This window comes from Bidens hawaiensis, unplaced genomic scaffold, assembly GCF_021521415.1.
Source record: "Bidens hawaiensis isolate Kalapana, Puna unplaced genomic scaffold, B.hawaiensis_p1.1 tig00001920_1, whole genome shotgun sequence".
Lineage (NCBI taxonomy): Eukaryota > Viridiplantae > Streptophyta > Magnoliopsida > Asterales > Asteraceae > Bidens > Bidens hawaiensis.
The window spans coordinates 619,781-691,869 of NW_027491107.1; the positions used below are offsets into that span (position 1 = coordinate 619,781).

Genomic DNA, 72,089 nt, shown 5'->3' on the forward strand with positions numbered 1-72,089 from the left:
AAAGATGAAAAGAAGAACGTTGAAACGCTCACAATGAATGCATGAAGAAATATCAAAACAATCAAACAAAGACAAGAGTAGGTTAAAGGAATGTTAACTCTTGTAAATAGCTATTAGTCTAGTTAACTCTTATAACCCGCTTACAAACTCGTTATAAACGAGAGATTTTGTAACAATGAATGAGTATTTAAGTCCCAAATATATATATATATATATATAAAGAAAATATTAGCATATAGATCGTGTCTGTACACAAGAATGCTATTATCTATTCATGTTTAGAAAATTTTTAAGGACAACATTTATCATGAATAGAAAAATGAATATAAAGGAAAGAATTGATTAAATTAGACATAACAATATCAATACTTAAAGAAGATAGAAACTAAGAAAGAATCGAAAGGATGATAGAGGGAAAGAAACGATCAAAATCATAAAGGATAGGATGTCATGAAGATTTATGCAAAAGAGATTCGATAGATTGAATCTGAGAAATATCTAGTTAATATTTAGAATACTGAAGGTAATGTAAATAATTAAACACAATTGGCCACTGTGTTTAGCGATTTACAATTACTTACGAAATTCTAAAATATAAACTTACTATATCATCCAAAGATATAGAACGAACAAAAGAGATATACTACACTAGGAAGCATTAGTAAAGAGTCAAACAAGATAACTATAAAGGAGGCTATCTATTCCTTATCAACTCACGGAAATGTATTTACATAGAAGATTGCATAATTATATAAAAGAGTGAACGTAAAACAAGATGGTATAGCATAGAACATCTACTTAAGATAGTAAATTCAAATAGATGCTAAAGATGAAACCATTAAGTCTGAAGATTTTATTACCCAAAAACGGAAGAATGAGAAGACCTGGAGAATTAGAATATTAGAATTTTAGAAGTTTAAAACTCTAAATAGACATAGACAAACCAAAACCAATAAAACCTCAAGAGTGAGTAATCAACAAAAATCAAATCTCCGTAGAGAAGTGTTATGGTACAACCGATTTGTTAAAGTCAAGAGAGATAACGAAATCCTTAGACTCGAAAACCAAAATTGGATACATATAATGGAAAGCTACACGAGACGATAATGAACAAGCTCATGAGTACAAGATGCACTCAAAATGTGATAAAACATACCACAAACCTTAAATCGAATTATTAGTAGAAGAACATGAACAAGATATCACTTCGTACATAATGAAAGATCAAATTCATTTACAAGTCAAAACCGAGCACAAGAAACCTTTGGATTACTTTAAACAACCCAAACTCCTCATGTAGAAATGAGTAAAGATAACCATGAACTGTATTACAAAACTTCCACAGAATTCATGCCAATACGATACAAGATGGGTTATTATTGATAGACTAACAAAGTTTGCCCAAATTTCTCCCAACGAACGATTCGTACTCGATGGATAGATTAGCATGAAATTATGTGAACAACATCTTGTCCCTACACGGTGTGCCACTATTCATAAACTTCAATCAAGACTGTCTAATTACATTCCATTTATGAGATACCTCCCAACAAATGTTAGAAAATCGATTGAACTCTAGCATTGCCTATCATCCCCAAAAATATGGGCAAAGTAAAAAAGAATAATCCAAACGTACGAGGTTATGCTGCGCGCAAGTATAAAAGATTTAAGTGGAAGTTTGGATGATTATCTTCCCTTAATGGAATTCTCGAATAATTAATAGCATTCAAGCCCAACCATATAAGACATAAAAACCAAACATCCGTGTGTTGGTCTAAAAATATGGGATAACCAAAGGTCTGGACCCGAAGTAGTCCACGAAACGACGAATAAAGTATTACAAATCTATGAACGACTCAAGGTGGCGTAAAATCACCAAAAGAAAGCTACACTGATGACCGATGTAAACCGTTAAAACTTAATGTAGGCAATAGAGTTTTTATTGAAAGATTCGCCTTAGAAAGACGTCATTCGCTTCAGTAAGAAAAGAAAACTTAGCTCACTTTTATAGGACAATTTGAAATAACTCGAGCGAATCGGTATTGTCGCATACCATATGTAACAACCCAAAGAAATGAAAATGATACATGATGTATTCCACGTCTCTAATCTGCGTAAATGTCTAGCCAATAAATCCTTATCGATACCTTTTAAAAGATGTAGAAATAAATGAAAATTAATATTTATAAAACGACCAATTCAAATCAAAGATTCGAAAACAAAGAAAGTAAAACGACGAACATTGAAATAAGTTAAAGTAAAAAGAAACTCACAAAAAGGCCCCGAGTATAATAAGTAACTTGAATCCAAAATGAAGAAAAAGTGCCCCCATTTGTTCTAAGAAACGAATCTCGCGGACGAGATTCATTCCAATGTGGGGAGGATGTAACATCACGAAAATAATGGGTCAAAAATATCAAAGTTCAAAAATTAAAGGACCAAAGATGACAATTTTTAAACTTAAAAATAAAAAAAATATGTCACAAGGCCTGATCGCGATACGCGACGGCCATAGACCAAACGTCATCGCATATCGCGATAACGAGGTTTGACAGGGTGACACGTGTCCTGCCACGTGTCACCACGTGGCATAAAGACATGATAAGGTGACACGTGTCGACACGTGTCACATGGCATCATTATGTGTTGCCACGTGTCACCACGTGGCAGCCCTAGTGGCGACTCACCATGCCTACATCGCGATACGCGATGGCATGATCAAAGTACCATCGCGTATCGCGATGGGTCCCCTGTCTTGCCTATAAATATCGGGTATGAGCATCTCACTTCTCACACACCATTTCTCACACATCCTTCTCTCTCTTGAAAATACTCCCTCTCTCTAAAAATCACCTCGATAAACGTGACACCGACCTCCTCGTTTTACGTGCCAAAACCCGACATTATATCTCGTAATCCGTGTCATTAAACTGACGATACCCCGAAGTACTTACAACAATATCTCGAAGTTCATGCCGACCCAAGACGACCCAACGTTCCACCTCGAAGTACCTGCCGATCTGAGATGACCCGACGACCTGACTCGAAGTATGTGCCGACCCGAGATGACCCGACGACCCTCCTCGAAGTACGTGCCGTTGAAGACCGGCGTGCCTCGACTTACATGCCAAGGAGGTGTTGATCAAGATTCTCGATATACGTGCAAGCGTCGAAGTGCTGCCCGAGAGTCTAGAAAATAATAAGCCAAACAAGGTAGGCATAATGTCCGAATAACATAATAAAGGCTTAGACTCTAGTTAAGGGTATAATCAATACCTCGAAAATAAACAAAAGAAAATAAAACAAAGAAAGTATAAAGATAAAGATAAAAGTATAAATTCTTTATTATAAATAAAGTATGATTATTATTTAAATAAATTTTAAATAATAATAAAAAGAGAAAGCATAAAGAAATAAATGAAAGAATCTTTATTAATAAATAAAGATAAAAATAGTATATATTGTTTATATTATTAATATAAACTAAATGATATACGTTTTGGAAAACGTAGGACTAAAGGTCCAAACATAATAATAAAAGATACATGATTTGAACTATAGATTCAAATATGCTATTAAAGATAAGGAAAAGATGAAAATGGAAAGATAGTTCTAGTTGATAATATTATTTAAGGTTATTATTCTTAAATAATAAGTAAAAGAAAAGTATACGCATCTTAATAAAGAGAAACGTAGGGTTTAAGAAAAAAGAAAACAAGTTAAAGTTTATCTTGTAAAAAAAGGAAAAGTAAATAAGTTAAAAGAAAGAGTTTTAACTTGAAAAAGAAAAGAAAGAGATGATATTTTAAACTAAAGGTTTAAAATAAAAAAAAGGTGTTTTGAACTAAAGGTTCATAAAATCGAGGTAAAGATTTTACAAAAGAGACTAGAGGTCTTAAGCCTGATTGTATATCCGACTAACAAAAAGTTATACTTGTACTAAAGGTGCGAGATAACAAAGAAGAGGGAAAGACCCTCGGACAGTGTATTGAAGCTCATCCAAAAGAAAGAGGGAAAGACCATCGGACAGTGTATTGAAGCTGATCCAAAAGAAAAAGGGAAAGACCCTCGGACAGTGTATTGAAGCTGATCCAAATTGAAAAAGGTGAATACGCCCCAAACTTTACAAACTTGTTTTAAAACGAGTCAAATGTGTTACATGAAAAGGTTTACATGAGACTAAGTGTCTCTAAAACATTATAAATGAAAGTATAAGCGCTAGCCCTCAGGCTATTGTATACGTTTGTCTGGATTCTTACATATGTGGTAAAATGCGGTGGGCACATCGCACCACACTTGGTTATAGTGACGCTCACCTGCAGGGAGTAATGACCATGTGTATACGAATAGGTACTTAACTAAGTCGAACGATTCGGTGTTTGCTGGCGTATTTAGTGTAAAGACTTGATTTTATAATTGTGTTGTTTTTAGCTTGATTATTCTTAAGCCAAGATGGGCTTGTCATGATTATGTCTCGAGGGGCAATCAAGTAAAAGAAAATATTTTAGCGTCAGCGTATTCACCAGCATATCGCTGACGTATTTTCTAACATTTCAGGAAATTATAGAATCAAGAATTGGAGCCATTCTTGAAGTGGATGTTAACAAGGTAGAGATGGCTCATAGTTTTAAATGAGTAAAATAGTGAAAACAATATTTAAACAAGTTTTATAAAATCAAAACAAGATTTATAAATCAATCACTTGAATATTCATTAGCCGAGAAGTTTTCTAATAAATCAAAATGTTTCATTAAGGTATACAAGTAAACAAATGTTTAAATATATATATATATATATATATATATATATATATATATATATATATATATATATATATATTATTTTATTATAAATAAAAGTTTATAAATAAATTAATATTTCAAAATATACTTTTTAAAGACTTCCGCTGAACTCTGATACATTTACAAAACATGTACCAACTGTTGGTCACACGCCTAGGCTCTAAGTCGGGGTGTGACAACTATAACACCACCACCACCACTTCCGGCGTTTATCGCCGCCTTCACCACCACCGCTACCCTCATTACCTTCACCACCACCACCTTCACTGCCGATCAAAAGCCCAAACTCAAATGAGGTAGTTGTTGATCAAAATCTCAAACTCAAATGTGGTTGTCGTTGCCTCTGTGTTTTTCCGGTGAGTTCCACCGTTAACAATAGAGCAACGATTCGAAGTAATCCTTTACTCGCCGGAAAAGCGAGTTGCAGATTTTCGATGAACACCATATTCATCATTTCACCGCCCACCTCCCCAAAACCACTACCCCCGCCCTCTGCCACCACCAGTGTCTCACCCAGCCATCTTCCGGGATCGTCTGCGTGCCGGAAAAATGAGTTGCAGATTTCCGGCAAGCACCATCTTCATCATGTCTCCACTGGTGCATAATCTCCATGATCTCCATCACCTTTTTACACCTCCGAACCATCTTCATTATTTGAAAGACGAGATAGCCAGAAAACTCAAATTCGACGGAAAAAAACGAGGTCGCCGGAAATGGAGGCTGTTGTGGTTTTGTGTTGAAGAAAGAGATGGTGTGAGACCCACAACCTATTTTTTATTAATTAAAATTCCACATCATCAAGAAAACTAACGGAGTTAGGGTTCATTAAATTCGAGAGTGTCAAAAACAAATAAGATCAAAGTTGGAAGTGATGAGAGACAAATTATTAGTTGGGAGTGTTATCATCCAATTAATAAAAGATGAAAGTATTAAAACCCAATATATTAAAAAATTAAAAAAAAAATATAATTAGATATAGGACTTATTGCCATAAATTCTTCAAAATACTCGTTAGTGTACAAAGTTGGATTTTTAATAGTCCATGCCTGCCACCCTCAGTAGCGCACACTTCTCAAACTTTGCAAAATCCATCTGTTGATTTTTCTTCATCCACATTTTAAGAATGTGCGTTGTCCTCTTCATCATTAACTGCTTTTAATATTATTCATCTCTTCTGGCTTTTCTATGTTGTTATTACAAGTATACTTTCCTATCTTCATCTTTAACTATGCATCTCTCATTTACATGAACATATGATGACACCGTAGCCATTCCAACTTCGCCCTGTTCCATCCTAATCAAGGGAATAGTTTATGTATTTTCATCAATCCCACCGAAACCCGGAACCCAAAACAAACCCGGCACCGAAAAAAGCCCAAAACTTTAAAAAAACAAGTGGGTAATAATTTTCTTGAGAAGTATAACTTTTTATTTACTTTTTTTCAATTGTTCGGTTTTCAAATTTTTTTTTTTTTTTGCTTTAACCGAAAATGAAACTGAATTCAACTGCTTAAACTGATTTATTCACTTTTGAAATAATGTGAGTTTTGATCCGCGGCCACAGTTTGGGAGCATAATGAGTGTTGTTGGTATGTTTTTGATCTTTAGGTTATTAAAAAAGTCTTGTAAAGCAGTTTGTGATGGTTTTTGTGTGGTTGGTATTAGGGGTGGTTCGGATAGATGTTTATTCGGTTTTGAGTTATATTTTGGCCCTAACTGAAAACTGAACTGATCTGGATTAGTAATGTGTCTAACCGAACTGAAGCTAATCGGTTAAACGGATTTATTAGTTGTTAATAAAAAGCTTGAAATGCAGTTTTTGATGGTTTTTATGTGGTTGATATTAGGGCTGGTTCGGATATTGGTTTATTTGGTTTTGAGTTATATTTTGACCCTAACTGAAAACTGAAGCGATCCGGATTAGTAATGTATCTAACCGAACTGAATTTAACCGGTTAAACTGATTTATTAGATGTTATTAAAAGAGTCTTGAAATGCAGTTTTTGAATATGTGGTTTTAGCAGCGAGTTCATCGGTTCGGATGTTGGTTTATTTGGTTTTGAATTATTTTTTTACTAACTGAATTCACAATTTGTGGAACTGTAAACTGAATTCACAATTTGGTTCGATATTTAGGTTACTAATTTTCACTAGACATGATTGAAAAAGTCTTGAAATGCTGTTTGTGATGGTTTTTGTGTTTGATATTGTGTGGATGATAGGTGTTCATCGGTTCGGATTGTGGTTTATTCGGTTTTGATTTTTTCTTTTTGCCCTGACTGAAAACCGAACTGAATTTAACCACTTAATAAACCGATTTATTCAGTTTTGAAATTATGTGAATTGTGATCCCTGGCCTCAATTTACTGGCAAAAAGAGTGCAGCTGCCTAATTTTCTTGGTATATTGTTATGCTTACGTTATTGTTTTTTAGTGCCGGGGGGGGGGGGGGGGTATTGGCTTCAATATTGGTTTATTCGGTTTTAAATTTCTTTTACCCTAGTCGATGCGAATTTAACCACTTAAACTGATTTATTCTGCTAATTTTTTTTGTGCCTTATTTGAAAAACGAACCGATTCGAATTAGAAATATGTCCAACTGAATCGAATTCAATTAATTGAACCTATTTGTTCAGTTTGTTTGGTTCGGCTATGCAAATAAGCAAGATTTGTGGGACTAATAACTAAAGCGAAAACTGAATTCACAATTCGGATGCGGTTAAGAACTGTAACACCCATAAAAAATTAAATAATAGTAAAAAAAATAGAAGAGTAATGCCGGACATAAATAATAAGTGGTGTAATAAACGATATGTTCGTTTTCCCGATATAAACAAAACATTTAAGTTATATTCGAAATACTATAACTCGAGTGTTTTGCGTGATCGCTTGAACGGTGAGATATTTAAAGGAGTGTTTAAAATTTATCAAACATCATTTAAATATTTAAAGATCATTTGCATATATGAAAAAATGATCAACTATTTACTACTATTATTACTATTATTACTGCTACGTAATTGTTGAAAGAATATACATCATCATATGATATGCATAATTACGAACACACATTTAGACACATATGAATTAAAGAATGTATACATATAATACAATTTTATTAGAAACATTGTTACTTGAGATATCAAATCATTATCATTATACATTATGATTATACATTATAAAGGTATAGGTGGTAATATTATATAGTTAACAGCACGATAAAATTTTGAATGTCACATCTAATGTGTTCACGAATTACATGGTTAATAAAGATAATCATCATGCTATTATATTATTATTATTGTTGTTATTATTATTATTATTAATTAAACAATAGTTATCTACATACATAATTACATATATGTATATACGTGGAAGAAGTAAAATGGATTGTCAGACTATAAATATCTCTTTGATGACTTAGTGATTGTAATGTTGCCATCTATCTCCTTATTACAAAAGGTGTGCCAATCAGTGTCATTTTCTTGACTATTATAGATATTCAATGTTATATATATATATAAAGGGTCCCTCAACTAAAACTTATTCAAACATCCATAATGATATATGAAGCCTAAGATAAATGGTATCTCACATAATCTAACCAAGAAGGTCTAATCAAGAGGATTTTGCAGTAGCAACTATAATACATGATTGTGTTATTCGATCAATACGCGAAGGACAAATTTAGAGGTGGTTAACGAACCATTCGCGTGACTCGAACGATTGCTTCGCACTACACGAAGGCACCCAATTTCAGCCAATAAATAGGCGACCATGGGAATATTCCCATTCATTTCTCACACTCCCTCTCACACCTCAAATTACAGACGCTTAACCTCGAAGTGTGTGCCACCACTCCGACGTTCGTATCTCGAAATATACGCAAGGTGTAGAAGTGTTGTTCGTTCTTTCCCTCAATTTCGACAACAAGTAGAAGTGTTGCCCGTGAGTTTAGAAAATATAAGCCGAACAAGGTAAGGCATAGTGCCCAAATAAAATAGTAATAAAATAATAAAGGTTTAAACCCTAGTCAAGGTATAGTCAATACCTCGAAAATAAACAAAATAAAAATAAAGCAAAGAAAGTTAAAGATATATTAAGTAAATGAAAATATATATATATATATATATATTGTTTGTATTATTTATATAAATGATATATATATATATAAGTATACGTTTTGGAAACGTATATTTTAGAAAGGAAAACATATCGAGCTAAAGAATAAATATCGAGCTAAAGAATAAGTTCAAACATATTTATAGTTGATAATATTATTTAAGTTTATTATTCTTAAATAATAAGTAAAAGAAAAATATATGTTTCTTAATAAAGAAGAAACGTAGAGTTTAAGAGAAAGAAAACAAGTTAAACTAGAGGTTTATCTTGTGAAAGAAATAAGTTAAAAAAGACAGAGTTTTAACTTGAAAAATGAAGGAAAGAAATAATATTTTAAACTATTATTAATGACGACGGATTCGAAAGATCAAAACGGGTCGGGTTTTTGATACAATACAAATACAAGTTAAACCGAAAATGACAAATGTTACAACAAGGTGTGGAAATTATTTAGTTTTCCCTTTATACATGTTCGTGTATCTCTTCTTGTCTTTATATCTTTTGCTACTCCCATTACTAACAATTGCTTGTGTGTAAGATGTTATATCTTATGTGCATGTTGTTGAGTGTTGTTCGTATATGTGTTTTATCAACCTCATATGTGTTATTTGTGTCCTTGAAGGCAAGGGTGTCACAAGGAGTAGTCTATCTATATCCTTTAGGATTTAGGATACGAAAATGTGTGATTGACTGATTTCTTTTAAATCCTACTCAGACCCTACTATGTGAGTGAGATTTTATTATGCATGATTGATTGTATTATTTCCATTATATATAAAGTGAGAGTTTATCCATAAACCCTTTATAACGGTGAATGATAGACACCCATTGAGTGGGTTAGGCTCCAAGAACAAAGATAGAAGAAGAGAAACCGAGTTGGAACAATTTTCTGATTTTTATTACTCAAACAAAGGTTACAATTTATAGGAAAATAATGCTAGGAATTAGGAAAGTTAATAATAATAAAACTAGATAGTAACTTGACTTGCAAGCCAAGCATCTTCTTAATTTAATCAAGAAGTCTTCTAGGAACGGTCTTGGCCCGGTTTGACTTTCAGTTTGTGACAGTGATGGGCTGGGCTGAATCGGCCGATACGAGCTAAGTTGGATTTGTCGGTGACCGGCCCGTCTCAACACTCCCCTCCCCACAAATGACCTCGTACTCAAGGTTCGACTCAAAGGTAGGATATTGCAAATAGAATTCATCCATATCTTCCCATGTAGCTTCACTTATATCCTTGTCACACCATTTAATAAGTACTTCTGTGTGACATTCACTAGACTTTCGCTTGTTAAGGATAGCTTCTGGAAAATACACATCTTCGGAAATTGCATTTGTCATGTCGGGCGGCAAATCATCCGAACCAACTGTATCATAACTTTCTTTTAAAAGAGAGACATGAAATATAGGATGAATCTTGGACGTTGGTGGTAATGCTAACCGGTAAGCAAATTTGCATATCTTTTCCAACACTTTATAAGGACCAAGAAAACGTTTGGATAGTTTATGATGGAGTCGTTTATCTATTGAAGTGTGTCGATGCTTTTGTAAACGAAGATAAACCCAATCACCCATGTTGAAATCTTTCGATAAACAATGTTTGTTTGCTTGACTAGCCATGATTTCTCTAGCTTGTTCCAACGAATACTTGAGTTTGGCCAACAACTTCTTGTGTTCGATTAAAGAAGAGTCGATGGATGCGGTTTTTGTTGAACTGTCATTATAATCGTGTATAGTTGTAGCGTCTCGACCATAAACCGCACAAAAAGGAGTCATTTGTATGGAGGAATGGAAACTCGTATTATACCAAAATTCAGCTAGATACAAAAACCGAGACCATGTTTTAGGATCCTCGTGAACAAACGCCCGTAAGTAAGCCTCCAAACAACGGTTTACGACTTCTGTTTGGCCATCAGTTTGGGGGTGATATGAACTCGAGTGTATAAGCTTGGTACCTAGTTGTTTAAACCATTGTTTCCAAAAACGGCTTTAAAAAATGGGGTCGCGATCCGAAAGTATGGTCTTTGGTAACCCATGCATCTTATAAAATTCCTTAAGGAACAAGGAAGCAAGTGAAGCCGCATTGAAGTGTGGTGGTAGAGGTATAAACCGAGCAAACTTGCTTAACCGATCGACGATAACCCAAATAGCCAACTTCCCAAGCGATACCGGAAGTTGAGTGATAAAATCCATGGAAACATCTTCCCAAATATTTGAAGGTATTGGAAGAGGTTGTAGTAACCCATGTGGTCGGTGAGTAGGAGTCTTAGTTGTTTGGCATGTGTGACAAAGGCGAATGAAATTCAGCCTTTAAATTTGGCCATGAAAATTGTGTAGTCATGTGTTTGTAGGCAGCATTTATTCCCGAGTGACTACCCAATGTGGATGAATGAAATTCTTCCAAGAGTGTTCGTTTGAGTGTAAGTAAGTTTGGAATGAGTAATTTCCCTTGAAGATAAATGACCCCGTTACGGACAGAGTGGTTTGGTAAGGAACTCGGATTTGCAATAATCTTTTGAACCAATGCTTTACCCTCCGAATTGGCTAGATAATAGTTGCGTAGCTCGTTTAACCATGTTGCCACCGGTACAGAAAGAGCAAATAAGAGTGGGTCGTGAACACGACTCAACGCATCAGCTACTTTATTGTCTTTCCCATGCTTTTTGAAAGTGGGGATACCGGTAGGGTTTGACGTTAACCGGGTTTGCATCCAAACAAGTTGGGATGTGGTAATCATGTTCACGGATTGGTGGTAAGGAGGTTGGTGTATCAAATAGGCTACCGTATGTTTGTAACAATTGGAGGATATATGGGTTATCATGCACCAGTTCGTTGGTGGCTCTATGTGTTTGAGGTGTGTTTGTAAAAACTAAAGTGTGAATAGAAGCTACTGAGTTATGCCGAATTATACAATGAAGGGATCTAGTAGTGACTACATCATTTAAGCGTTCTCCCGATATAATGCAATCCGTTCCGTCGACTTTGAACGAAATTTTTTGGATTGCGAAATCAGCAATGATCGGTCCGAGAGAGCTTAACCACTCAATTTCTAACACAACATCCGCTCCTTCTACAGGAAGTACATAGAACGGTACCGAAAAGGTTTTGGTACTGAGAGCCAGTGGTACCTAGGCACAATAAGAAGTACACTGGATGTTTTGCCCGTTGCCGACCATTACCGAGAATGGCTCAATGGGATAAGTTAATAAGTTAAGTAGGGTTACAATACGTGGTTGGATGATATTGTGAGTACTTCCAAAATCCACCAGAACTGTCACTTTGTGACCGTGTATTATTCCTGTGATCCGTAAGGTTCGAGGAGAAAGTAACCCATAGAAAGCGGCATTGGAAAGTGATAAGAATTCTGGTGCGCTTGGGCTTGGTTGTATAGTTGTTGTAGTAGGTTCATCGGGTGGTTGTGGTTCGATTATGTCATCGTTGTCAACGATTAACAAATATTGTGGTGGATTGCACTTGTGGCCCGGGAAGTACTTTTTGGGACAACGGAAACAAAGCCCTTCCGAGCGCCGTTTTTGCAAGGCTTCTGGTGTTAGGCGGGTAAACGAAAGGTTAGTTGATGTGGTTGTTTTAGTCGGTGGTGGTGTAGGAAGGATTGGTTTAGTAGGTTGTGATGATGTCGACTGTGGTGTTTGGGTAGAGGGGTTGTTGGTGGCGGTAGATGTGGTGGTAACCGGATACGATGTCCGGTAAGATGAGGAATATCGTGATATTTGAGAAGCCGCGAGTTTATCCTCGATCAATTTAGCTAGCCCGTAAGCTTGGTGTAGAGTTTGTGGTTTGTGTATGGCGATTTCGGTTTGTATATCGGGTCGAAGACCAGATATAAAACAATTAAGGAGGGCGACTACGGGTAACCCAATAACACAATTGCAAAGTCGTTCGAATTCGGTTTGGTAGGCTTGTACGGTGGAGGTTTGTCGGAGTTTAAATAAGGTGGCTTGGTGGTTTTCATATTCGGATGGACCGAAACGTAATTCCAAGGCGCGAGTGAACTCCGGCGAAGTACCGAGTAGATTATTGTTGGATAAGTGTTTGTACCAACTTAATGCATCTCCAGTGAAGTGACAGGCTACAAAGTTGATATGTTGTTTGTTGGGGATTGTATAGTAGTTGAAATACTTTTGAGCCTGGAAGATCGGGTTAGACCCGTAAAAGATCGGTAAGTGAATAACTGGGGGTCGGGCTTGGTGTTCGTGATGTTGCTGCCCAGGTGGCCGGTTTTCAGCTCCAGGTATGAGACGGGCCAACAATTGATTAGTAAGATCCATCTGTTGCTGCATCGTTGCTGCGTTTTGGACGAGGAGCTGGTCAATTCTTTCGACAAGGGAGTGCACGGGATCATCGGAAGACGAATCCCTTTTAGGAGGCATGGTAACGAATAATGAAAGCACCAAATTGATAGAGACTCGTTAAGTGGGTTAGGCTCCAAAAACAAGATAGAAGAAGAGAAACCGAGTTGGAACAATTTTCTGATTTTTATTACTCAAACGAAGGTTACAAATTATAGGGAAAAAAATGCTATGAATTAGGAAAGTAAATAATAATAAAACTGGATAGTAACTTGACTTGCAAGCCAAGCATCTTCTTAATTTAATCAAGAAGTCTTCTAGGAACGGTCTTGGCCCGGTTTGACTTTCGGTTTGTGACAGCGATGGGCTGGGCTGAATCGGCTGATACGGGCTGAGTTGGATTTGTCGGTGACCGGCACGTATCAGTGAACTTGTTGCTTGCGTGCCTCGGATGTGAACACAACTCGTTTAATGTAAGGGACTATGGGGTACTATATAAAAATCCTTGTAAATCATGGGATGCATCTTTTAGTTAATTTTAAACTATTCCAAGAATCCACGTAAAATAGAGGGGCCACTTCCGTAAAGTTATAGTTGATTAGGCTTGAGAATCGAATAAAATATATGTTTGATTTCAAAATCCTTGTAAATCATGAGATGCATCTTTTAGTTAATTTTAACCCCTTCTAGTCTTCCTGTGTATGCTTATGCTCGTTTACGCTGCTGCTTTATTTACCAAATAACACATGGTCATAAGCCATATGCAAAAGGTATTAATTTACCATACGCACTAGCAACTTAAAGTGTGAAGGTTTTGTTTGTTTCATTATTGTGTTTTGAGGGTGAACATGATTTTTTTATTTAGTTATGCTTTTGTATATTGATCAACTGACAACTCCTATATATGTTTGATTTCAAAATTCATAACCATTTATGTTAATTTATTATGTATGTATAATGCATTTTTTTTATGTATGTCAATAAGTTTATCTTAAAATAGATTTTGATAGTAGCTAATTTTGCAGGATATGCTAACATGGATATGATCAGCAAGCTTCCTCAAGATATAATAGAAACCATCTTATGTCTACTACCGATTCAATAGGCAGCAAGGACAAGTATCCTTGCTAGGGAATGGAGGTACCGTTGGATCAAAATCCCTAAACTTGCGTTTATTGAGGATATATTCGACATACCAAGTGGAAGGAAAGAAATGACAAGCAGGGGTAAACTTTTCAATGTTATATACCAAGTTCTGTTAATGCACCAAGGTCCAATCCATGAGTTCACCCTTTGTATGCAAGTAGATAGCTCTTGTGTTGAGATTGACCATATAATACTTTATTTGTCGAAGAAGCATACTATCAAGAAATTGAAACTTGAGTTTTTAGCGCTTTGTGAAGAGGATTATACGCTACCCATTTATCTCTTCTCGTTACATCAAATAACATATTTGTATCTCAAATATTGTCCCCTTTTCAATGAACACGTTCATTCAAAGAATTGAGTTGCCTTACAATCTTATATTTGGCTTGTCTATGGACCTATGAAACAACGCTTTTGCGTATTTTATCTAGTTGTCCATTACTTAAGAGATTGACTCTCGTAAGTTGATAATAAGTATAATGTCATTTTCTTGGTCTTTCTTAACTTAACTAAATTATGTAATTTTTTTTGCAGAAGTGCAACACTACAATTATCATTCTTAATGAATATTCCACCGTTGTTGATCTATTCGAGTGCTTACCTTTGATTGAATATCTCCATGTTTCGTTTTTCATCGTTTTGGTAATTATTTTTTCTATATTGTGTCGACTTGATTATACTTTTCTCTTCTTATTAGTTATCACTAATCTTTATTTTGGTTGTGGTTCAAGTGTTTCGTTCCAGACAGAATTCCGAAAGAGCTTCCAACAACATTGGTCCACTTGAAATCTTTGCGTGTGGATTTTATGGACTTTAGTCACAAATACGGGTCACCTTTTCTTGTTCTTTTGATTAGATGTTCCCCAAACCTGGAGAAACTTAAGCTAACGGTAAATAACAAAGATCTATGTTGTATTCTACTTGTTTTGATTCTTTTCCCAAACTTCACTCACACAAGACACTTTATCATGTAGATGTATCCCAAACATTTGCGTCAAGGTAACGAGAAGGCCTCATTTGCATTCAAAGATTATTCAGATATTATGTTGGAGAATCGGAACTTGCTGGAGATTCTACATTTTAGTGATTTAGAGTATGAGTTTAACTTTGTGAAGCTTATATTGGCTAAGTCACCGGTGCTAAAGGACGTGCGGATATTTTTATGCGACAAGTTTGATGAGGATGAAGAATTGCGTGATTCAAAACTCCTTTTAGACTCCCTTGCGCATCACCGGTGGTAAGGTAATTGTTAGACAGTTGAAATCCAATTAATTGTTGCACTTAGGTGGTTTGTTCTTTTTGTTGACTGTTTAGTAAAAAAATAAATTTGCTTCAATGCCATAGGAGACTTTGAGATGGATGATCTTTTGCATTTGTATTTGTATAATGTTATGCTTTTATGGTCTTGAAGTTGTGATTGAAAATGATAAGGCATATGATTAATTTGTTAAATTCAATCACATGAGAAGTGAGAATAATTATGGTGAAAAGTGATAATACTTCATATTGCATAAAGGGAATAAATACAAGTATAAGGAGGCAACTAAATCTCCTATTCTATTGGAGATATACACCATATCAATTATACATTAAATACAATATATTCAATTAATATTATCTAATACCCCCCTTCAATCTGCATGGTGGAGGACCGAGACGTAGCAGTGTCCGAAAAGACTCAAAAGAGGCACGCGGAAGACTTTTAGTAAAAATATCTGTCACCTGAAGATTGGTCGGAACAAACTTGGTGTAAAGTTTGCCAGAACTAACCAGCTCGCGAATAAAGTGATAATCCAAATCAATATGCTTCGCCCGCTTATGAGAAACAGGGTTTTGAGTCATGAACAATGCACTTTTATTATCACAAAGAAGAGTTGGTCTGTCTGGAGGTAACGCATAGAGCTCACGGAGCAGATGAGTGATCCACACAATCTCGGCTGCAGTATTTGCCATGGCACGATATTCTGATTCACAGCTAGATCGCGAAACAGTAGGTTGCTTTTTTGCACTCCAAGAGACAAGATTTCCCCGAAAAAAATAGAGTAACCATAAGTGGAACGTCTGGTGTCAATGCAACGAGCCCAATCAGCATCTGAGTAACCAAGAATCGAATTCTTCTTAGGGCGAGTAAAGTGAAGGCCAAACGAAACCGTGCCCTTGACATATCTAATAATCCGCTTGACTGACTGAAAATGCGTCATGGTTGGAGCATGAAGAAACTGACTAACCTAATTCACAGCGTAGGATAAATCAGGTCGTGTGATAGTTAAGTACTGCAAGGCACCCACTAAAGACCGATATAAGGTTGTATCCGGGAAGGGATCACCATCGGCTGTGAAGGACTCGTGCGGAGCTAAGGGCGTAGCTGCCGGTTTAGAGTATAGAAGTCCTGCCCTCTTCAAGATATCGGTAGCATATTTTGATTGAGCCAAAAACAAACCATCATCAGTGTAAGCAACTTCCAAGCCAAAAAAATAACTCAGGTTACCAAGATCTTTAATTGCAAACTCACTATTTAAGCGATCAACAAAACCACGAATCATGTCTTCACAATTACCGGTAAGGATAAGATCATCCACATATACGAGAAGGTACATAAGACGTGACCCACGATGATAGACGAACAAAGAAGTGTCCGCCCTGCTGCAAATGAAACCGAAAGTAAGAAGAAATGAGCTCAAGCGTTGAAACCATGCTCTATGGGATTGCTTTAAACCATAAAGAGCCTTAGAGAGTTTGCAAACATGATTCGGATGATCCTTGCTCGTAAAACCCGGAGGTTGTTCCATAAACACCGTCTCATTTAAGTGACCATTTAAAAAGGCGTTCTTAACGTCTAGTTGGTGAAGACCCCATTTATTAAGTACAGCAATAGATAGCACAATACGAACTGTTGAGGCTTTGACAACCAGACTGAACGTATAAGAGTAATCCAAACCAGGTACCTGAGAGTATCCTTGAGCCACAAGGCGCGCTTTATAGCGTTCAATAGAGCCATCGGAGTTATACTTGATACGATACACCCATTTGGAACCAACAACATTTGCATTAGAAGGACGAGGAACAAGAGTCCATGTACCATTTTGGTGTAGAGCATCAAGCTCTTCGTTCATGGCCGCTAACCAAAAAGGATTTTTAGTGGTAGTCTTGACCCCTTTAGGAATGGACTCAGCGTAAAGAGCCACGTGTAGTTTATGCTGAGATAATGAAGCAAAATAGGCTAAGTGTTTGGGTTTGAAAATACAGGATTTGGCTCGGGTGACCATCGGGTGGTTGTTGGAAGCCGTGGGTAATGGGTCTGGTTCAGGTGTAAGAGGATCATGGTTGGGTGATTGGGCCGAGGGGTTCGAAGGATCTTGTGGAGAGTGGGCTGTGTGAGAGGAATCCGATGGGGATTGGGCTGATGGTAGAGGGCTAGTAGATGGAGGTGGAAGGGAATTTGGAGGTGTGTGTTGGGCCTGGCTGGGGGTTGGATTGGCTGAGGGAGTTGGATTGGCTGAGGGAGTGGGTTGGCATAAGTCACAGGGGATGGGTTGGATGTTGGCAGGGATAGTAGGGTGTGATGGAATATTAGTTGGTATGTGGTGGTTCATAGTAGTTGGTGTATCATCAAGGAAACTAGTGAGGTGAAGTGAGGTCGAATGTGGGTGGGATTTAATGCCGTGAAAGGGAAAATCAAGTTCATTAAAACGCGCATGTCGAGTGACATAGATACGTGACGTGGTCGGGTCAAGACATCGATACCCTTTGTGTTGGGTACTATAGCCAATAAAGATGCACGGAATACTTCTCGAGGCAAGCTTATGCGGCGAATAGTCTCAAAGATACGGATACACACGACAACCAAAGACACGAAAGTTTTCATATGTCGGCGAGTGTGAATAAATAAGCTCAAAGGGAGTTCTATTTTCGAGAATGGGTGTGGGTAGCCGATTGATTATATAAACCGCCGAGGAGAAAGCGTCGGTCCAATATGAGGCGGGTACATGAGCATTAAAGAGCATGGCAAGTCCAGTTTCGACAATATGTCGATGTTTACGCTCAGCCCGACCGTTTTGCTCAGGTGTGTATGGACACGAAATTCGATGAAATGTACCATTTTCCTCAAAAATCTTCCGAACGGTGTGATTAATGAACTCAGAACCACCGTCGGATTGAAACACCTTAATTTTTCGGGAACACTGTGTTTCTGCTAGCTTAATAAAAGCACTAAGGACCGAATAAAAACCGTTTTTTGTTTTCAATGGATACAACCAAGTGAACTGAGAGTGGTCGTCCACAAAAACCACATAATAGTGGTAACCATCAACAGATGTGATTGGGGCAGGACCCCATAGGTCACAATGGATTAAGTCTAACGGATGTAGAGACCTTTTATTATTAGACTCAAATGGTAATTTATGTGACTTGGAAAGTTGACAAGACTCGCAAACAATTGGTTTAGGTAATAAAGAAGTAACATTCAACACACCAAGTTTTTGCAACAAAGAAACAATCTCAAAAGAAACATGTCCAAGGCGATTATGCCAAGTCTCAAAAGAAACTTTATTTAAAACACCATGACGTGAAAGTAAGGCTTGAGGTCCTTCCTTTAGCACGTATAACCCGTTCTCACAACGTCCGCTAGCTAGGACCTGTTTCGTGTGGCGGTCCTGAATAGTAAAAAAAGGTTGAGAAAGTAAGACATCAACTGGAAGGTCGGACGTTAATTTACTAATGGAAAGTAAATTGGTTGTGAGATTAGGAACGAATAAGACATCATGCAAAGGTAAATGCTTATTAATAAAGGATGTTCCAGTTCTAGTGAAAGGTAAGGTGTGGCCATTTGCAAAAGTGACACGTAAATTACCGTGGTTATGATGATGAGTGTGTTGAAGATGACCCGGATCGGAGGTCATGTGAGCTGTGGCACCCGAGTCCACTTTCCAGTCGGGCGTGTCATGGGTAACATGGCACTTGGCATGGAAAGCTTTAGCAATATCATCTTCAGTGGAAGACGATCGAGCCGTAAAAGTGTAGTTCGGGCATTCGGAGGTGTAGTGACCAAAGGTACGACACAATTGACATCTGGGAGTTCGAGAGCCTCTTCCTTTACCATGGTTCTGATTGTTTGAACCACCTCGGCCACGATAAGTGTTGTATCGACCACGGTTGTGAGCTTCAGTTGGAGGGGACCGATTGTGGTTGGCATTAAAGGCAGCAACTGGTGAAGAGGAAGCATGGATGGATTTGAGAAACATCTCATGACTTTCAGCCTGAGAAACGAGATCCCGAAAGGCTGGTCCGGTTTTGACCATTTTGATAGATACGGAAAAAGACTCGAACGAAGGGCCAAGGCCACATAAAAACCAGTGCAGTTTGTCCATGTCATGGACAGGTTGGCCGATGGCAACTAATTGATCACACAAAAACTTGAATTGGCGACCATATTTAGCAACAGTGGAGTTACCTTTGGTTAACTGACGAAGCGAGTCGCGAAGTGTATAGGCACGCTCAATGGAAGTGTTTCTGTAAGCATGTTCTAACGCGACCCAGATTTCCCTCGCTGTGGACAACCCGAGGACTTCACTCCCAGCCTCGTCAGAAAGCGAGGAATTGAGAATGATGACTGCACGTTGGTCACGTTCAGTCCAGGAGAGAAAATCTGGATTTTCAACGACTTTGTCAGTCGAAGTAACCGTGCGCTCGGGTTTTGAGGAAGAGCCATCAAGGTGTGAGAGTAGCTTTTGGTATGCAAAAACCGGTGTTACGTGATTCTTCCTTACTAAGTAGTTGGTCGAGGTTAGTTTGACTGGAATCAAGTGAAGTAGAGTGTGCATGGGGAGGGTGTTATCGGATGAGGAAGATGAAGCCATGAAAGGTCAGATTAGAAGAAAAGGAAACAATGGTGGGAGAGGAGGAGAATGGCGGCTCAAAGAAAAAAATAGGGTTTAGAAACCTGCTTGTGATACCATGATAATAATTATGGTGAAAAGTGATAATACTTCATATTGCATAAAGGGAATAAATACAAGTATAAGGAGGCAACTAAATCTCCTATTCTATTGGAGATATACACCATATCAATTATACATTAAATACAATATATTCAATTAATATTATCTAATAAGAAGGCGTAATTATTTTCATGTGAAATCATGGCCAGATTTATATAAACTTGACTCGACTTAATTAATTTAATGAATGGTTATATGAACACTTCATGAACGATTACTTGAACTAAATTGACATTTGACACTTCAATATATTCAAGAATAGTGTGGCGTCCTTGTGGGGCTGTGATGTCCTCTCATACTTGAAGATCAGCTTTTTCGCCCTGTTTATCGTCGTGGATAGGTGGTTTCGTCGCCTGTCATTAGAGGAGTAAGATAAAAAAAAACACCTATATTTTTATCATATTAAATTAAGAGAATTATAATTGAGACACCCTTGAATAACATACAAGAGTCACTATGATCCCAAATGTTTATTTTTTTTATTTTTTATTTTTTTAAAATCTAACATTTTTTAAACATCCACCTTTAATATCAACACCTTTACCACCACATCACAAGAGTAACACCTTTACCACCACATCACAATAGTAAGAGCTCCCATATGTTTAAATATAATTTTAAGTTAATGCGATCTTTAAACATTTTTTAATATATTTATGTTGATGCGATCTTTAAACATTTTTCTAATTATACTATTTTATCTATTAAGCCAATAAAAATAAAATGCGAGACTAACGTTCATTATTTAAAACCAAAAGACAGTTTTGATGAGACATGGACATAAAATTATTGCTTTGAAAAATCATTGAATTATAAATAATCACATTTTACTATACTATTAAAACAATATAAGATATCCCACATGGTCTTCAACTAGTGTCACACCCCGACTAGGGGGTTGTTTCACACCCCGACCAAAGGCGGCGAACATGCCGGGGTGCAACGATTGCTCATAAGCGCATGACACTATTTATAGCAACAATATTTAACAAACTCATTTCATTTCACAACATCGAAAATGTCACATAACCAAATATTCATAAGCCAAATACAACAAACTATAACAAAACATAGCAAATCAAATATTGTTCGTTTTTTCTAATAACTTAAAGGTCTTGACATTCGTTTTCTCCACAAGCATCAAATCAACCAATATACAAACCTGTAACATTTCATAAAATAAAGTTTGTCAACACAAAGGTTGGTGATCAATTCATAAGTTTGAGTAACAATAGTATATAATAAGAAAGATCCACAAACTAGTATACGAAACAATAAATAAAAGCAACAACTTGAAAAAATTGACAATCGCTAATAGAATTACGTTAGCGCCACCTAGCCATAAGGGGATGCCAAAGAGTCTAGGATTTAATAGATTATCGTTAATTGCATTACGTTAACGACACCTTGCTACAAGGGGATGCCTAGTAGTCTAGGATTTATAGATTCAACCAACCGAAAGCGATAAACACATAGACATATAAGCATAGAACACCAAATCGAGCAAGTATTTAAGTAAAGTATACAACAACGTTTGTGGTTTAAGAACCAAGTATAAAACATTTAGTTTAGATAAGATGAAATGTCACCCCCAAAACAAAAGATAGAAAACGGGGTATGAAGTTACTCACGTTCAAGTAATAAACTTGAAAGATTGATTATTTGAAGATTTGCCGGAAAGACGAGTTAACGTATAAAGCCTAAAATAAAAGAAGTCTTGGATTTAGAAGGGTTGCCTTGAAGATATTTAAATAAAATAATTGTTGCAAAAAATAAACAATTTAAAGTTCAAGGTTTAACATGTAACTATTTAAGAATTTATAATAATAACCCTTTAAAATGTGAGTTTGCTCAAAACCGGGTTAAAGTATCTAACCTTAATATTTACTTAACCAATGTTAAGTAATAAGGTGGGAAAAATGCTAAAATGCAAGTTCCTTTGGGACAAAGATACTAAAACGAGTTTTTAACAAGTGTTCGGGTTGTCGGTTCGGGTCTTGACAAATGGTCAAACCCAAAGTCAACTTTCCAAAATATTAATTGTCATGAGATAACTCATTAAAATATAATAACACTTAACCAAGTACGTAGATCTATTGTTTAGAACTAACAACGCACGTTAAGCGGGTGTTCGGTTTTGTCGGTCCAAACTATGTTATGAGATCAAGTTGGATCCAACAATTCCAAGTACTTAAGATAATAATTAAAATCAGTTTGTAAACTATTTTTAATGAAATATACAAGTCTTGATAGCTAAAAACACACTTGTGTGTCTTAAGAGAGTAAAACTCGGATTGGTTCGGTTTCCATCTCACAACAAGTTCATAGATGGATTCTACATACCCATATATCATAGATCTTGTATAAAAATATACAAATGAAATATTTAAGTTCTACAACTAAAAAGGTCAACAACAAGTCTTTTTAACAAAAGTTTGGTTTGGTTCGGTTTCCATCTCACAATGAGTTCATAGACGGATTCCACATACCCAAGACTTGTAAATGTGACTAACAAACTGAAATGAGCAGAAGTTAGGCATAAATGATATGTATAATAAGTTATGTGTGTGTGTGTATATCAAGAACACGAAGTCCTCCATAAAGCCTTGCCTTATGACATTCGAAACTTAACCAACCGGAGTCGGTGAAGTAACTAATAAAGGAAACAAGGGGGTGTATTATATATATGTTGTACCACCATATTCAAGAGTTAGTAATGTTAGATGAACAAGTTAGAATTAAAGAGAAAACTCAGTTTGACTTTTAGAGGTCAAACCTTCAAGAACACAATGAAAATAACCTTAAAATCTTTGAATTTGAGAGAGAATTTAGAGTTGTAGCAGAGATTAATGGATGGAAAGGGTGGTGTATATATAGGGTAAGTTGAAATGGTCAAGCATAAAGGGCCTTGCATGAAAATGGGGTGTTTTGGTCACATGTATGCATAAAAATGAACAAAAAACGAGTTGCTGACCTGCAGTCTGGTCGCGCTACGCTCCCAAGTACTTGCTGTCTGGTCGCGCTACGCTATGGGTGCAAAATCTGATATTTTCATTTTTCAAAAATGGCAGTTTTGGTCCCTACAGTTCGTTTTAAATGATTTTTAAGCGTTTTAAAGACTGAAATGAATGTTTTCAAGACCCAACAAGTGTAAAACAATATTGTAACATAAAATCCATCATTTTTATTATATCAAAGGTTTCGGCTTACAAAACGGGTCGGTTAACATCAATAAAGTTTACAAAACGAATACGAATCGAGACCCGAAATTGACGAATGTCACAGGTTGGACGTGACAACTGAATACCAACCAAAACACAGCGGAAATAAGGTAACAAATTTATATTAAGACACTGGGTCAAAGTTACAATCAACAACTACAAAGCTAGAAATTCAACTACTATCTAATTAAGTGAAAATGTATGGCTTCTTCGGGTTAAGCTATACGATTCGACATAATTCTTCTAAAGGATCTTCTATCTCCAAGAGAATTCTTGTCTAAGACTCTAAATCTCCATATCCGAATAAAAGTACCTGAACACATGCTTAAAATAACTTGGGTCAACTAAAAAGTTGGTGAGTTCATGAGTTTAATTTATAAAAACATATATATAGAAATGATCTAAATAGTATGGTGCACATTAAGCAAGTTCACAATCAAACATGTGTCCACGACACGTGAACATCTAAAATAAATACCCCTTACCCATACCCCTTATTGTTATGGGTCAAATTACACTTATGTCTGCCCAACATAAGTTACAAATGGCGCGGATATATGTCACAAGATATACATTTTATCATTCAGCGGGTGGTCGTCCCATGATGTAGGCCCACTGTGTGCGGGGGTCTCCCAGATAGTACTACCCATATATCCCGTGGCTCCTTTCGGAGTTAATGATTGTGCTACAAAGTCGAGGATTGTTTTTGGCAGCTAAAATGGTCTTGATTAATAATACACCAATAAGTTTAAAAACATATAGAAAGCATGTATCCACCCAAAATTTAAGAAAAATGGTAGTGCATGAACTCACCTGGGTCTATACGTGAAGACAAAATTAATAATGAAATCTTGTATGCTATGTCAAAACAGCTCCAAATTATAGACATTCCTAAATTCATACAACATGTCACTAAAAGTAATATGTTCCATATCATATGTGCTCGTGACCTAAGTAGGTTAGGGTTTTGCGTTTTCTTGTGTTATTTGACGTTATGGTTGCATATCGTGACACGATTAGTAACAAAGTTTTCTTAATAAGAAAGTTATAGTGTTGTGTGTTTTAGACTTAGGTTATAATACTATTTGGTATTAGTCGCATGATAAGATAAACAACAAGTTAAATAAATAATGCTTTACCAAGTTTTGGTTTCTAAAATTGGGAATGTTCAAGATGTTATAACATGTGTTCGTGTATTATCTTTGGTTTAAGACGTGTGTTATGTAAGCTTTGTTTTTAACAAGATCAGTCCTAAATTTATAGGTCACGTTATCGGCAGTTTTAGTTCTTGAACTATGATATTTTAGCAATTAAATATTTGTTTTAAGGTCTTTTAGAACTCTATTCCCTGATTATTCAAGGTAGTTATACTTATACGTCAAAGTATTTTATAAAAGTTTATATGAAATATATAATATATTAGGTATTGCGGTTGCAGTAGCGGTAGAAGTCATGTTTTGATTGCTTAAATACATATCTATTGTTAAAATATTTATTTTAAACCTATGAAAAAAAATACTTTGTGGTTATTTTGAACATCTCTGTAGGAAGAATATATATATCTAATATGGAACTTAAAAATTTATGTGTTTCATCGGTTAACCGCTAAATGTTGGTTTAAACCTCATCGTAAGGTTAATTATTGGTTTTTCCACTTTTTCTATCATGAATCATTTTTATATGGCTAAGTAACCTAGAGAAGCATAATGTTCATATTTTTAGGGTCTCGGGTCGGTTTCGAGTTTTAATACGTTTTAGTTCTGTTTAACCGTATGGTCGGCTCGTAAGTTGAACCAAGGTGACTCTTTTTGCTAAGTTCATTATTTTGGTTAAGAGTTCTGTAAAATAGTGTTTTTAATGTTTTCTCATAAATTTTGTATGATTTTTGTATATATTGTCTAGTTTTATAAAGAGTCGGATTCCAACGGTTTTCAAAGGTTTGGTCATGTTTAATGCCAAAAGTTGATTGGAGAAAGGTTCAAAGGGTTTGTTTACTGTAATCATATTGGTTTAAAGTTGTTGGCCATGTTGGACATCTTGATTTATAGAGAAATCAAATTAATGTTGATTGGAGGGGATGATAGGTCGAATAGAGAGAGTTGGCGTGGGAAGGAAGAAGTTGATCAAGAGAGGGTGAAGGGGGAGGTTACGTGATTTCCTGGAGATATTCCGAGGGCCTAAAGATTTGCAAGGATTTGATAAGATTTGTTAAGATTTTGAGAGTAAAATAATATATTAAAATAAAAAGGACACAACTAAATAAGTGTAAAAGCTGGTGAAGTTCGAAGGGGTTGGACTTTCGAGAATGTAGGATACAAACTACGTTATCTTATTTATTAGGTGGAAATTTGTACTATTTTACATGTCATAAGATTTTAATTACTTATAATATTTCCCATAAAATGCTATCTGCTAAATATTAATTAATTGTTATAATATTTGGTGTTCTTTTTAAATATGAGTTCGTTTATGTAGTTATGGATTTTATAATTTGACGATTAAATTGTATATTAGCCTTAATAGCAATGATTAAATTATGGATATTGTGTATAAATGATTTGGTTATTGGGAAGAACCCAGCTGTGATATATAAAGTGTATGGGTCGAGCTTACTAGAGCCGGTTGGTTAGAGTATGGTCGGGTATTAGTGTTGTATCGTGTGTCCTACAATTTGCTCCAACCTAACAAGCAACTTAGAATTTGAGTCTGACACCTTAAGTCTTAAAAAAAATAGCCTTAATGGCAATGATTAAATTATGGATATTGTGTATAGGTGATTTGGTTATTGGGAAGAACCCAGCTGTGATATATAAAATGCATGGGTCGAGCTTACTGGAGCCGGTTGGTTAGAGTATGGTCGAGTATTGGTGTTGTATCGCGTGTCCTACAATTTGCTCCAAGCTAACAAGCAACTTAGAATTTGAGTCTGACACCTTAAGTCTTAAAAAAAAATTCAGGCCCTAAAATTGGAGTTGTTACAACTAGCATGTCTATATAGACCTTCAAGTCATCCGGTCTACGTCTATAGAATTACCACATAATTCACTAATTAATGTTTTTAAGAATCATAACCTCGCTATTAATGTTTTCTATAATCATACTTAACCATTTTCTTTCATATGATTTAAAAACCGATTTTGACCACAATTAATTATTTATAACTGTTTTCGTGTTCAATTTTTTAGTATGACTATTATTTTAGCAATTCAGTGATTTGTATAATAAATTCTCAATTATTCCACTATTTATACATATTTTTCCCACATTTTGTGATTTTGCAGAGAAAAAGATAAAAAAATTCTTAAGATGTCTACATATATTAACGTTTGAAATATTTTTAACCTGCATGTAACATGGGTCAGTATCCTACTAACTTAATATACAAGCAACAAATGGAAAATATAACAGATAAATAGCCTTAAAAAAGTTTCCAGGAAAAGCTAGAAAACAAATCGACATAAAATTTAAGAGTTTTTTTCCAAGGGAAAATTCTCAAAATAAACGTTTATGAATACGTTTTTCAGGTTTTATGTGTCATTTTCAACAAATTTCCAAAATAGGTATTATAAACTAGTCGTGACGAATAGTTTATGATTACCCACGAGTAAGTGTAACCAATTAAAACTTGTCACGTGTCTATAAACTAACCGTAACGACCAGTTTCACTAATCATCTACTCGTAAAGATTAAATAAGTTTAAACCCTCGTAGTCAACACCCACGAGTAAATATGAAATCATTTAGTCGCGACGAGTAGATTCTATAACTTTACGAGTCACGAGTAGTTTATCAAACTAACCGCGACGATGCGTTTGATTACCAAATGTACCAAATCGGTTAGTTTACCTGGTAAACATTACGCATACGGGTAGTTTATATGTAGTTAACTCGCCTTGACTAATTTACTTTGTTTACATTCCTCATACGAGTAGTTTATTAGTAATTAACTCGTTCCGATAAGTTTACATGATTTACATTACCCATACAAGTAGTTTATAGGTAGTTAACTCGCCCTGTCTTGTTTACCTTATTTACATTCCAATACGAGTAGTTAATTACTAACTAACTCGTCATGGCTAGTAATTAACTCTAATTGATAAGTTTACCTTAATTATTCATATTCATTTGATGACAAAGGTATATTCAAGTCCGGAACAAACCCCACCAATTTCCCCGTTTCATTTCCGTTTGTATCTCATTCGACATCAAACTTTGTTTTGCAATGTCTCCATTGTCATCCTCAACAACATAGATATAAACGACTTCATTTGGTCTTCCTTTAGCACGTTTTAGAAAAAGCGTGATGCCATAGTTGTCGTGTATATCCACCAGATATGAGTAATTACAGAACTTATAAGATAATCGTTTAACATGACCTATTTTAAAACGACTAGTAACAAAATCTATAAATTCACAGTAACCGAACCTCAAAGATAGAGATACACCTTGCCGCCCACAATCAAACGGAACATACTCAGTAGCTCCTTTTGTTTCTTCCCACTTTACGCCATAACAAACTATAGTATTATCAATTTCCTCCTCCATTGATGTGTGGGTTCAAAACAACAAGAACATGACGTTTATATAAACCCAACAACTTCAAAACAACATTGTAACGACTAGTTTAGACTATAAAGTAATGAAACGACTAGATTGTTACGTTAAACTAGCCAAGACGAGTTAGTTACTAATTAACTACTCGTATTGGAAAGTAAATAAGGTAAACGAGACACGACGTGTTAACTACCTATAAACTACTCGTATGGTTAATGTAAATCAGGTAAACTTATCAGAACGAGTTAATTACTAATAAAATACTCGTATGGGGAATGTAAACTAGTCAAGACGAGTTAACTACATATAAACTACTCATATCCGTAATGTTTACCAGGTAAACTAACCGGTTCGGTTCATTTGGTAATCAAACGCATCGTCGCGGTTAGTTTGATAAACTACTCGTGACTCGTAAAGTTATAAAATCTACTCGCTGCGACTAAATGATTTCTTATTTACTCGTGGGCGTTGATTACGAGGCTTTAAACTTATTTAATCTTTACGAGTAGATGATTAGTGAAACTAGTCGTTACGATTAATTTATAGACACATGGCAAGTTTTAATTGGTTACACAAACTACTCGTGGGTAATCATAAACTATTCGTCACGACTAATTTACAATACATATTTTGAGAATTTGTTTGAAATGACACCTAAAACCTGAAAAAACGTATTCATAAACGCTTATTTTGAGAATTTTCCCTTTTTCCAAAGTAGTGTTGGTGGAAAAAATATTTACCAAATAGATGTTCATGAGAAAATAATTATCAAAATAGTGATTGACAAACTTTTTGTTTCTCACTCCTATTTTCATCGGATAAAATAGTAACTTTTATTATTAAAATATGTTATTTAGAAAAGGTTAAATAAAAATCTAAAAAAACATTTTGGCCTTTTTAAAACTCATTTAGTACTACGTATATAACTGTTCTTTTTCAAAACCAACAAATCTTATTAAAAAAGATGTGTTTTCAATAGTTTTTCTAATAAAAAATTAGTATTCATGTTAATGTACTTTAGAAAGTTTTTCTATTAAAAATATCATAATTAAAAGTTTCAGTTAACTTTGTTTTCTCTATTAAATCAGCGGGGCTTGCCCCAATGGTCAGGAACATGATGGATGACCCGGATGTCCCGGGTTGGAGTCCTGATTTCTATCGGGTTTTCCCAGAGCAAAAATACCTGTTGTGTCTTCGGGCGGGGTGAGCCAACTGGGTTTTACCGGGAACGGTCAAGCCAAACTCGGATGCCAGTGTGGATCCCGATTATATCAACAAAGTCTGGGGGTGGCGGGGCTCCTCCTCCTATTGAATCAAGGAGTGTGATATATCTTAACTGCGAAAGTCACCGTTCGAAAAAAAAACTTTGCTTTCTCTATCATAAAACCGTATTTCCCATTTAAAAGATATTTAATAGGTTTTTTTTGTGTATTTAAAGAATTCTTCGTTAGATTTACAAAATGTTTAAATTTGTTAAATATTTTTGCTTAGCAAAGAAAATCGCTTTTTTAAGAAAATCCCTTTTTGATGTTGAAATGAAAATCATTTTTATTAAAAAAATTAATAACATATTTTAAATATGAGACTTAAAAAATCGGGTTTGTTTTTAAGAAACGCTTTCTAATATAAAGACTATAAAATAGTGTTTTTAGAACTTACATGGTTTATTTTTAATTTCGTTTTACAGTTGAAGAAAGTTAGTTTTTTTTATATGAGCTTAAAATAAAGTAAATGTGTCATTTTGAGTGTTCTGTTTTGAATATAAAAATTTTAATCTATAAGTTTGTAATATGAAAAAGTTATAGCTGATTATTTTCATACTAAACAATATTGCAAAAGTTACACTGCATATAACCGGTTTTGCATAATTATTTGTTGCCAAAAACAATCTATTAATATATCCATATCACTTTTCTAGAAGATAATATATCGGGTAAAAAATAAGAGATTCATCTTTCATGATTATATAAAATATTATTTATTTTCAAGTTAAATTAACATTACTTCTAAAATAAAAAGATAAAAGAGACATAACATGGTCCATTTTGGTTTTATTCAATAAAATTAAGAGTGTAAAACAAAAAGTTTATCAAAACACTATTTTAGCAAATATGAAAAATTAATGGAAGATCATATTATTTCATATTAAATTATCTTGATATTTTAAATCAAAATTGATCATGATTGCTAGTTCTTGAACAAGAAGATTTAAATTAAAAAATGATTGAATGAATGTCGGTTATAAGTTACTCTATAAAAAATGGGGACCAGTAAATTTATTTAAAACGTTTTGAATATTCCGGTTCTTCGGTTCCAAGTCTAGAACCGTCGGTTTTACCCGGAACCGAACCGGGAACCGTTTAATGCAAATTCTGATAACCGAGAATCGAACCGGTACACACATTAGCGGTTCTGAGGCACCGGTTCGGTTCCGGTTTCTCGGTTCTGACGGTCCCGAATCGTTTTTTGCTCACCCCTAGCCTTAGGTTCATGGGCTTAAGGGAGTATAAATACCCCTTAAACCCTAATCCTTTCCATTTTATCCATCTCTACACCATAGCCTACGCCTTGAAAAACACACACAAACATTATCCTATAACCCGAGCCAAGATCCGAAGGTGAAAACCCGAGCTTGTTGGTGCTAGAACGTTGTGACGAACCAAAATAACATCAAGACAAGCTCGTGTTCGTAAACCGACTCGTTTAAGGTACGTTTAAAACAGAAACTTGTTCATTTAGGTTTAGATTCATTTGGGAACTCTAAGATATGTATGTAAATGATTAAAACGAATCCAATGCAACAAATCTTATTGAAATTGGTTAACAATTGATGGGTTAATCGAGGGTAAATGAGCCGTAAGTATATATGTTTAAATCGCACCATTTAAAACGTGATATTTGGAAAGTTTGATGATTGGGGTTTGTAGGCCCTGTATAGACGAATCTAATGATACCAAACTCGTGTTATTTTATCACGTAATAAAGGTTTAATTGCATATCTGTGAGGGTTGACTGCGCCTGTTCTTATCAATTTTGACTTTGAACCCCCCCCCCCCCTAAGTCAAAGTTTGGATAATGTAACATCGTGAAAATTTCGAGTTCAAAATGACAACTTTCCAAAGTTAAGGGACTGGAATAGCCAAATTCCAAACCTTAGGGTTTAAAATGGAAATTTTGATTTCTTGTCCTATCGCGATACGCGATGGACAAAAGGATAAGCCTATCGCGTACCGCGATGGGGCTTCTGACACAGCGTGACACGTGTGCCACGTGGCACACGGTGGCATCACTTGCTGCCACGTGTCACCACGTGGCAGGTCTACGTGGTGACTCACTGGGCCTATATCGCGATACGCGATAGGTAAGGCCAAGGACCCATCGCGTACCGCGATGGGATCCAAATTTTCGTCTATAAATAGCAGCCAAGGGCAGCTCATTCTCACATCCCAAACATCAGCTCTCAAGTCTCTCTCTAACTTCTCACTAGATCCCGACAATTATATTAACGATCCACCTCGATAAGCGTGCCCCGATATCTCGTTTGTGTACCAACGTTTCCTAGAAGTTCGTGCCACCCTCCACCCACATACAACCAATAAGGTGTGTTCATGGCGATGAGTCTTAAAAAGAGTGCCATTGAGTATTGAAGAATTGGTGATATCATTTGGCGACGAGGAGATACGTTGATCAAGACAACGAAAATAACCAAACGGCGTTGGAGTGCTGCTCGAGTTCCTAGGGTTTTCGAAACGCAAGGTTAGGCGTAATGATAGATTAATATAATATAATATAATATTAAAAGGCTTAAGCCTTAAGTCGAGGTTATACTCGATACCTCGATCAAAGAAATATAAACATAACAAAGAAAATAATAAAAGAATGAATTATGAATACGTATATATGTGTGTAAGTATATATGTATATTCTTTGTTGTGAAATTATTAAATAATGAATACGTATATACGTGGTGGGCACACCGTACCGCCCTTGGTCGTAGGATGCTCTTCTGCAGGGAGTACGACCGTTGTGTATATTTACGGGTACTTAACTAAGTCGAACGCTGCGATGTTTGCTGAGGTGACCTAGAGTAGATACTTGAATTTATAATGTGTTGTTTTAACTTTGTTATTCCTAAACCACGTTGGGCCGAGGCAGGCGTAGTCTCGAGGGGTAATAAAGTAGAAGTAAATATTTTTGCGTCAGCGTGTTCACCAGCATTCGTTGCTGACGTATTTTATTTACATTTTGCAGGTGAACAAAGTTAGCACTTGGAATGACGAAGTGCATTTAATATCCGATGGCTCGGATTTATTTTGTAAAAACTTAACATATTAAAATAGGTGGTTTGTAAATATAACAAGTAATGTTTTGTAACAACTTAAACGAGTATTTTATAATCCCGTCTTTTGAATATATGTAAATGTTATATTTTGATTCTTATAATTTTATAAGACTTCCGCTTACAAACGTAACTCTGATTTACTTACAATTATGGTACCAACTGTTGGTCGCACTCCTAGGCCTAAGATGGGGGTGTGACAGATAAGAACATATGCTAATTCGTTATGATGAACGGATTAAGATGACGAATCAAGTAATTCGTTACTCGCCCAGTTCGTTATGTCAAGGTAACAAATTAGCTCACTCAGTTCGTTACGTCAAGATAACGAATAAGGTGATTTGTTACTCACCCAATTCGTTATGCCAAGATAACGAATCAAGTCAAGATAACGAATTAGGCTGACGAACTAGGATAACGAACCAGATCATGTAGGATAACGAATCAGGACATGTTCTGATAACGAATTAGGCCATGAATCAGGCTATGTTCTGATAACGAATTAGGCCATGAATCAGGCTATGTTCAGATAACGAATTAGGCTTAATTCGTTATAGCAGACAAGTGGACGAATTAAATAATAAATTAAAATCCTAATGGAATATGTGTTAATTCGTTATAGCAGACAAGGGGTCGTTACAGCTCGACCCCAGCTAATAAATTAAAATCCTAATGGAACATGTGTTAATTCGTTATAGAAGACAAGGGGTCATTATAGCTCGACCCCAGCCAGGGGCTCTGCCCCTTGGACCCTGCTAGGGGCTGCCGCCCCTAAAACCCTGCTGCCAGGGGCATTGCCCCCGGACCCCCGTTCATTGAAGGTTATAATTAAGCTAGATATACGATATGATTAGTAATAGTTAATTGATACGTGTAATTGTTATACAGTTAGTCGTGCACAGCTAAAGAAGGGGACAACCATTAACGGTGAACGTAACAGGATTCAGGTGAGTTTCTAGCTCAATTTCCTTGTTATGTTTTCGGGGCTGTGTGCATACTTGATGTGAAGTGTGAATACACTTACCATAAGTGGTAAGTGTATGCTATAATGATTGATGTGATAGTAAATATTATGTTATGAATGAGTGTTTGTCGGTGCGTGAACGATCTTCGGATATTGCACGTACTGCCAATGGGATTGATTAATAATTGGTTATTAGTGTGTGTAAATGTTATTATGTAACTTGATTAATATGTAAATGATGTAATGATAGAAAGTGTGCTGTAGACAAGTAGAGGTAGAGTGTGATAGAAGTGGTAAGGGTCTAGTAAGGGTGTTAGTTGCATGACGATAGTGCGTGATAGGGTAAGCCTATACGTGCCTTTGTTATTAAAGTGGCATGACGTGAGTGCGCGGTAGGGTAAGCCTATACGTGCATTCGTGATTAAGTGGCATAACGTGAATGCGTGGGAGGGCAAGCCTCTATGTGCTTCCGTAAAACAAGTTGCTAAGACGTAGGGGACAGTTAAGTGGATAAGCGGTAAGGTGAACAGGTCAGACATTGGACTATGTGTCTTCGGGCACGTATATAATTGCATGTAATGGTTGTATGGTAAGTTGCTTGATTAACTAGAACTCACTCAGCGTAGCTGACATTTAGTATGCACGCAGGTAAACAGGTCTAAAGAGCTAGCACGAGGACGGCACATGGCATGATTTGAATGGCTGACATCTAACGATTAAAGAAATGATGTTTTAACACGATGTTTTATGTTATGATTTAATGACAAGTTTGTAATGTTTTGTAAAGAATGAAGTTTTATGTATTCCGCGAAAGTTTTGATTAACTCTGATTATAGAACTGTGTTTATGAGTAAATCCGACGTTAAAGTGAGGCACCGGGATCGGGGACTTACAAATTTCATATATTCACTTACAAACAACATAAATATCATATATACCCAAGCAAAACTAAAATATCATATATGTCCTTATAAAACAGTTAAAGTATCATATATACCCCTATTCGTTAATAATTATTTAATAAATAACCATTTTATCGTTATTTTCGAAAAAAAATTAACTTTCATATATACTCATTTTTCAACGAATAGACCATTCTACCCCTTCCAATTACATTATGTGTTTATACCATATGTTATTATTTTAATTTTAGTTGACTTTTCTCACCGTTAACGACAACCAAATCGTCTCTCGTCACTTCTTCAAAGTGGAAACTATTGGAAGATTATCGCATCGAATGGTCTACATTATAAACCTTTTATCGCATCTAATCAAACTAGAGTAATATGCTAATTTTTATTATTTTTTTTAATGAATTGAAAATATATGATATATTAATAACTTTGCAAGGGCATATATTGTATTTTTTAGTTTTGCATGGGTATATATGATATTTTCAGTATTTATAAGGGTGTATATGATATGGCCCCTATATTATACTTTTTAATATTTTTAAAATAATTTTTCAACCCGTTTATCACACAGGCAATATAGTTTAGAGGTGCACAAATCGGGTTTTTCAAATACCCGATTCCGGGTATTAAACTGGGTTCGGGTATGACCGGGTATTGGAAAATCGGGTATTGGCATTACCCGGGTCAGGTTCGGCTCCGGGTATTACCTCTAAAAACCATACCCTATGTAGCGGGTTCGGGTTAGGTATAGAACCGGGTATTTTAATACCCTATTCCGGGTATTGAAAAACCCTATTTGGGGGGGGGGGGAGTTTCGGGTCTTTTTCCAGGTAATTTTTCGGGTATAAATTAGATTTTTTAATAGGTTGCACTTTTCAGGGGTATTTTTCGGGTAATTTTGGGTATAGATCGGGTATTTGAAAAACCCAATTCGGGTACGGCTTTTGGTACTGAAATGCATTTCCTAGGTTCCTACGGATTGGGTCGGGTACGAGTTCATATATTAAAAACCCGGGAATAAGAAAACCATTTCCGGGTTTAGTTCCGGGTTCATGTATGCTGCGCACTTCTGAAATAGCCTAGCAACATAATAAAAGGGGTTAAGTCCAACTACTCAAACGTATGCTTAAAGTCGAAACAGAGAGAGAGAGAGAGAGAGAGAGAGAAAAGAAGGAAAATGGATAGGATGTTTTCAGTGGACGACATTGCGGGCCACTTTTGGTCACCATCGCCGGCAGCCGACGATGACTCATCCTCCTCATCCTCGGCCTCCAAGAACCGGTCAACCACCATGAACCGGAGCATGTCCGAGTGGCAATTCCAATGCTTCCTCCAAGAAGCATCAGCATCTAAACCAAACGATGATGTTGATGTTGTCGAGGATGAGATCAAGGATCAAAAACAAAAACAAAAAGATCAATCAGCTTCTGGAGTTACCGGTCCGGTTCATCTTCCCGTTGATTCGGAAGAGTATCAGGCTTATCTCAAGACTCGTCTTAATCTTGCTTGTGCAGCTGTTGCCTTGACCAGGGTATATATATTAATATGACTTCTCTTTTATCATCATGATTATTTGCTAGATTACTTTTATTTGCTTCTTCATTGTTATTCTTCAAGAATGTCTTTATATCATGATGATTGTCTCTTTTCTCTCATACAAATATTATTTCTTTATATATTGTTATTATTGTCAAAAGGGGATTCTGGTTAGACTCTAGTGATTATTGATTATTAAAACACTTATTAGAGATTAATTCTATATGAAATCCAAGTACTAAACACAAACAAAACACACAAATTTTGAAAGCCATTTGTTTGCCTAATAGGGTTGACTATGTTCTTGTTTTGTTCACTTCAAGACCGTGATATGGGCTTGTGCAGGGCCGTCTCCTCGATCGAGTCTAAATGAAAAGTCCCATAGCTTAAATAAGTGGATAATGAACAAGAAAAAGTTTTGAGCCCAATGTATTTAATATGATTATATTTTATAAAAAAAATTATTTAAAATGCAGTATAAAACAAAGTTTTCTTATCGAATATAAGCAAAGATGATCTTAACTGCATAGCCCACCATTTGATTCTATAAATAAACGTTGAAGTTAACTATATGCATAATAAATGATACATAACTGCAACATAAGTATAAAGCAATGTTCAGAAGAATAGTCGCTTCAAAGTGCACTCACTGATTAATGATTAAAGCAGTTTCTGATCCAGATCTTAAAACTTGCATGTCTTTCACTGATAAAGAGGTCCAATAGATCCCAGTAAAGTGATCACTTTAACAAGTAAGCAAAACAGCAGATAAGTGACAATATAGAACCATGTCTTTAAAAAGGAAGAGAAGTTAATGTTTCATGCAATATAAGTAGTGTTGCAACTTTAAGGTGTTACTATTTGTGAGGAAAAAATTGATTTATGAAGTGCCCTGTAAAATCTAGTTTAGCAATAATGTCGTACTTGCACATATTTGCTTTTGTTGTTAATTTGATGTCTGGTTTGTTAACAATGCTGATAACATTGAAATATTTGGCCAACACTGGTGATAGCGCATAACTTTGGTGCACCTATCTTGTAGTTATATCGTGTTTTTCCTTTTAAGTTTTTTGCTTTTCCAGTTTTGTTTCAAGGGACTTTATAACTTGTATAGTTTACTCTTGACCTTAGGCATCTTCTGTAAAAACTCAAGATTTTGCTGCACTTGACAATGGATCACAAGCTTCTAACACCTCACAGTTGGGAAACCAGGTTCCTTCTAAAGGTCTGTTGTAGGTTATTTTTTAGTTGAATTTTTTTAGTGTGTTTTTTTATGGTCTCGTAAGCTATAAGAGTGGCAGTACTGGGACAAGCTGAACCGATTTCGACCGAACATCGGTATTGGCATTATCGAAACTGGTACTGGTATTCTTATTAGTTGGATGATTTTAGTTGCTAATCATATAGGGTTTTTAATTAGATTTGGGGGGTAGCATTGATTTTCTACACTTCATAGTTGCCATTGGCTTATTACAGAAGTCAATGTTTGTTTATGTGCTCGTTTATTTTCATCATGTACGCTTGTTTATGTGTAATTTTCTTACGGTTTTTGTTTGAGTTTATGATTTGCAAGATGATTAATTGTGATTATGTTTGTATGGGGTGGGTAGTTGATCCCAAAGGAGCTGGTAAGGATGGTGGTGGGCCCGTCGGAATCCCTTCATTGCCTGTTGCTCAAAAAAAGGCTGCAATCCCGGTGAAATCAGCAACAAGCGGCTCATCACGAGAACTTTCAGATGATGATGAACTTGAAGGAGACACAGAAACAACTCAGAATATGGACCCCACTGATGCAAAACGCGTTAGAAGGTAAAATACAATGGTATAAGAGCATTCTCATTCCATCCCCTATCTCCAAATCCAAAATTACACTAAAATCTCTCATTTTCAATTAAATAATATTTTTATAACTTTATAGGGGATTGGATAAGAGCATAGGACGCGGACATTAACTTTTCAAATATACAGAAATATCATTACTTTTTCTCTCTTCTACACTCACAACACCCCAAAGTACTACCTACATTATAAAAACATCACTCACAACATATAGGGGATTGGATAAGAGCATTCACAACCCATCCATAAAACCCTCCTCCGTCTTTAAATTATAAAAAGTTCTTCCAAAAGCACACGCCATCCCTCTCACCATATCACTACTCTAACCCCAAATTATAAGAAGTTTCTACAGTAACTTTTCATAAATGAAAGCTAGTATTCATCCTCCATCAAATTTATGTCGGTGTCTAAAAAACGGGTATAATAATAAAATAAGCGTTTGTGAGTAAGATAAAGATAAAAATATGGAATAAAATGTGTGGGGTTTTTAAAACTAAGAGAGAAATTCTAAAAAGTACGAATTTTAGTTAAATTATAGGGTAGAATATGGTGGATGAGAATCGCAAGGGTTCACTTTTGTTGTTTGTTCTTAAATTAAGGGCTATTTTTGTTATTTTTTACTTTTTTATTGATGTTTTTATCTTGATTTATCACTAATCTATATACCTAAAATAAGTCGGGTTTACTTAATTTACTCCAATGCCTCTATATATATAATCATTGACTTTTATGGTTTCACGTGTTTAGTAGAAAACTATATTATATTTCATCATCATTCTTCTAGTTTAATGTGTTGTGGTTTACCATCAATGTGTTTAACTAGACACATGTCAAACTGTTTTTTCTTAACATTGAAACGGGTTGTGTTCTCGCGTCAAGACAGGTTTTTCAAAGGTTGAAACGGTTTAGTGTTTTAACAAGAAAAGTGTCAAAACGGTTCTCTTAAAGGTAAACCGGTTGATGTATTAACCAGAAACATGTAAAAACGGGTTTTCAAGGTTGAACAAGCCGCTGTTTTAACCAAAAGCATTTTTTAAGGTTGAACATGCTGCTGTTTTTCTACGTTAAATAATATGTTTATAAACAGATTAAATTATGTCTTTTCTGTTTATTACTTTTTGAACTTTTAGTGGAGTTTGTTAATTTGCAGTTTTGAACTTTTGTTACAGATTTTTATTTTTTTGGTATTTGAACTATGTTATTCAAGTTTCTGAATGCATAATATTTTTTTATATTTTTTCATTAAGCGCGCTTTTTTCTTTCTCAGGTCCTCGCGTAATTTGTGCCTTGCACCTACGGGCCTATGCGTCTAGCGCATTTGATAACAATGAATTTCATACATCCTTTTCAAAACTTGGTATTATATCATATCTAGTTATCTAGTATCTACCCAACAAAAAAAATCATAATATCAAGTATAACTCATTTTCAAATACGTGACAATTATATCCTTTTCTTGAAACTGCCTTATGATATAAGATTTGTGAGCATAAGGAGAAAGAGAAGTGTATAATGGTTATATTACAAAAATGCATTAAATAAAATGGGTAGTTATGAATTTTGAATTATTTTGGATATGTATGTTTGATGTTAATTTTCTTATAGTATACAGAATGATATTATGCACGTGTTTTATTTCCTTTTTCTAGAATGCTATCGAACAGAGAATCCGCTAGACGTTCAAGACGAAGAAAGCAGGCTCATTTGACTGAGCTTGAAACACAGGTCTGTTTCTTAAAAATTTTGTGTCGTTTAAGGTAGACAAAATACATAATTAATATATTCTATCCTTGTTCGTAGGTTTCTCAATTGCGGGTTGAAAATTCTTCATTACTTAAACGTCTCACCGACATAAGCCAAAAGTACAATGAAGCAGCAGTTGATAACAGAGTGCTGAAAGCGGATGTTGAAACCATGAGAGCAAAGGTTAGTTGACTCGTTGACCCGGTTATGCTTCGTGTTTGACTTTTCAATTTCTTTACCGCTTTAACCGAACATACATGTAGGTGAAAATGGCTGAAGAAAGTGTCAAAAGAATAACCGGGTTTAACCCGATGATTCAACCCGTATCCGACATATCAACAATGGGTCCCATGCCGCCTTATTCTTGCAGCCCATCTGATACATCCACCGACACTGTGGTGCCCGTGCAAGATGACATGAAGCAGCAACACTTCTACCAGGGCCAACCGCCGCCACCTGCCGTCACCAGCCATCACATACCCGCTGCACGAGTGCCCGTGGTCAACCTCCCGCTGCCAGTCGAGCATGTTCAACACCCAAATCCTGTGATTTCGGATGTCGGGGTACATAAGATTGGTCGAACTGTTTCGATGCAACGGGTGGCTAGTCTGGAACATTTGCAGAAACGGTTCCGTGGAGATGTTGGCGGGAGCGGCCCAGGTGGCGGGGAGCGCTAGCTAGTATTATATCATTGGAATCTAGTGTTAACCGAAACACGATCATTTTTATGTGCAGTGGGTTCATCCTAATTTTGGATTTGTATTGTGTCAAAAATCAGTTGGTGTTCTGGTTATTTGAACTGTGAATATCTTCTATCTGTTGTCGCCATTGGATGGATGTCTTGTTCTCAATTGAAACTTGGAATGTGAACGAACAATGGATTTTTATGCTTTTTGGACTTCTTCTTGACCATTTAATTAATTATTATGATGGAAAACGGTCCAAAAAATAAAGAATATGGTAATTGGTAAATATAATTCAAATTTGTTTAATGAACAAAGTCAGGAGGTTTGACTATATAATAGCAAGCTATAAATGATTTAAGTTGTCAATAGCTGTTAAATGAAGATTCACTGTAGATTTCAAAAATATCGAAGGTAGAGTTGACAATTCTAGAATAGTTAATACATGATGTGTGCAACAAGAAATGTTACCGGTCTGAAGATCTTTAAAGATGTCAAATTTTTGGTTGTTTTGGATTAAAAATATATTATCGAACAAAGCTCTAAACTGGAACACTGGTTTAATGTTTCTTTTTAATTTTTAATTTGTTTTTTTTTTTGCTCTAAAATAAATGGATTAATTTTTTCCTCCTCTCCACAAATGCACATTGTTCTTAACTTGCATGACGAAGAGATAACATTAATATACGTGCATGACTCGGAAGGTAGTTCCATAGGCCCGTGTGATAGAATAGTGAGACAAATCAGAATTATACATATGATCTCACTTGGTCTTATATAATATGATCTCACTTGTACAATACAACCCATGGATTCAGGGCCGGCTCAACGTCTTCGGAGGCCTAAAACTAACTAAAATGTTGAGGCCTTTTATTTTCTTTTATTTATGCGTGTAACGCTAGAGAGTATACAAGAATTATAGAAAATGGATGATATGTCGTGATAATGGATATTAAGCAATCATCCTTAGCTTGTAGCTTATCATTGATTTACTAATTCTAAAAGAACTCTACTTTCAAATCTCATAATACATAACTCTTATTTAAAATGGAGGCCCTGTAAATCTGGAGGCCTAAAGCCATTGCCTCATTTAGCTTACCCACGAGACGGGCCAGCATGGATTTATTGGTTACTAAAGTCAATATCTTGGAGCAATTTACATGAACCCAATAGAGCAGTGCTACTGCTTTGACCACCTAAACTCCCACCTACAATGATGGGACATGGTCCCCAACATTGATCAAACACACCGAAGCTGGTATCAAGGTGTGTAATATACGAGCCCATCGCTAGCCAACAAGTTGTGATGAAGCTGCGACGACGTCGTTTGGTGGTTATGGTATTACCGAACCGGTTAACCCAAAGAAAATATTACATAACAAGAGGTTATTCTAATGATGATTGATGAGCTGGATTTTATTGATTTGATTTTGATTTTATCACTAATCTATTTACCTAAAATAAGTTGAATTTACTTAGTTTACTACAATCCCTTTCCCTCTCTATATATATAATCATCGATATTTATGGTTTCTCAATTCCACAAAGTCGATTGAAGAACGAACAAGGTTAGTGGAAATACATTATTTTTCATTATCTTTCTTCTAGTTTAATATCTGTTGTGGTTTACCAACTATGTTTTAACCAGAAAAGTAGTGTCAAAAATGGTTTTCCTAAATGTTGAAACGGGTTGATGTTTTAACCAGAAACATGCGAAAGCGCTTTTTTAAGGTTGAGCAAGCTATTGTTTTAACAAAGAAAGATGTTTTAAACAGCCTGAACAAGCTGCTGTTTTAACCAAAAACATGTTTTTTTAAGGTTGAACAAGCTGTGTATTTTAAGACTGAATAATATCTTTATAATATTTGCTAACTTTCTTATAGTATAAAGAAATGATATTATGTACTTTTTCGGATGTATATATGAAATTGTTCTATTTTTATTTTTTTTATATATGTGAGGTTTTATTTTTCTGTAGAATGCCATCAAACAAAGAATCTTCTAGACGTTCAAGAAGAATAACGCAGGCTCATTTGACTGAGCTTGAAACACTGGTCTGTTTCTTAAAACATTTTGTGTTTTTTAAGGTAGACAAAACTCGTAATTATTAATATAACCAAATCTTCTATCCTTGTTCGTAGGGTGCTCAATTACGGGCTAAAAATGCTTCATTAAATAAACGCCTCGCTGACATAAACCAAAAGTACAATGAAGAAGTAGTTGATAATATTGTGCTGACAGCCAATGTTGAAACCATGAGAGCAAAGGTTAATTTACTCGTTGACCCGTTTATACTTCATGTATGACTCTTCAATTTTTTTTACCACTTTAACTGAACATGTATGCAGGCGAAGATAGCTGAAGAAAGAGTCAAAAGAGTATTCGGGTTTGTCCCAATGGTTCAACCCGTGTCCCACACATCAACAATGGGTCCCATGACATCTTATTCTTGTAGCTCATCTGATACATCCACCAACACTGTGGTTTCCGGACGTGAAGCCGTAACCGACACCACCTTCTGCCCGTGGAGATGTTGGCGGGACTGCCCTAGGTGGCAAGGGCCACTAGTATTATATTGTTGGAATCTAGTGGTAACCGAAACGTACATCATCATATTTATTATGTGCAGTACTAGTGGCCTAATTTTGGATTTGATTTTGTGTCAAGAATCAGTTGGTATTTGAATATCTGTTCTTCCCATTGGATGTCTTGTTCTTAATAAAACAATTGAAGCATGGAATGTGAACAATGGTTTTTATGTTTTTTGGACTTTTTGAGGTCCAATTATTACTCCCCTTGATGGGAAAGGTTCCGTGGGTGGGTGTGTTATGTTAAAACGGGGTTGGGTCATAACGGGTTTGGTTTTAATCGGCTAGGTAGACAAAAGTAGTACTTGGTAGCTAACTAGCTATAGTCCAAATTGTTTTAATTTTAAGTAGTAAATTTAGGAGATTTGAGAATGTTTTGAAAATCGGACTTGACCAATTGGTCGACGCAATGGTTCAGATAGCTTGGTTAAACCGCTTGTTTGTGAACCTCTTTAGGCTCTTTTGTATATGGATTCATCTCTTTCATATAGTTGTACTAATTTAACTACACACATGAAGATAATTAGCATGGATCTGAATAATGTCAATTGTATGATTAGTAAATATAATACAATTTGGTAGAGGTCAAATAGATATGGATTTTATTTTAATCGATCTTCATTCATTCATCTAGTTGATGATTTCAAGACATGGCACATATATCCTTGAGATTCCACAAGTCTTATAAATCATTTACCACTGTCCACAATCTTATAACCGCGCTTGTGATTGTTAAATTAATTTGTTAAATAACAAATGAAGGAAACATTTCATGTGGATCCTTATCGACGATATTTATAAATATCTCATTCTAATATTATTGATTAATCGGATTGGATATTTGGATGTATATACTATTGTAGTATCATATACAAAATACTTTTAACATAAGAATCGATAAAAATATTTTTTATTTAAATAAGGGCAATTTCTTCCTTTTTTTACCTCTATATGTTTGCTTCGTTCATTTATACTTCTGTAGCATTAAATTGGTAATTAAATTTATTTTTTCATAACTACTTCTTTGTTCCCAACAAAACGGTGGTGGTGATAGATGGTGGTAAACGGTAGAGGTGGTAGGCGGTGGTGATTACGATGAGTTGCAGGTGTGGCTGGATGGTGGGTGAAAATTAGGGTTTAAATACAGAGAAGAAGGGATTTTTTCAATCTTGACATAAATAAACTTTTGAGTTGGAACATCATTTTTAATTATGCTACACATATAGTCCTTTAAAAGGTAAAAAGACTTAAATGCCCTCATGCGTGGTACACATGGGGTGACTTAACTGGAAAATTTAACGTTCATTAGTGTAAAATACTAAAACCGAGACATTTTTTCATTTAAAGGACATTGAGTGTAAATAAACTTTTCAAAGAACTCAATTCATAAATTCAGTATGCTTAAAATACAAAATTTGTAATTATGTCTTTTATATACTATTCCTAATTTTATCTCTATTCAATTAAATAATACTTAATAATTTATTTATTTATTTTTTAGTTATGTTTTCTTTGAGCGGAAAATTATAAGAAACGAATGTTCAAAGTGAACACTAATCCTTATATATTTAGAATCACTACTAAATCCATATATTTATACCAGTTTTAAGGAATCGAATGGAGTGCATAATTTGATAAAAACCTTAAAGCTGCTTTTTAATCATAAGGTTACGAATGATATATGGATTCCAATGTGAATTTCAATATGAATGCTCTAACTAAAGGGAAACCGAAGAAAATGATTAAAAGAAAAAATAAAATCCAGGGGAAATTGAAGGAAATGATTAAAAGAAAAAAATAAAGTCCAGTCCAACCATCAGTCCAGTAACCGTCCGACCGATCAAATTGAAATCAGTTCATTAAGGCTTAACCGGACCGGCTAGGCGTATCGTTGGGTCCGGTTGTGAGAAATTGCATCCAACAGAACAAAAGCACTAAAACTTAAAACCACACCATAAGCAATGGACACTGAAAAGTAAAACATATAGCAAAGCAATAGACATTGAAATGAAAAACATATAGCATATAACGAAGTGACTGATGATAAAAGTGTTGATAATGTTTTACAAAATGGAATCCGAATACTAGGTTTTGCATATTAGCTAACCGTATCAAACTCTACGTAATACTTGTGTTTTGCTAGCATCAACTAGCCTATAAAGTCACCTGCGTGCTTTTGGCGTCTTTGTTTTCCTGCTCAACCATCTCATTAACGGCAGTTTTTGACTCTTCAAGTGCTTCTGGATCCTTTTTCAACTCCGTTTCAAATTCTTTTGCCGCCTGCAAGAGTATTGGATCTTCAAGACTCCCAAAACTAAAATTTGAAATAGAGGTTGCAATTTCGAGCCGTTTATTTATGAACGGATCAACTTGGGTCATGCATGAGATGTGACAACCGCCAAAAATTAGACTAATCTGGTAATTATCTTAATCATAATCGTGTATTAATTAGTAAAATAAATACATAGGAATAATATTTTTAGTCAAAGTTTTTGACTTTAGTTGAATTTTAAAATATGGAACCCGAAAAAGTTCAATTTTGTCGTGTAGCTGACAATGTACAGATTGACACCGGGTAATATCTCAAAACGGATAAATTCATAAACGTGTCAAGATGACCTCGAAAAATAAAATTTTATGTTAGGATATTAGAGATAGTGTATAAACTTAATTTTAGAAGGTTCGAATCGCAAAAATTAGAAAATAAGTAACCGAAAGCCAGTAGAGGACACCGTAAGAGCCCGACATTAAGTTTATCAGAAAATTTTGTTTTTAGGCAGACATTGACTGTAATCTAATTTCGCTCAAAGTCTGATAAAAATTATTAGAAACGGAAGTCGTTTGGCTAGATAAATTACGAGATACGTTAAACTTTAACACCTAGGTATTATCACATGTCATTATTCAAAACCACCTCTCTCTCTCCCTCTCCCATCTCTCTCGGCCGCCACTTACACACAACCCAACCCACCTCCCAAACCCACCAATGAAAAGCTTACATATAGGTATGCAATGATTGATAGATTACTTGGAAGCTACACACTTGGACACATGCACACCATATACCATCCAACTCACAACCCTATACCTCTCTTTCTCCCTTCATATAACCGGCCACCCCACCACCACCTTACCATCTCACATTTTCAAATTTTTATACACACAACACTTGATTAGGAGATCTTTGGTGGAAGGTTAAGCTAATAACAAGAAGTAGGAAGCCAAAGGAAGGATTATAGCCAACACAAGGTCACATTATCACCTCCTTAGACACCAAATCCGAATCCCAAGGTAACCCACTTCAAGATTTGTGTATATTAGTTGCTATTTGATGTTTAAAGCTTGATTTTAGTATGCTTGGTAGTGTACATGTAGGTATAATATGGATATATACATGCATATGTGTGAACCGTGAGTTTACATAGGAATGTATAAGATGGGTTTTGTTGATTATAGGACTTGTTATGGTTACATTTTAGCTTGTATAGATTGTCCATATTGATGTTACTTGAGTTTGTTTAACAAATGGGTTTAGGTATTGTTTTAATATTGGAAGTAAATGTGTAAATGGCCAAAAGATCAAAGATGGATAATGAGTAAAAATACCCACGTTAGGCCGTGAGTTTTGATTTTGGTATTGGATTGAAGTTGTAAGCTTGTTAAATGGTAAAATGGTTAAAGAAGAATGATAATTTTGAAAACCCACATACTTGATTACTTGAAAAAGTTGTAAGTAATAATAATAATGGTTTTGAAAGGATCTTGGAAAAGGGTTGACAAAAGTGTAGGGATTTGACTTTGTTGGAAAGTTACTTACACATGCAAGTAATACAAAAATTTGATTTTGATCATAAAGCTCATACTTGTCTTATATGGATTGAAAATGACAAACTAAGTGATTGAATGGGACATATGGAAAGGAATAAAATCTACTAGAAGTACTAGGATGCATGAAACATGATAACTTAGATAAACAAGAGTTTGTGTTAAACTTACTAATAAAGGAAACTTTGTAAATTGTACAAGATGTTTTGCAAAATGATTTGATAAGTGAACATAATCTTGTGTGGATGATTAAAGACTTGTGGTTAGGATTACTTTAGTAAACTCTATTGTAAAGATTGTTAGTATGATAATAAGGTTATTAAAAATTGCTACTTACTAGTAATAGAAACTTTGTTGTTAAAGAAATCAAGAATGTGTTTGTTAAAGGATAACAATGGGATGAAATAAGATGTTAATATGGGTTAATAAGATCTGGAAATTTTGGTACATAAACACCTTGTAGAGATTGTAGAAATAACATGTATATTGTATAGTTGAAAACTTAAGCTAAGGCTTGAGCATGTGTAGTTAAAAATTTGTTTTGTGTGCATACTTGGTGCTAGATGATCAAACATGGATGTGATGATATATTACTTGTTATTATATGTATATTTGCTGTACCAAATGGTTTGGTTTTGACATTGTGACTTAAATAGCTTGTCGGTGACTTTAACGGTCGGAAAGTTCGACTTTTAAGGTGAACTGACATGAGTTTTTGGAACTGAATTAAAACAGCTCCCAAAGTCATAATATTCTTATATTTAACATAAGTTAAAGTATAAGAAAAGTCAAGAATAGCAAAACTTAAACCAACACGGTTCGTGTCGCGAAAACCGACACGAAAACGTTAAAAATTGACATTTTTAAGAAATTGGCAACAAAATAAGAACCAAAACATTTTTATTGAAAAACCAATAAAACTTGACTAAAAACTATATAAAAAGTGTTCTAGATAATTTAAAACTAAAAGTTTCATAAAAATGACAACCGGTTCGTTTTTAAGCTCAAAATCAACGAAACCGGCAAAACCGACAAAACCGATTATAACAGAGTCAAAATTTTAAATAAAATAATAACTTGAATTTTTCCAAAACACTCCAGCAACTAAAGGTAATAATTTTTATAAATTTTAATAATTAAATTAAATTATTAAATAAAACAATTATTAGTTGATTATTACTTGTTTATATTTTTAAGTATAGAATTATAAGATTATAAGTAGTAAACTTTATGTGTTATATGCTTGTGTGGATTTTTAGAATAAGAATATATATATTTTAGTCAAACCTAAAATTAACGAACGTGTACTAATATAGGAACGAGCATTTATTCGAACACTGAAATCAAAGGTGAGTTCTTCCTCCGAAAAGCATATTGTATATATATATTCGTATTTATATATATATGTTTTGAAAACGCATTATACTACAAATTGTCGTTATTGTGGGATGAATCAATTTGGTTAAATAACTGTTAACCGAATTTAGGGCACATAAATGTTGGTAGATCTATCGGGGTGACGCCCCCCACTTCCATTCGCGTTGGGTTAAAAGTGGGAATATTTCGAGTATGGTACGTTTCGAGTTATCAAATTGGTAGTCATACACGCGTTGTATTCTTAGCTAGTTTACAACTAACGCTTTTTGTGCTTAAAGGTAAAATGCGGGTTTCGTTATTGTGTTATACCTTGTTATGATCGGTTTTATTGGGAGTATAATGTCCGTACACCATTATATTCATGTGTTGTTTATATATAAATTGTTTATATTTATATAATAAGTTTTTCTTCTCAGGAATAACTCACCAACATTCGTGTTGACCCAAATATTATTTAAATATGCTTTGCAGGAAAGTGAAGGTTTCGAGGTGGCATGGAAACGAGAGCGTGGGGTGTTTGAACAAAAGTGATGTGTTGTAAACCGTGCATTAGCACGTGTAGTAAACTCTGATTTTGTAAAATATTTCTTATAATAAAAGATGATGCTTTTATTATTAAATGATTACTATTGTTGACTATCGGCATCTGTCATAACCCGAATGAATTAAAGTTAAGACTTCCGCTGTGTTAAGTTAAGGTTTTCGGAGTGTGACATGAGAGAATTAAATAAATAACTAAATGGAAACGGGTCAGATGGGTTGAAAATTTTACCAAACACAAGGTGTAGTGGTAACGGAAGCGTCTGGCTCTACATAATACTTCAGGGTAACTAAACCTTTAAATGTATATAAAAAAGCAAGTATTTGTAATAATAAGTCTACCAACCAATTCTGTTAGACAGGAACCATGTTATCACAAAGACATAGTTTTGAGAGAACTCAATTTTAATAAAAATTTATATCAAAATAATCATTAAAAAAAACTAAATAGGATTGTATTTTTAAAAGGGTACAAATATTTAAAATAATTAAACAAAAATCACTTCTGGTTGCAACCAATTTTCTTACCAAACTTCAACAAAATTGGGGGCGGAAACAGGTTTCATTATAATCAAGAACCTAACTTTCAAACCAATAAAAGTTGATCTAGGAAACAGGTTTCATTATAATTAAGGCCCTACTTTCTAGTCAGGCGCGGTTCATAAAGTTTGGGGACGTAATTAAGGCCATTCAACCACTTTATCCAGTTCGAGTACAACCACGAGCTAAATTATCTTATCTTAAATATATATAAACAAAATCTTTCTAAATTTTTTCGAGCTATCAGATTGATTTATTTGTTAATGGAGGTTTCTCATGCATTCGACCCGAATTCACGGGTATGAGTCTCACCAAAGCCCTTAAACATGTTATAGCATCTCATTAAATTAAAAATTAATGTCACCAAATACTTGATACGAAAATCCTATAAAATATGGATATACTACAAATTAGTATCTGATTTAAAAAAAAAGTTATTATTTAAAATTAAGAAACAAATTATAGTAAGAAAATATAAGGATCATGAGTTTCACCAAGCCCAAATAGCTTTTAAATCGGGTTATAGCATCTCATTTATTTGTGAAACTATTTCATATTTATTTGTAAAACTATTTCATCGTCAAATCCTAAATATATTAACTATTAACTTACTTACAATAAATAAAATCAAAGTCCAAAAAAATATATAACTATTAGAAACGAATAATATAAAACAACCACGGAATACCGGGGATAAAAACTAGTTTTAACATAATTTAAGAATTCATATTAAGGCCTACTAAAAGGCTAGTGCAGGCTCTGGTGTGTGAAGGTTAAATTAAGAGTGAAATAATAATATTATTTATTTATGTATTTATACCTGCTGAAAGCTTTTAAGGGTTTTGCCAAAGTTGCGGCCAATTTCCGGCATGGCCTTAGGGCCGAAGACGAGGGTGGCGACGCCGGCGATGACGACGAGCTCCGGGACACCTAATCCGAACATACAGTTGCAAGAGAAAGCAGGTTTTTTGGTGGTGGATCTGAGATTCAAGGGTTTGAAAGTGTTGGTGAAGAAGGATGAATTGGAAGAAGATAATAGAGTGGTTGGTGGTGCAGATGACGTGCGATGTGAAATGCAAAGTGAGGTTAGATTCATGGCCATTGTCAAAGAAGAAATAGATTAAGATTAAGATTTAAGAGTTGCAGAAGGAAGGAAGATATGTTGGTTGGGTGTTGAAATAATAGAGTGAAAAAGGAGGTAGGTAGAGATGTATTGTTAGACCCTCGAAGATGATGAATTGATTATTATTATTTATCCGTAAATGAAACTCGTGTCTTATTTTATTTTTCTATTTTTTTTGTTTTTAAATTATTAATTATGGTTTTCGTCTGCAAAAATCTCGATTTACAATGACCACGACCACGAGTGTTGTTTCGTGTTAACGCCTAGTTCAGGATGTTGTTTGATCAGTAGTTGGTGAAATGGACGTAATAATCCTCACCTTTGTTTCTCATCTCATAATTTCTTTACCATATTAAATATGAATGGAGGTTAAAATTTACAAAAGGTTAAGATTGAAAAATGAGGCACAAATCAAAACCAAAACTAGAGGTAGATGTATGTTATGGTGAGCGGGGAAAGCCCATGCTCGAATGTAGATTTAAAGTGCAAAAGGTTTGTAATTTGATTAAGCGAATAACGTCTTATTCTTTTTAATTATTAAATAAGGTGCTCAACATCTTGTTATAATCCAAAGTGGTTGAAATGGATGTTAATGATTGTGTTTTATCAGGTGTTAAACAATTCAACCGGTCATTAAAAGTTTGGGGACCAAAACCATCAACACGTCAAACTTGAAGTTGAGGGGCTAAGCTGGCAATCTGGCAAATTACCTTCCACACTCATAAACGTAACGCGCATGGTCGTGACAGTCATAATGATTATCAAAATCATCACATATGTTAATCGGGTCTAACGTTGGCGTGCATTGCATTGTGAACCACTAGATCGCCTATGAGGTGCTGAAACATGTCAGACAAGTCATCAGGGGTTTGGCAATACATTTATGGTTGGGGTTCCCATTCTCACACATCGTCGAGTTTTAGACACCCAGGGTATCTCTAGGGAGTGTTTTGGAGTCACTTTCAAAGATAATTATGGTATAACATAGGTATTAGTAGATATACCTTGTAAAACGAATCGTATCACAATAAGCATTATTAACAATCGTGACTTTTCAAATTATATAAAAAATGATTGGATCGAATTGATGGTTACTTAGTGACATCCTGAAAATTAAGGTTAAAATCCAATTTTAAACATACAATTCATTATGTAAATTCATTATCTAGATGGGTTGAGTTTAAATAAAAAGTTTGATTTTCTTAGGAATGCTAGAAAGTAAAGTATTTTGGTCTATTACTTTAATCTTAAAAATTCACTTACATATTCACTCATCCCTTACAACCACCACCACTCCACCGCCCACCGCCACCACTTCGTCGGGAAGTCACCTGAAAACAATTGCTGAAAGTTGTTTGGAAGTCACCTGAAAACAATTGCTGAAAGTTGTTTGGAAATTCGTCAGAAAAGCCGTCGGAAAAAACACAATCACAATAGAAAACACTATAAAAAAACACTATGAAAAAAACACACTGTAAAAACACTATGAATAAAAAACACAATTCAATTGCATAAACACAATGAAATCAGAATTTGATAAAACACAATATGTAAAACCCACTAATTTTTTTTTCTAATTTTTATATAACAATATGGTACTCATATTAAAATTAAAAAATGCTCATTATGATAATGGTTTTTTTATTAAAAAAGTTCGTATAAAAAGTTGTGGACATTTTAAAATGATGAGAGAATTGACATGTGTCTTGCATGTGTAGAGAGAAAGTCAACAAATGTGTTATACCTTTTATGCATTTCCCTTATTTCATACTTGATTCCCTCTAAACTAATCTCAACCATCAGTGTCTAAAATAAATAGACTGGATTACTTATTATCCTTTTTACAAAAATCATATTTCCTATTATAACATAGGATAAGGTTAAAATACACAGTGCCACATAAATGACAAGTGTGAGAAGAAATCTCGTCCATTGATTTTATATTTGAATCGTTGTGATTAATTAAAAGAAAACAAAATAATAAGGAAAATTGGATTTAAATAATCCCACCTTTAATGGGTTGGCCAATAATAATCCCACCTTCGGTATTTCCCGCTGGCAGTCCCACATTTTCAAGGTTTTTTGTTTTATGATCCCCCGTTAAAAATAATTAACGGGGTTAAGTTTTTGCTGATGTGGCAAGTGACTTGGCTTTTTCATTATCCTACATGGCTTTTCCCTTTTTTTTTCTCCCCTCCTCCGATTACTTACGTGTAATACTCACCCTTTCTCTTATTTCTTACAACCGTAAATTCTTAATCAATATTGAACCCATCAATCAACCCAATTCATTTCCTAACTGAACCCTAATTCGAAGAACAAAATCGTCAAAATCCCCAATTCGAAGAAAACGATTAACAAATTGTTGTCCATCGGATGTGGTGTACCATCATGGCTGGAAAGAAGAAGAAACAAGCTCGAACTCACCGAATCTGGGTTTTATTCATGCGCCACAAACAATATCTTACCTCAGATCTGGATCTGTTGTTGGTTATGAAACCACTAGATCTAGGTTTTTCTCGAAACCACCCGCTGCATCAATGTAATTTAAGCTATGATTTTGAATGTTGGAAATGATTTTGTGGTTTTAATTGGGGTAAAGATGCGAATCAGAGGTTGAAGGAGCTAGGGGATGTGAGGATTTGAGGGATTTTGGTGAAGATGAAACTGGAGTGTGAGTTTATTGGGTAGCCGGTTTGGAGGGGTTTGGCGTGTGGGGCGCATTTTTTGGTCGCCGGTGGCAGGTGGTGGTGGTGGCTGTGACTATGGCGGCGGAGGAAGTGGCGGGTGGGGCTTGAATCTTTTGGTTGCCGGAAAACGAGAGGTGAGAGAGTGACGTGGCAGGTAGTGGTGGCTGTGACTGTGGCGGCCGAGGAAGTGGCGGTGGGGCTTGCATCGTCTGGTCGCCGAAAAACGAGAGGTGAGAGTGACGGTGGCAGGTGGTGGTGATTGGTGAAAGTGGCCAGGAGAGAGAGAGGTGAGCGAAAGAGATGGAGAGAGAGAGTGTGTGTAATTTTTATATAGTTTTTGCTAATGTGAGTATTACATGTAAGTAATTGGAGGGGGAAAAAAGGGAAAAGCCATGTAGAATAAAGAAAAAGCCAAGTCACTAGCCAAATCAGCAAAAACTTAACCCCGTTAATTATTTTTAACGGGGGGATCATAAAGGTGGGATTATTTAAATCCAATTTTCCAAATAATAAAAAGGCATAAAATGAATAACACACATTTGTTGACTCTCTCTTCACTTAAAAGACACATGTCAATTCTCCTATCATTTTCAAACGTGCATAGTTCTACGAAATGATAATTTAAAAAAAAAATTCATCATAATAACAACTTTTTTTTATCTTTAATATGAGTATTATATTGCTATATAAATATTTTAAAAAAAATTAGTGGGTTATTATACATTGTATTATTGGTCGGTCATTGTGTTTTTCAATTGGGTTTTCTATGCATTGTGTTATAGGTTCTAGTCATTGTGTTTTTCAATTGATACTCATATTAAATATAACGATTTAAAGTCATTGTGTAATATGTATTCAATATTGTGCTTTACGTTTCAAATTATTATGTAATATGGATTCATCATTGTGTTTTATGTATTTGATAATTTGTTGTTATTTTAACATTATAATAACATATTAGGATTACACAACGGTGTTGTTAGTATTAAAAAAAAAGTGCATAATAATGAGTAGAAAGACACAATGACGAAAAAAGACACAATAACTTAATTGTTGTTTTAGTTTTATATAGAGTAAGTGCCAAAATCGTTGGTGTGCGATAGGTATAGTATGAAAAAGGTGTTAATTTTTTCAAAGTTTTGTTCACACAATGTTAAGTTTTAAATTTATAAAAATGATTATTATCTTAACTAAACCACACACAAAAAGCAAGTGTACGTATCGTATAAGTAGTAAAGTATAGTTAAGAACCAAGTACCGATCCACGGACACACTTATAGAGTTTTACTACTAAATCGTTGTATTTATTTAACCGGAAGTGAAGATCATTTTGGTTTTGGTTTTGGTTTTGGTTTTAGTTTTAGTAAATGAGTTTTAAGAAAAATATATTAAAAGACAATACTTTTGGGTTTTCATATTTTAAGGTAGAAAGAAGATTAAAGATAAAAGTTTATCATCTTGGTTAAAACTCCTCTTAACTTGGTTTAATAGTTGATTAGTATACATGTGATTTTGAGCATGATATGGTGATTAAATGTGAGAATAACATCGTTAGTCACGTTATTCCATGATATTTAAAGAAATGGATAACTCTTAGACCCATTTTACTAAAACATCATTTTATGTAAGCAAGTGGTTTTTGATAAAGATAAGTTAACTCACTTTAAAGATGAGACAATCTCTTAAATTATTAAATGAATTGTCCTTGATACTTTAGTAAAATAACCCTTGTATTATGCTTAAAATATCAATTAAGATTAGTTGAGTCTTAAAAGATTAATCTTGAATTACCAAGTATTAATCCGCACAACTCTTGAACAATTATAGAACTCATGTAATAACCACCCAAGAGTTGATTTAGATTGGTTATGTTGCACACTCACTTAACGAGTAATTAACCAATCTTAGTTGATGAACATAACCAATCCGTTTTCACAACATTATTGATAATTCTCATTCTTAAATGGTCAATCACTATTAATATTTCATTTGGTCCATGTCAATATTAATATTCATGTTTTTTTCCCAACCAAGCCCTTACTGGAATGGTGATATCTCGACTTATCATAAAGCTTGGAATCTTGGTGGCTCTTTAAAAGTTTATTAAGTTATTCCCCAAACCCTCACAAGAGTGGCAGTTCCCCGGCTTATCGTCAAGCTCGGCATTTGGGGGTTAATTTTAAATATTCTTAATTTATCAACCAAGTCCTCACAAGAATAACGATTTATCGACTTATCATCAAGTTCAGGGTCTTGGTGTCTATTTTAAGGTTCACCAAGGCTTCGCAAGATTAGAAATTTCTCGGTTTATGTAACATCTTGTTTTATAGTAAAAATAAAAATATATGAAACTTATACTGTATATATTAAACGAGTACCTGACGAGTAATATGACTATTTGAAACATGAGGTATCTAGATGAGTATTTAGTGTTATGAGAAAATCGAACGCTATAAAATATATTATATTTTGGCCCTGCTCCGTTTTTAATAAAACTTAGGTCAAAACAAAGAGAAAAATTAATTTGTCTTAATGGCATATTTGTAACTTTATAACGCATTATATTTTAAACGTTATAAAAGAAAAACGAGATTTAAGCTAGATTAATTGTATATTAAAATAATAACAAATATTGTGATAACAATGATTTCAAGGTGGACTTGCTGGACGCCATATACTTCGAATATTATTATTATTATTATTATTATTTATTATTTTATTTAAGTAAATTAACAAGAAAGGCGGTTAACTATTGCTATAAATGAAAGGAAATCACTTTCATATTACGTAAACATTCCGAGTTCTCTAATGGAGCCATTAAGGTACTTATTTCTTTCTTTTTCTTTTTATTTATTTAATATTATAGAATAATAAAATAATTAGTTATAGAATATAATAGCATGAGTAATTAGGGACCTCAAATGTAACTCGTAGATAGAAATTATGCACCTTTCAATACTTTAATAATAAATTACCAAGAGATGTCAGGATAGCAACCCGCTAGAGTAGGGTGTATGACCATAACATAACTTGTCTAGTATGTGCACAACTGGCTTTGTGGTATGGTATGACCACTTTGGTCATAAACTGTTAAGATGAACCATGAATTGTAAATTGATGGGTATGGTGGTTAACCATAACACTATGTGGACTTGAATAGTTGTGCATATTAATGACAACTGTTGTGCAAAGGGTCTATGAGTACTAAAACATTATATATATATATATATAAGTAACCTAGTTTGTTAAATTATAGATTCAAGTTAAAGTGGGGTTAGCCAGTGTAGCTGAAGAAAGTCTGTTCAGGTGAGTTATTTAAACTATTTTCAAAACTCTGATACATGCTCATAAAACTGTTAGGACTGTGATTGATCTTGTATTTGCATGGCACATATGGTGTGGCACCCAAAGTGTTATATATATTATAATGATCATTATATTTTCCCGAGGGGACATGCACTTTATACAGCAGCAGACGTGCGTAAAGTCTGTATGTGCTAATATATGATGCTGACTCGGCTTTAACGTGAAGCGGGCGGGTTATAATTATGGCATGACATGCAATGAGCTCATACTTGATCCATAAAATTGGTTTAGTATCAGTTTATTAAATATGTTAGTTTATGTGACTCACCAGCTTGTGCTGACGTATTTTTACCCGGGCATGTATTACAGGTTGATAAATAAGGGCATGGAGATTAACTTCTATACGTTGGAAGAGTTCAGATGTTTTATTCGGTTATCGTTACATTTTCTAGTAAGTGTAATCGTTAGATATAACAAATACTTTAGTTTTTTTTTATATAAGATTACGGTTCCGCTGTAAGTCTATGCTGACTGGGCACTGTAAGTGCCCCATCCTGGGTGGGGTGTGACAGTTTATCGTCAAGCTTAGCACTTGGGGTATCTTTTAAGAGTGTTGTAACATTCCTCATCAAGTGATAATTGCAACACAACCATTAGTTATTATAATCGATCACATGTTTTACTATCATTATTAAACTTTAATTAAGATTCATTATAAACTAAGATGATACTATGGAAGTTTAGCCACTAATAGACATAATGATAATTATCAAAGTAATAGATACAAACATGATCAAATTGAAACAATCTAACCGATTTGGATGACTAATCTTTGATGCTAATAACTTCTCTCAAAAGCTTAATATTCTTTATATTCAAGGGTTGGATTGATGGGATTGATTCCCTTATTAATGGTGGTGAAATGAAGTGGTTGGAGAGTATTGAATGCTCCTCCAAGGGACGTTCAAGTCTATTAAATGAAGGAGAAGAGCATTCAATTTTATAGGATGATCAGACCATCAAGGCACGACCGTGTCGCCATTTTTGTCCAATTGCATTAATTGTCCATGTCAGATCCTACAGCTCAGGGTCACACGGTCGTGTTAAGCAAGGCACGACCATGTTGAGTTCCACAACAGTCTAAACTACTCCTATTTGGTCATGTTCTCTTGTACTGAAGGTATGGCCGTGTTTTGGGAAGGCATGGCCGTGTTTTGCTTCTAAACCTTCTATTTTGTCATTTCTTATTGCTTTTGATAACATGGGGTGTGTCTTACTTAACATGGCCATGTCTTTATTTCCCAATTTTTGTTTTTACTTCATATGCTCTTGGCATGGTCATGTCTTGATTCACCATGGGGTGTGTTGAGTTAGTTTTCACTGTTTATCTCCGCTTTTCTTTGTATTTCAGATTGTTTATTCCTTAGGACTATATTTACCTATAGATAGAATTTATAAACATTAGTGTTTATTTATTCTAGTATAGTTGCCGAAATTACGCTTATTTGGAGATATTTTTGTGCTGAAAATATGTATAAGTTCTTATACATCGAATCTCCCCACACTTGAACCTTGCTTGTCCTCAAGCAAGCTTTAAACAAATTCTTCGAAACAACACGTCAACCGAAGCTAAACTTCCCGAGAAATTTCAGAAAGTCCCGGTAATCCATAAGAGCAAAATGTGTTAGTATATGATTCGTAAAACTACGGTTTGCTTTTATGAGCTTCATCTTATGAAAAACGTCACGTGCTCGCAATGTTCACACACACTCGGCTTTATGTCTAGACATACACGTAATGTTGTATGTATAAACACTCTTAGACAAGATACGACTTACATAAAATATATTCTTGTCGAGAGCTCAATTCTCCACCCACCTTGTGAATCGCTACATGCGTCAAAAGACATTATATTTCCAAAGGTTTTGGTATGTGGGTGATAGGTTTTGTTGGGTATTTTGGCAAAGGTATTTGAGAGGGTACGACTAATCGAGCTTCGTTTTCAATATTTTCTTCTTTTTCTTGTCCTTGTTCCATTCTTCGTCCCAAAGTTTGGTGAATCAGCAAAGTTTGTTTTTTTCCCTTACAATCATAATGACTCTTTTAAGGTCAGATCCTTAAGACCGGTTTTATCCAAGATGTGGATTAGCTCCTTCTCAATTCTATGTTGAACATAACTCCCAAATCTAATGGATCTATCAGCTTTGAGCCTAATAGCTCCCACCCTCAATAGTTCAGTTATTCGTATTGGGATTGGGTTTGACTTCCTCTACATCTTCCTTCGTGGAACCAATTTTCGTAGCTTAAACATCTTTCATATCTTTTTGCTCATATTTTCATCGTGCTTTAGGAAATCCCTCAAAATGGTGGCCTTTGTTCCTCTTGGCACCACTTTTTCCTCACGTCATTGCTAAACATAAAAATTATACCCCTAAGTTCTAGAGGCCTCATAGGTTTTGCGAATTGTATGCAGCAGAGTAGATTGAAATCGAAAGAATGCATTCCAGTTCTTTAGGGTCTGCCGGTAAGACACAAATGCTGAATTCTACCGGTGAAAGGGTTAATTTGGTAGGGTAGGTTTTTGGTTAGGTTTGGTGATATGTGTAGGGTTTATGTGGTGGTTTTTGTGATTTTTGGAAATATATTACCTTTGTTGTTCTGCTACATTTCGTCTAATCTTGAATAAAATTCTCCATACAAGTTCTATTCCGCAAAAAGTACCTGACTCACTTCAAAGTATCCAATATATGAGTACTTTTCTGAATATCTACATGAAGGTTTAATTCTCACAAAAAGAAAAATTGGGTGAAAACGTCATATTTTGCATAAAGTTAATCTCAATATTAAAAACCATATTTTTATTTATATCATATTTTAAAGTATAGGTAATTTTGCTCAAAATTTTCTCGTTGTTTCTTAGTTTCTAGTTTGTTAAAAATATTTAAAAAGCTTAAGGTTTTGTTTCTCCAAAAACAGAATTTTGAATAATTTGTTCAAAATTTCGTTATTTAGACTTGGTTCGGTCAAGTGTAAATCCCCTTCCCACACTTAAATCTCACATTTTTCTCAATGTGAAAAGATTTAAAATAAACGGAATCGAGGCGTAAAAGGAATATAACTTCCCTACGAGCCAAGACGAAATTTTTGTCATTTGTTGTCTTCCTGTCGGCTGTTTGGAAGTTCTGGTACTAAACAAATCCGACATGCATAAAATCTACAACCACAACCACAAACATAATACACAAAATATATAAAGACCCAAAATAGGTATGTGACTATAATTACCCATGCCGCCCTATAAGCGGGCAACCTACATAATAATATTGTCATAAAACATCCACACCAAGCAACGGAAATGAATATTGTTCAAGTAGTGTGGGGAGAAGTGGTCAACCATGTCATGGGTACTACGAGGTCATACCACACCTAATGGTCCTCTAGGGGGCAGTGCATATTCATCTGTTCACTCATGTATCTTATCTCTCCATCAATATGGTTAAATTGGGTGGTCATGAGATGGTGCAGGCCCGCAAGGAGTACGGGTCAGGCTGTGATGGGCTTGCACTAAAGTCGGTATGTGGAGTGTCGGGATGAAGGCGTGTACGGCGTACTTGAGCTATCGTTATCCTCATCAACAGGAGCCTTTGATCCCAAATCCTGCCATGGGTATCCACAAACCGAAAGCTCCCTGTTCCCGGAACTCGTACCACCAACTCCATAGTCATGCATATCTAGATATCAAAGGGAATCGGCTCTGGTCCCTTGGTACCCTGAGGATTTAACCTGTATACCTCATGAAGCCTAACAATCCAACCTCCCCTAAACATCTTTGTTTCATTGACCTTTGCACATTTTCACCACATCTTGCATAGCATGTAGACAATGTTACAGTTGAATCCCGTTTTCATGAAATAGAGGACCTGCAGATCCCTAAGGCTAATGACCCATGTACTCTCACCGCGGGATGTCATGGTGTGGCTAAAGATACAATGGATGTACCTAAACAGTGGATCCCACAACTCAATACTCTTGGAAACACTCGGATTATACACTGCCTCTGGGTTACATGTCAATAATATCCATGCATCCGCTTCCTTAGTTTTATCAGTTGTCTGTCTCCTCTCTCTTCTCTCTTCACCATCAAATGAGTAGCCTGACGTAAGCCACATCTCTGTCTGGATCTCAACATACATGTAAGTTCCCAAACACACACCTAACTCTGTGAACGAGGTCCTAACCTACCGACTTCCTAGCCTAAAGGTAACCATGTCCTCCTCAAAGTGATCTCCTAGGTATATTGGGTTTTCTTTGAGTTTGAACGAAGCTAGGAACTCTATTGTCAGTTCCCTATATGATTTTGTTTGATTACTCCGGAAGCGCTGCCACGGTCCACAAGTTATTTTCTTATACCTTTCATATTGATTCACCTTCCTAAGTGTTTCCTTACACGCATAGTAGTGTGGGTCTTCCATCATTGAGTTCATTATCTCGACTTTTTCACTAGCCTATATATTCCTTCGTGAAGTACTCGCAAACCGTAAAAATGGTTGATGTATCTCATGAAACTCATCATCGTCATATCCGGCCATCATAAATAATGAAAACGAGTCAAGAATATGGATTTGAGAATTTAAAATTTGGTTCCAGAAGCAAGGCATGACCGTGCCTTGGAAGGCATGACCCGTGGTGAGTTTGGGCGAATTTTGGTTGACTTTCCGGTTGACCACGGTTGTTCTTGGTGAAACACGACCCGTGTTTTGCACAAATTCGGAGTTATGAAGTCTCGAACATGTGTATCAACCTGATTCATCAAACTTATCAAACGGTTTTGGACATGGGTCGGTCACTAGGGTTGAACTCGACCCGAACCAAAAGTTAACCAAAATTGGACTTAAAATCATGTTTAAACTAACTTTTATTCAACTTTATCAAACCAATTAATCTTTTAAATCATGTAAACTAAGTTTAGACCTGTAATTAGTCCTAATCTAACCCGATTTGAAGGTGAACTGGGTCTAATATATCCCTAGAACGAGATTGAAACGAATAATTTGACATACCTTGATGATTGAAACAAGAAATCGGTGGAATAATGGCCGGAAAATCGCCCGAAGTCGCCTAGGGTTTGAAAGGGTGCGGTTAAAAGTTAATAAGGTTGATTTTCAAGATCTAAAAACCATTAGACATGCACGGCACAGCCATGGTCAGCAAGGCATGGTCGTGCTGAGCCGGTCTGCTTCAGTTTTTTGGTTATTTAACCATTTTCGTAACCCGCGATTTGTTTCACGACCACTTTGGAATATACGAGTTAGGTATGCCAATTTAAAAACATAAAATGAAATTTCATTGATTCGGAATACGAATACACGAACGTTAAAACAAAGGAAACGAAGAATACAGGTGATAAACGACTAGAATCCTAAATCTATTGGAAACTATTTGAAAAATCTCGGTCCTCCTCCGAACAAGGTCTGCATGTGGGCAAGTCCTGACTTGAAGTTGGTTTGGGTTCCCTCTCGGCTTGGTTTCGGTTAAAACAAGTGAGCTCGTCTATTAGCCGCTCGAGGTTGTATTCTAGCTTCGCCATCCTTCGGTCCACATGATTATGTTCGAAACATAGTGTTTCAACCTTATCATGCAGCTCTTGGTTTCTTTACCCCGTCGCCACGTTTATCTTACCAACTCGTCAACTCTCTCGCATAAACACATTAATTCCCTAACTAAATCTATAAGCACCTCTCATTGTCTTCCGTAACATGGCCTCCATCATCTCCCCTCCATTGTTATTTCTTGATGGAAATGTGTGAAAAGGGGTATGCCAAAAGAATGGGATGTAATAGCCATTTATAGCCACATAAGAGGGAAAAACATGGCCATGGTGACATAAGCACGGCCATGTTTTCCTTATAACATAATTTCAACTTCATTTCATTATAAGTTCTAAGATTAAATTACTTGCCCTAAAAACACATAAAACATCACACGAAAAAAAAAAATAATAAAACAACAGATAATCGGGTTAAGCCCGATAAATCCTAACAACTAGTCTTTAGCACAATCCCTTGAATCATTAACGAACATATCATAATAAATGGAAGAAAGGGTCTCCAAAATCTCCTCCGGAGATGTTTATGCCAAAACTGCCATCGCCACCGAAAGGGGGGGGGGGGTAGAGAACCCCAACCGAATGGTCTGAATTTGTATATGCTCATTAATGTCACGAAGCTCGACTTTCATTTCTTCCATTATTTCCGTCAAAGCTAGGACTCATTGTTCATTGAGAATGAGAATGTCCATGAGATTTTTTGTCATTTCCTGGAGTTGAAGGATCATATTCGGGTTCATGTTTTTCTTCTTAGGTGGTGTGACGGCAGGGTTTCCGGCAATAGGATGTTCCATCGGCATCTCAGGAGGCTGTTTAGTTTAGAGAAGTGTCGCTAGAAGTTCTGCAAAACTCTCAAGGAGGTGATACAAATTTATAATTTGGCATGTCATCTCAGCACGGTCGTGCCTTGCAAGGCAGGAAGCCATATTGACATGTTTTCTATGAAACAGGATAGTCTAAGCCGGAAACAATACCAGAAACGATCACTGTAAGGAATTTGTACTGGGCACAACCGTCCCTTCTTAGATATATATGATTAGGATCATGTGAGAACCATTTTAAAATTGAGAACTTTAAGAACCCTTTTGGACCACAAAAAAAACACTTTATAAGAAAATTAAAAAAAAATTATAAAACAAAAAAACATGAAAATAAAAAAGTAAAAAAATCAAAAATCTTTATTTTTCATCCCTGTTTTATAAAAAAATAAAAAAAATTATCGGTTTAGCAAAAATATACATATATGTAAATTACTTATTTTTTAATTTTATACATGTTATTCTTTGTACACATATGTACAATTAATATAAATGATAATATACAAATGTGTAAATTATGTAAATTGATATTAAATAAAAATATACATATGTGTATAGTTATGGTTTTTTTTATAAAATTGGGATGAAAAATAATTTTTTTTTGTTTTTTTACCTGTTTTATAAATAAATAAAAAAAATTATCGATTTAGCAAAAATATACATATATGTAAATTACTTATTTTTTTAATTTTATTCATGTTATTCTTTGTACACATATGTACAATTAAGATAAATGATAATGTATAAGTGTGTAAATTATGTAAATTGATATTAAATAAAAATATACATATGTGCATATTATGGTTTTTTTATGAAATCGAGTAGAAAAATAATTTTCTTTTGTTTTTTTACTTTTATAATTTTTTTGTTTTTTTTTTGTTTTATATATTTTTTTAAGATGTTTTTGTGGCCCAAAATGGTACTCAAAGTTCTCAATTTTAAAAAGTTCTCTTAGGATCCTCACACACACACACACACACATTAGCTTGACTCCCGATTTTGCCAATTTAGTTCATGGAACAGAGGCGAAGTACCTCCATTGTGGTTTCTATGGTTTTCCTAAGTAAAGTTTAAGTCTATTACCGTTTACCTGAAAGCTATGTTCATCCTTTCGAGCAAGTTCAACGACTCCATAACCAAAAACTTCCTTAACTGTAAAAGGACCGGACCATATGGATTTTAACTTTCCAGGAAATAAGTGAAGGCGAGAGTTATAGAGGAGTACATGGTCGCCTGATTTAAAATGGTTTTCACCTTTTAGCCGTGCGTCATGAAGTCTTTTCATCCTTTCTTTGGAAATCCATGAGTTTTCGTATGCTTGCATCATTAATTTTTCTAGCTCGTGAAGCTGCTTGATTCCTTTTCTCCAGCGAATTTCATATCAAGATTAGCAGTTTTAAGTGCCCAATATGCTTTATGTTTGAGTTCAATGGGAAGATGACACGCCGTTTTGTACACCAATTTGAATGGTGTTGTGCCTATAAGAGTCTTGTATGCAGTGCGGAAAGCCCACAGAGCGTCGTCCAATTTCTCAGACCAGTCTCTGCGATTATAACTCACATTTTTCTCAAGATTCTTTTGATACCCCGATTCGTAATTTCCACTTGACCACTTGTTTGCGAGTGCAACGATTCGTGATGAACTCCGTATCTGGCCAGTGCTTTCTCCATTGCGTATTACAGAAGTATGTTCACCAATCGCTTAGAAGTGCCCCGGGAATACCAAAACAAAAGAATAATTTCTTCAAAAACTAGACTACCATCCTAGCATCATTGGTGGGTAAAGATTGGGCTTCGACCCATTTTGATACGTAGTCTACTGAAACTAGGATGTAGTGATGACCAAATGATGTTGGAAATGGTCCTATAAAATTGATGCCCCAAATGTCAAATATTTCACAGACCTGGATTGGCCTTAGTAACATTTCATATTGGAATGACATATTGTTGACACGTTGGCATGCATCACATGAACAAACTATTTCATTTGATTCTCAGTAGATCGTAGGCCAATAGAAGCTAGTGTCAAATACTTTTTTGCAGTTGCCGATGCTCCATGATGGCCTCCTGACATTGTTTTAGGATCTTGTGTGCTTCATCCCTATATACACATCTTCGAATAATATTATTAGCTCTTTTGAGGAATAAGTATGGATCTTCCCAGAAGTAATATTTTACATTCGAAAAGAATTCTTCCTTTTTTGATACGTCATTCCATTGAGAACGATTCGACTAGCTTTGTAGTTTGCGATGTCAGCGAACCAAGGAAGTTTCCTTCATGAGTCTGGATATGCATAAGAAATTCATAGGGAAAATTTTCGCTTATCTTGCTCCCCAATTTTTCTTTTGAAGCTGGGCATTCCAAACAAGAAAGATGATCGGCTGCAACATTTTTAGTACCTTTCTTGACCTTAATTTCGATGTCGAATTCTTATAGAAGTAAAATCCATCGGATCAGACGGGGTTTAGAATCTTGTTTTTTGAACAAATACTTAATCGCCGCATGATCAGTGTAAACTATGGTTTTTGAAAGGAATAGATAAGAATAGAATTTGTCGAAAGCGATGACTACGGCCAAAATCTCTTTCTTGGTAGTTGTGCAATTCTCTTGAGCATCATTGGGTGTCTTCCTGGCGTAGTAGATTGGATGAAAATGCTTATATTTTATTTGTCCTAAGACTGCTTCAACTACAAAATAACTTGCATCGCACTTAAGTTCGAATGGTAGTGTCCAGTCTTGGCTACCATGATTGGAGCGTCAATGAGCTTGTTCTTCAGAATTTTGAATGCATCCAAACACTCTTCAGAGAATATGAATGGAGCATATTTTTCAAGAAGTTGTGTCATTGGTCGGGCTATCTTTGAAAATTCTTTAATGAAACGGCAATTTAAACCTGCATGGCCTAGAAAACTTCGAATTGCTTTAACAGATGTAGGTTATGGAAGTTTGGAAATAGTTTCTACTTTGGCTCTGTCCACTTCTAATCCAGCTTTAGATATCTTGTGTCTGAGAACGATGCATTCTTTAACCATAAAGTGACATTTTCCCAATTTAAGACAAGATTGGTTTCCTCACATCTTGTTAACATCCTTTTCAGGTTTTCAAGACATATATTGAAGGAGTAGCCAAAGACGGAGAAATCGTCCATGAAGACTTCCATTGAATCTTCAATCATGTCGTGAAATATAGCTACCATGCAATGTTGAAAGGTAGATAGAGCATTACGCAGTCCAAAGGGCATTTGTCGGTATGCAAATGTGCCATAGGGACATGTGAATGTTGTCTTCTCTTGATCTTCACTAGATATCAAAATTTGAAAATAACCAGAGAATCCATCAAGGAAACAATAGTACATCTTTCCTGATAGAGGTTCGAGCATCTGACCAATGAACAAGAAAGGAAAGTGATCTTTCCTGGTGGCATCATTGAGTTAGCGATAATCGATGCAAACTCGCCATCCCGTAACGGTTTTCATATGAATCAGATTGTTCTTGTCATTGGTGAAGACCGTCATTCCTCACTTCTTCGGGACTACTTGGACATGACTTACCCAAGGAGAGATGTGGGGTAAATCAATCCAGCATCAAGTGGTTTGAGTACTTCCTTTTTCACCACGTCTTGCATATTCGGATTTAGTCATCTCCGGTGCTGCACTGCAGGTTTGAAGTGTTCTTCCATTAGAATAATGTGAGTGCAAAATGACGGGCTGATGCCTTTGATGTCCGTAGTTTTCTAAGTGATGGCTTTCTTGTCAGATTTAAAAACATCTAGAGGTTTTTCTTTTTCATCGCTTGAGAGATCGGAGGAAATGATAACATGCAATTGAGATTTTCCTTCGAGGAAAGCATACTCTAAGTGTTTGGGTAATTCCTTAAGCTCTAAAGTAGGTGGATCTTCAACAGAAGGTTTGGATTTAGGTTCTAGATCTCTATCTACTTCCTCAATCAGTTAGCTTAATTAAAACTTTCGCGGAATAAATAAAACTTCAATCATTCGTTACAAAACATTCAAACTTGTCTTTAAAAACATAACATAAAGCATCTTATTTAATATCATGACAAATCTTTCTACAGATGCCAGCTTCTTCAGATCCTACCATGTGTCCCCCTCAAGCTAACTGCTTCAGTATATTAACCTGCGTGCGTACTAAAAGTCAGCCACACTGAGTGACATACAATACATTCACATAATTACTCATACGCATCCGTAAATACATATTACTTACTTAACCTGCTTATCTTTCTTTCATACATACATAACTATTTACTTTCTTTCTTTCTTCGTTTCATTCTTTCTTTCTTTCTTTCATTCTTTCAAATTTTATCTTGCTTTACATACATACTTATACGTTTTAAAGAGCCTTTCGCCCTATAACCTCACATATATTATTAGGGTCTGTCACCCTATAACCTCACATATATTATTAGCATCTGCCACCTTCCTTCACATATATTATTAGGGTCTGCCACCCTCCTACCGTCAATTCATACATACTTTCATTTTCGTTTATATTTATATACTTTCATACATACTCTTAATATTTTCTACATCATTCATATATCACACATACATCATTCATAGACATTCATATATCATACATACATCGTTCATAAACATATACATAGCATACACTTACCACTGAAGGTAAGTGTATTAACTAATCACATCGAGTATACACACAGGCGCGAAAACATAACAAGGAAGTGCGGCTAGAAACTCACTTGAGCTCGGTTCCTTTCCAAGTTAATGGTAACTCCTCTTTCTAATTCGGCGCGACTAACTGTATAACAATTACATGTATCAATTAACTACTTCTAACTATATCAAACTTAAAAGTTATGGTAACCCCTAGCTACGGGGGGTTCAGGGGCAGCTTCCCCTAGCAGGGTCCAAGGGGCAGAGCCCCTGGCTGGGGTCGAGATTCCAGGTGAGCTTGGAAAAATTTATTTTCATTAACGGTCCTTAACAAAATTTTCATTAAAATTCTTAAATGATTATCTTCTTCGCTATCCCATCGTTGTGACAAATGGTCTCTGGTTAAGCATCATTCGTTATCCCATTCGTTATGACGAATAGTTAGATTTGAGACGAATGAGTGCATAACGAATGCCTAAGGCCATTCGTGCTTCTATAAGAGGAATGAGGGCTCATTCGTTACAAGTGCATGCAAGTGTATTTTATAGCGAATGAACTGATTCGCTGTCTTATCATAGCGAATGGGTAGATAACGAATGACGAATGCCATTCATAGTTCTGTAAGATGAATGAGAGGTTCATTCGTTACAAGACACGTGATTGTATCTTATTCGTTAGGACTGTTTAACGAATGACCAGCGATCCGTTTGATATAACGAATGAGCATCGGTCCTTATCCAATCTTGACCTGATTCGTCAAAGTCAAAATTGATATGAACTTTAAACAGTCAACAGGCATCCGGTTTACAATTAACCCACGAATCTTGATGAAACAACACAAATCTGATATCGTTTGATTCGTATACCCAGCGCCTACAAACCCCAATAAACTAAACACTTAACCAACATGTTTTAAGGGTGCGTTTAATTGATATGTACATACGGCTCTTCGTTTGATTAATTAACCTATCTAATGTTAATGAATTTCAACAAGGATCATCCGTTTTGGTTAGATTTTACCTATTGAATATCATTCAATCAAAAAGGAATTGATTTCAAGGGTTTCTTTTGATATAAACTAGATGAACGAGCCAAGCATAAACGAACTAGCTTTTCACTATAAAACGTACCTTTAGACGAGTCGGTTTACGAACACGATCTGATCTTGGTGCAGGTCTTGCTCGCCAAGATGCTCTACACCAACAAGTTCGGGTTTTTGCCTTCGGATCTTAGGTCCGAGATATTTGGTAGTGTTTGTGTGTGTTTTTTTAGAGTGATTGGAGGCTAAGGATAAGAATGAGAGATTTAGGGTTTTAGGAGGTTTAAGGGGTTTATATACCCTTAAGCCCATGGACCTAAGGCCCATCACCATCCCTTATTCCATCTTTTAAGGTCCAAGCCCACACTCTAATATTTCATTTAATCTTGACTATATATAAACACACCCGTAAGTAAACACAATTTCTTTTATTTAATATTATCAAAAGCAGGGTGTTACAAGTCTTCCCTCCTTAAAGAGGTTTAACTATTACCTAAATAAATCTAGGTAAAACTTGCGCATCTCTTCTTCAGCTTCCGAAGTGGGATGCTTCCATATCACTTTTACCAATGGGATAACTTTATGACGAAGCTGCTTTTCCTTGCGGTCAACGATCTCTACAGGCTGCTTAATATAATTTAGCTGTTCATCAACCTCAATGTCTACTAATGGCACGTGAGAAGTGTCGTCAGCTAGACATTTTCTCAAATAAGAAACATGGAAGGTAGAGTGAATTCCTTTTAATTCTTCAGAAAAATCCAGTTTGTAAGCCACTTCTCCCACACGATCGATGATCTTAAACGGTCCAATATACCTTGGGCTTATCTTTCCTCTCTTCCTAAAACAGATAATTCCTTTCCAAGGCGAGACCTTGAGCATCACATTGTCACCAACATTAAACTCGATCGGTCGTCACCGCTTATCAGCATACGACTTTTGACGGTCTTGAGCATCTTTCGTCCTTACCTTGATCTGATCAAACCTTGACGAGGTTTCTTGCACAACTTCTAGGCCGTTCTACCACTTCTTAGAGTTATGGAATTGGCTAGAGCGTTAGGATTGGTAATGGTGTTTCTAGGGAGTCCTCCGGGCGGTCGCTCAAACTGTAGCTAGGCTAAATGACCTACTTGGTTTTCGATGTTGTCAGGTCCCAGATTACAGCTGGATCTTACTTAATCATGTCATAACTCACACAGATTGATGTGTCGACAAGGGAGTTAATGACGGGTTGCTATATTTAGAAAGATTACTGTTTGTTAAAGGCGGAATCAATAACAAACATGATAGTTGCAATTAATAATCAGAGGTAGATAACACAAACAAGATTCACTCAAAAGATTTCCATTTATATAATTTTCATCATACAAAGTGGATAATCGATTTAGGGTTTCTTTTAGGAAAACGGCAGTAACTCAATAAATATTATCGTATTTAGCCGTCTATTTTTCCGTGTTGTGTCTCTTTCCCTCTATCTTCAAGTGTGCCCTAATTATGTGCTTTTATAGGCCTGACACCCTTGGACAGCTGTCATTCCTTCTAGAAACCCTAAATACAACGTACATAATCAAATTACATATTCAAAATAATCTAAGTGTAAAACAAGTCTTCCGGGTAGGCTTTGCATCAATCTTCATTTTCCGAGTACGCTGTGTACTTTGCCACCCTTCAGGACTTGGTAACATAGAAGTGTGTCCGGGATCAGTTTCCGGGTAGACTTTACTTGAAGAGTATTTTACCAAGTAAAATACTCACCGGGTAGACTTCAATCTTCTTGACTTTGCTAGACTTTGCCCGACAAACTCTTACGAGCAACCTTGTTCTTCAAAGATCCATTTCAACTCTTTGCTACAAAATAACTTATTAGCAAAGTGTACTCGGGAGTACTGTTCCTTGCTTGAGTTGAACCTTGCCCGATATTAATTAAAGATATTCTTTTAGATCATCAAGCTTGTTCGAACCAATATTATTAATGAATACCTTGCCCGGTCTTCCAATCACTTGGCTTCATGGACTTGGTTAACCAAAAGCTTACTTGGGAGTGAACTTTACTTGGCTATGAAGAACATACTTGCTTGATAAAGTGAACCTTGCCCGGATTTACATAAACTAGTGAACCTTGCCCGGTAATACACTAATTTGCAAACCCTGTTCGGATATCCACTAAAGAAGACTACTTGAAGATAACCTTGCCCGATAGACAAAATATCGTACCCGGCTAAGTAAAACCTTGCTCGGATGTCTAAGGTGTGCCCGGATCCATACTTAGCGAATTCTGAGGAGGTTGAGAAGATTCCAATCTTCCATGTACTTCATTTTGGTCAAATATTTGACTCAACAACTTCCCCTTAGGTCAATTGTTTGACTCAACAATCTCCCCTTAGATTGGAACACCTCAGCTGACCCAAAACATTTCTACGGTTACTTACACTTAGTCAAAATACACATCAAATCAAAAGTCAAATTACATATTCAAATAACATAAACAAATTACATATTCAAAAACTGTCCGAAGACATTACAAAACAAAGCCTAAGCTAAAAATTCTTCAATTTAGCCAAAGGTACTTGTTTAGGCATGGAAAGTCCAACTTTTCTTGCTCTCTCAAGAATCTTAGCAACTCTGATTGCTAAGCACTTGTAGGCCTTTGCCTTTCCTTACAATCAGTGAGATACAGTGCTGCAATCACAGTCAATTGCCATAGATTGGATTTTCTGAAGTTATTTTTAGAGAAGATCTTCACAATCTCTCCATTTTCCATCATAACATTCAGATGTTCAGTCATGGAGTCATAGAATACTCCACTTGGCATAACATTGTGGTTGACTGAAGGGTGTTTGGATTTTACTGCAATCTTGACAAAGGGTTTATCCATCTTCAAGTGCATCTGCTTTGGTTTTTCTTGAGTAGTCACATACATCTTCCTATTCTTTGTACTGTTCTGTTTTGAGAGCAAGGATGTTGTCTGTTTGCAGAATTCCTCTACTTTGGATTTCCCCTTCATTGTCATCCTTGATAGATCAACCATCTTTTTGGATATTCTTTTGTTCTTACCAACTATAAACTGGGCAGCTCCCTTCTTCATGTTTAACTGCTGTCCTTTCATTTTCTTGAAGTTGCTCAAAATCTCTTTTCTTTTCATGACTTTTACAGAATCAAAAGGAATTCCATTTTTAACCAAAAATGTTGGTTTACCACCATATTTTCTCAAGAAATTTTGAGTGTTCATTTCTTCTTCCAATTCATCTTTCATTTTGTCTTGAACAGTCTCTTCGTTCAATGTTTTTGAAATTTTATTAATAACAGTGTCTAGTTTCTCTTTTACCTCTATCTCTGGTTCTTCTTGTTTAATCAGCTTGAGCAGAGATACTAACACACCATTTGGAATTTCCTCATCATTTATGCAACTTTCAATCAATTCTTGAGGAACTTCTTTATGCTCTTCATAGTTTGATTTATCCCTTAATTCCTTACTGTCTTCAAATAGCTTTATCAGACTCTCTTGTTCTTCAAAATCTTTGTCAGTCAGCGTTTGACAAAGAAGTTCTTTGTCATAAATTTCTGTCATTCTTTGCACATAGACCATTTTGGCTTCTAATTTAGATTCATCAAGGTCTAAGTCCATTGTATTCTCTTGAAGATTGAAAGTCTGAATCTTATCATCTTCTAGAGCAATTTCTTTCCATTTTGATTTCTTTCTTTCCTCAAGAACTTTCTTTTCATCTTCTGGAACATTGTCAGTTTCATCATCTGAACTGTTTTCTTCATAAATAGAAAGAAGCTTCAATGAATTATCCCCCTGATTCAGTGATTTTTCCCCCTGTTTTGGGGCAGTTGA

General features: G+C 35.4%; 3 protein-coding genes and 1 pseudogene across 3 annotated transcripts; 2 read left to right on the forward strand and 2 right to left on the reverse strand.

The window, feature by feature from the left end:
* Nucleotides 1-10,022: 10,022 nt before the first annotated feature.
* LOC143598971 (uncharacterized) lies at nt 10,023-10,700 on the reverse strand. Its single transcript, XM_077077051.1, has one exon. The coding sequence runs from the start codon at nt 10,698-10,700 to the stop codon at nt 10,023-10,025; it is 678 nt and encodes a 225-aa protein (XP_076933166.1).
* Nucleotides 10,701-14,206: 3,506 nt separating this feature from the next.
* LOC143599243 (F-box/FBD/LRR-repeat protein At1g13570-like) lies at nt 14,207-15,571 on the forward strand (annotated as a pseudogene).
* A 19,929-nt stretch (nt 15,572-35,500) lies between these two features.
* On the forward strand, nt 35,501-40,366 carry LOC143599557 (light-inducible protein CPRF2-like). Its single transcript, XM_077077479.1, has 6 exons — nt 35,501-35,898; nt 37,035-37,128; nt 37,514-37,712; nt 39,392-39,467; nt 39,543-39,668; nt 39,749-40,366. Exons 1-6 carry the CDS (start codon nt 35,545-35,547, stop codon nt 40,160-40,162), a joined length of 1,263 nt encoding a protein of 420 aa, XP_076933594.1. The 5' UTR covers nt 35,501-35,544; the 3' UTR covers nt 40,163-40,366.
* Nucleotides 40,367-44,754: 4,388 nt separating this feature from the next.
* LOC143599253 (sec-independent protein translocase protein TATA, chloroplastic-like) lies at nt 44,755-50,149 on the reverse strand. The gene is made up of 2 exons (XM_077077250.1): nt 49,859-50,149; nt 44,755-45,036 (listed from the first exon to the last, which is right to left on the reverse strand). The coding sequence occupies exons 1-2, from the start codon at nt 50,138-50,140 to the stop codon at nt 44,911-44,913; spliced, it is 408 nt and encodes a 135-aa protein (XP_076933365.1). The 5' UTR covers nt 50,141-50,149; the 3' UTR covers nt 44,755-44,910.
* Nucleotides 50,150-72,089: the final 21,940 nt, after the last annotated feature.

Excerpts from the sequence above, each read along its gene's own strand:
- LOC143598971 (XM_077077051.1), bottom strand. The coding sequence starts at position 10,700 with ATGACTCCTTTTTGTGCGGTTTATGGTCGAGACGCTACAACTATACAC.
- LOC143599557 (XM_077077479.1), top strand. The coding sequence starts at position 35,545 with ATGGATAGGATGTTTTCAGTGGACGACATTGCGGGCCACTTTTGGTCA. Across the intron at positions 35,899-37,034 it reads CAGCTGTTGCCTTGACCAGG|GCATCTTCTGTAAAAACTCA; the intron begins GTATATATATTA and ends TCTTGACCTTAG. Across the intron at positions 37,129-37,513 it reads AAACCAGGTTCCTTCTAAAG|TTGATCCCAAAGGAGCTGGT; the intron begins GTCTGTTGTAGG and ends TGGGGTGGGTAG.
- LOC143599253 (XM_077077250.1), bottom strand. The coding sequence starts at position 50,140 with ATGGCCATGAATCTAACCTCACTTTGCATTTCACATCGCACGTCATCT. Across the intron at positions 45,037-49,858 it reads CCCTTAAAAGCTTTCAGCAG|GCGGCAAAAGAATTTGAAAC; the intron begins GTATAAATACAT and ends ATACTCTTGCAG.